At 44.4% G+C, this 72,089-nt stretch overlaps 3 protein-coding genes across 3 annotated transcripts in view; 2 read left to right on the top strand and 1 right to left on the bottom strand.

The window, feature by feature from the left end:
* The window catches only part of LOC139571553 (actin-related protein 2-B-like), a 16,001-nt gene extending 15,548 nt beyond the window's left edge, over positions 1-453 (bottom strand). Inside the window, exon 1 of the mRNA XM_071394538.1 lies at positions 298-453. Within this exon, the coding sequence (XP_071250639.1) occupies positions 298-345 (48 nt within the window). The 5' untranslated portion in view covers positions 346-453. The remainder of the gene's footprint in view (positions 1-297) is intronic.
* A 2,741-nt stretch (positions 454-3,194) lies between these two features.
* On the top strand, positions 3,195-21,964 carry papolg (poly(A) polymerase gamma). The gene is made up of 23 exons (XM_071394537.1): positions 3,195-3,369; positions 4,484-4,651; positions 5,101-5,167; positions 5,313-5,394; positions 5,506-5,615; positions 5,936-5,989; positions 7,094-7,205; positions 11,118-11,207; positions 13,382-13,520; positions 14,367-14,439; positions 14,636-14,756; positions 15,401-15,485; positions 15,603-15,656; positions 16,453-16,572; positions 17,330-17,439; positions 17,811-17,932; positions 18,237-18,403; positions 18,996-19,114; positions 19,360-19,541; positions 19,945-20,133; positions 21,042-21,125; positions 21,261-21,320; positions 21,462-21,964. Exons 1-23 carry the CDS (start codon positions 3,353-3,355, stop codon positions 21,567-21,569), a joined length of 2,433 nt encoding a protein of 810 aa, XP_071250638.1. The 5' UTR covers positions 3,195-3,352; the 3' UTR covers positions 21,570-21,964.
* A 12,064-nt stretch (positions 21,965-34,028) lies between these two features.
* LOC139571551 (retinal homeobox protein Rx2-like) lies at positions 34,029-66,777 on the top strand. The gene is made up of 3 exons (XM_071394536.1): positions 34,029-35,300; positions 38,861-39,114; positions 65,297-66,777. Exons 1-3 carry the CDS (start codon positions 35,018-35,020, stop codon positions 65,747-65,749), a joined length of 990 nt encoding a protein of 329 aa, XP_071250637.1. The 5' UTR covers positions 34,029-35,017; the 3' UTR covers positions 65,750-66,777.
* The last annotated feature ends 5,312 nt before the right edge of the window (positions 66,778-72,089 follow it).

Here is a 72,089-nt window from a genome sequence, read left to right as displayed (position 1 = left end):
GTCAAACGATTTAATAGGTTTGAGCTAACAGGCCGATTTAATTTTTGCACCGTGAAATTGATTTTCATGGAATGTATTGGAAGATGACAACATAGCTAGCCAGCGGTAGATAATTGTAAAAACGGACAGACATTCCTGCCTAGCGTTACCCATCGACTTAACTAGCTAACGTTAGAGCGCTAGCAACACATCATCCACTTCCTGTTTCAGAGAAAAATGTTCTCCTGCCATTCTGTCTTGGAAGAATACAGCATTAATAGAACTCTGGCATATGCAGCTTTCCACTCATAAACTTACCCCGGTTCCATTGTCACAAACCACCACTTTCCTTCCCTGGCTATCCATTTTGCGAAACCCAGGAGCCAGCAAACCTCCCCAGCTCAACTTTCTTCAGCAAGCCGGAAGTCACCACCCGGGCTGTCTTGGCATCTTCCGGAGTTGGGGCGGGGTGTTCGAATACTTTTCGATGGCATTCATCCTTCTTTCCTTCCTAGAAATGCCTCAGAACAAAATAAGTATAAAATCCAGGGGCCAAGTAGGCTACTGTGGCTATTTGATCATAATGTAGACCTACCAGAGTGGCCTACCATAAAAAAACAATGGAGAAAATGCATCCCGTAATATTTTAATAGCTATTCTATCATACAGCCTGCAGCAGCAGCCAATGTGTTGTGTTCAATGCCTACATTCCATGAGACTTTTGAAAAAAAATGCAGGGCTTGACCTTCAGACAAGGTGACTGAAAATGTTGTGTTGTTTAATGCAAGAAACCACTTTACAAAATAAAAATGCATTATTATTCCCAGACCATTATTGAATGAATCAGACAAATTAAGCTACCCTCTGCCCATTCAAGCCTGTCTCAAAATACAACACTGCCCCTTTAAGACAAAAAAAAAAATAGCTTTTTACTTGACTTGCTTTTCAGAGATGTCTAGTTTTGTGCTCTTTTAGGAAACAATCACTCTCCTATTGTTGAATACTAATGATCTATAACTGGACTAATAAATCACTAACAATCACCCCCCTATTGCTGACGACTAATGATCTATAACTGAACTAATAACTCACTAACTAGCAAAGGATATGAACTGCTACATGCAGTTCTTTCTTTGATCTCAAAACAAGCGCATCTACTCAGGACCACAGCTGTAAACACAGTCTATATATGACAATAGTCTATTTGCACATAGGCCTACTGCAGATGTGATTGGCTATGACACATTGGTCTGTGTAGATTACGGCTCTGTCATGTGCATGTACTCTGATGTGTTCTGTCTACAACAGAATCTCTTCCATAGTTTGTTTAATTTTGGTATGTTGCATTGAAAGTGGCTAATAATGTGTTGATTCAAATTTCCTCTGCACTCTGCATGCCAGCCCCGGGAAGACGCAAGGCAGTCTTGGGGCTACTGTACGTCCGCGCATGTGCGCAGTTTAGAAGTAACATTGGTGCCAATGCACAATCCTAAACAATAACATAAACATTGATCTCTGACATAGACCCTACAAGTATTTCTTTAAAAAATACCATCCAATGTACTGTACAGGTGGGCTTGAGCCCTTTTATTTATTTATTTTGTTTTATTTCACCTTTATTTAACCAGGTAGGCCAGTTGAGAACAAGTTCTCATTTACAACTGCGACCTGGCCAAGAAAAAGCAAAGCAGTGCGACACAAACAACAACACAGAGTTACACATGGAATAAACAAACGTACAGTCAATAACACAATAGGAAAAAATATATATATACTGTGTGCAAATGCGGTAAGATAAGGGAGGTAAGGCAATAAATAGGCCGTAGTGGCGAAGTAATTACAATTTAGCAATTAAACACTGGAGTGATAAATGTGCAGAAGATGAATGTGCAAGTAGCGATACTGGGGTGCAAAGGAGCAAAAAATAAATAAATAAATACCAATTTGGGGATGAGGTAGTTGGATGGGCTATGTACAGATGCAGTGATCTGTGAGCTAAGGTGTGTACCTCTGTGGGTTTAAAACCATACATAATTGATTTGAACCCCAACTGCCTAGGTAAGCAAGTGTAAAGCACATCATGTTGCTAGTTTAGCCAATACCATTTCCCCCTGATTCAGCTCATACCAAGACTTGAACCGAGAATCTCTGCCCACCCAAACACACTTGACTTTTCTCTTGAAGCATTCCAACCCATCAAGCTATTGAAAAAGGCTTTCCTCAACAGCACAAGGGGCGACACTTCAGGCTGAGCAGTGAGTTTCAAAGCTCCCCATCTGATACACTGGCTATGACCTACCCCAGGAGGATTCACTTTATTACAGCAGTGGCTAATAACAAGTTTGCCTATGGTCTGGGAGACCTAAGGTGAATTGCTCTGTCAGAAGAGGGAAGGTGTCTGTGAGGCCTTGTGGTTGAACCCCACTAAATGGTCATGTAGCTGGAGAATAAAAAAATAAAAGAGAATATTTTAAGAACAAATTCTTATTGACAATGACGGCCTAGGCACAGTGGGTTAACTGCCTTGTTCAGAACGACAGATTTTTACCTTGTTAGCTCTGGGATTTGATCTAGCAACCTTTCGGTTACTGGCCCAACGCTCTAACCACTTACATACATTTTACAGTATTCTCTCTCTTAAGAAATATCCTTGCGCACATAGCCCCAAGTGCAGTGAGAATGTTTCCCCAACACCATGTAAGACCACTGGACGTGATCCCATCGCTGCCACTAGATGCAACCTATGCCACAAAATAATGTCATTTGACACATTTGTTTATGTAACAGTATAGCTTTACGGAGTCCCCTCGCCCCAACACGGGCGCGAACCAGGGACCCTCTGCACACATCAACAACAGTCACCCACGAAGCATCGTTACCCATCGCTCCACAAAAGCCACGGCCCTTGCAGAGCAAGGGGCAACACTACTTCTAGGTTTCAGAGCAAGTGACGTAACTGATTGAAACGCTACTAGCGCGTACCCACAAACTAGCTAGCCATTTCACATCCGTTACATTTACATGGCTTTTTCAAACTGTTCCCTCAAAAACCCACTGGATTATTGATGAACAAGTTCTATACTCATACGGTGGGTACTGAGTATAACTATCGTATACATCATTTTATTGTGGAAAATCAAAGTAAGTACACAACAACAAAAAAAGTCCACTGTGGATGTTTATGGATTTATGACCGGAAATGACGACAGAATCTCACTGTGCAAAGCTTGTCGGGATACAGAGACGGCTTGAGCGCCATATTGGAGTGTAACTAACTAGCTATTGTTATAAATAGGGTCGGGGCTGCTGCTGGCTGAGTTTACATGTTTTCTACAAGTTTGTTCTAAGGAAAAGAGAAAGTTATCGGTGGGTCATGAAAGAAATGTCAGCGTAAGTTGCACACATGCTAAAGACGTTGTAATGTTGTTCACTCTTCAACATGTGTGTTGGTGTAGAAATATGATAGAATATCTAACGTTAGCTAGCTAGGCTAACACTGCTAGCTGCTAGCGAACGGCTATCATCACAACAATGCGAGGCTGAGGGAGTTAGCGTAGCTAACAAAGGCCTAGCTATTTGGTGCATCTGTTAACTTTGCTAACGTGCTACTCGACATCATATATATTTCTAAAGTAGCTTGGTGACTCGATGGGTTTTTATATGTCGTTGTTTGTATTTCATTGTAGCTAGCTAACGTTATCTAGCTAATTGTTGATTAACGGTATTTTGTTTATAATCCACGCTAGGTAACGTTAGTTAGCTAACTTGTTAGCTAACGACTTTAACGTTATAGCCTTTGAGTTCCTGTTTATAGCTAGATGGTCATATAGATGTATGGTCGTTAACGTGTGCTAACTACCCGACTTAATAGCCAACGTTGTTGCTAACTAACTTGCTTACACATGCGCTAACATTAGCTGGCTGGCTTATTTTGTTGTAAACATCCCTGTCTGTGTAGTGACCAATAACAGGTCATTTGGAGCTGACGCCGGCGTCATGTTCGTTCCCTCGTTAGTTCCCTATTTGTGCTTAATCTATCCAGACCAGCTCAATGAATCGGAAGTGAATGAAGCACCATCAAAGTAACTAAGTTAGTTCACGGTTTGTGTCTGTGTGTTTGTTTTTCACCCAGTGAGTACGCTAAACATAGGATGGCTCTTCAAATGCAAATATTGTTTATGGAATGTAGCTCGCTATAGAGTAAATGGGTGTCTTGGGGGGGGGGAAACACATTGATTGCTAACGTTTAGGTAGCTACGTGATAACTAATAAACATAATGCTCAAGAAGAAGTATTGACCTCAGGTGAATCAATGTAGTCAGGGCTGAATTCCACAAAGCCTGGTCTGCTCAACTCCGTTGGTGGAGTTCATCAGGAACTTCCTTCCCTGTTGCGTTTAGTCGGCTAGACTGAAGTATATATACTGCAAACAACTTTGAACAATTCAACAGGACATCTATCATCTATATAACATACTCTTCTTCCTCTGTGTTGACTTGTACAGGAACCGTAACAGTATGCATGGCGGGCAGCAGCCTCAGAAACACTATGGCATTACCTCGTCCATTAGCATGGCCTTCCCCAGGGAGGTGGACCATCAGTACACACACAAGCTCAGCGAGGCCATGAAACCCTTTGGGGTGTTCGAGGATGAGGACGAACTCAACCACAGGTGAGATGGCGTTCTCATGAAATATAGGAAAAGATGCCTCCACACGGATGAATACTCCCATAGTTTATTTGTATTTTTTATTGTGCAATGTTTCCACCCGGAGGTCTTTGTCAGACTTAACCCACGCCTGGGCCCGTATTCAAAAAGTGTCTCAGAGGAAGCGTGCTGATCTAGGATCAAGTCCTCCGCTCTCCGTATAATCTTATTCATTAAGATATAAAACATAAAACTGATCCTGTATCAGCCGCACTCGTGCTCTGAGACTTTCAGTGAATACAGACGCTGGTTGAAGTTGAGTGGTATTTGTTCATTTAGATGCCCTTTGTTTTGCTTAGATGTTTTCCAGGTTAAAGAGTTGTAGGTTTACGTTCTTTTCATATGTGTGTTCGGGATATGCTGGGTTTCGTAGTGGACAGGTGAATTGATTGCCGTTATGTTACTTCCCACAGACTCGCAGTTCTTGGGAAGTTGAATTCATTTGTCAAGGAATGGATTGCCGAGATCAGTGAAACGAAGGTAGGTTCTTTGAAGAACAACGATGACTGAACTGTGTGCATCGGTGGTTGCTTTACAGACAGCAAATCATTTCTACTCTGCTATGATATCAATGGGAGAATGATGTGTAAGCATGCTGAGTGATATTGACGTTAATTCCCCTCAGAACCTCCCACCATCGGCGATAACCAATGTGGGGGGAAAGATCTTCACCTTTGGGTCTTACCGGCTTGGAGTTCACACTAAAGGTAATGTCCTATCCTGACTCTTAAAGAGAACACGTGCGTGTCTGCATGAGACACCTGTTGTGTGCTGTCAAAGGTATAGTTAAGTTTTGTGTGTGCGTGTTTGTGTTGCAGGGGCGGATATTGATGCCTTGTGTGTATCGCCGCGACACGTGGAGAGGACAGACTTCTTCGACTCATTCTTTGCAAAGCTCAAACTGCACGAAGAGATCAAAGATCTACGGGTGAGGTTTAAAAAATATAAAAAAATCTCAGGATAAAATTCGTATAGTTTAAAAAAACAAGGAATCTCATATTTTATTGAACAGAGTGCGAGAGGATGACAGTGTAGGAAAAATGAAGAGCGATTGTGTCAAAAGGCAGTAGACTGAATTGTAACCTACGTTCACACTGTAAATGTGCTGGAGGCTGAGGCATGACCACTAAAATAGCCAGTCCACAAGATATTTTCTTTGTGTATATTATGGCCAACATCTGTGTGTCCTGCTGTACCTTTGACTTGGCCTGTCAAATTGCTTTAAACACGATGCACTTCTTCTTTCAGGCGGTGGAGGATGCCTTTGTACCTGTGATCAAATTCAAGTTTGACGGCATCGAGGTAAAGGGGTTTTGGATGTTCAAATGGTGTCTAATTTCAACACTCTGTGAGATAGGTACACCATCAGAGTGGATTTTCACCAACCCAAATCTTTAACCAGTATGCCAGCAGCATACCACCCTGCATACCACTGTTGGCTTGCTTCTGAAGCTAAGCAGGGTCGGTCCTGGTCAGTCCCTGGATGGGAGACCAGATGCTGCTGGAAGTGGTGTTGGAGGGCCAGTAGGAGGCACTCTTTCCTCTGGTCTGAAAAATATCCCAATGCCCCAGGGCAGTGATTGGGGACACTGCCCTGTGTAGGGTGCCGTCTTTCGGATGGGACGTTAAACGGGTGTCCTGACTCTGAGGTCATTAAAGATCCCATGGCACTTATCGTAAGAGTAGGGGTGTTAACCCCGGTGTCCTGGCTAAATTCCCAATCTGGCCCTCAAACCATCATGGTCACCTAATAATCCCCAGTTTATAATTGGCTCATTCATCCCCCTCCTCTCCCCTGTAACTATTCCCCAGGTCGTTGCTGCAAATGAGAACGTGTTCTCAGTCAACTTACCTGGTAAAATAACGGTAAAAAATAAAAAATAAAAATAACGATGGAGCGAACACATTCATTCTACATTCACATCCAACACATTGACGTTCATATTGAACTAGAACAGAACCCAGGTCAGGCTGTAGATCAACCTCAACACAGTCTTGAAGTGAAGAACAGACCCTGGAAATGAGAGGTTTATGATATGCTTGGTCAGAAACGAGCTGCCGGACCCAAGATTGTGTGATTTTTTTGCATATTTGAACAGAAAGCATAGGTAGCTATAGTATACTATTGGCATAAACATGATTATAACATAATCACTATTTAATCACCCAAAATCACCATATCCTGTAGTAGATACAGACTATAAGTAGTATTGGACTCCAACATTTTAGAATTCACAAACCGCCAATAGGAGTACTGATCTAGGATCATGTTTGGCTTTTTTTTTTTTTGTCCTACTGAATTAGCGGTTGTTCCCACCTGATCCTAGATCTGTACTTCTATTCAGAGACATTGTGAATTTGAGCCCAGTGTAATTAGTGTACCTGCTCTGTCTTGTTGCCGGGCAGATTGACCTGCTGTTTGCGCGGCTGGCTCTGCAGTCCATCCCAGATAACCTGGATCTGAGAGGAGACTCCCACCTGAGGAACCTGGACATCCGCTGCATCCGCAGCCTCAATGGTACTAATGCTCTCTTCCTGTGGTACTAATGCTCTCTTCCTGTGGTACTAATGCTCTCTTCCTGTGGTACTAATGCTCTCTTCCTGTGGTACTAATGCTCTCTTCCTGTGGTACTAATGCTCTCTTCCTGTGGTACTAATGCTCTCTTCCTGTGGTACTAATGCTCTCTTCCTGTGGTACTAATGCTCTCTTCCTGTGGTACTAATGCTCTCTTCCTGTGGTATTAATGCTCTCTTCCTGTGGTACTAATGCTCTCTTCCTGTGGTACTAATGCTCTCTTCCTGTGGTACTAATGCTCTCTTCCTGTGGTACTAATGCTCTCTTCCTGTGGTACCAATGCTCTCTTCCTGTGGTACCAATGCTCTCTTCCTGTGGTACCAATGCTCTCTTCCTGTGGTACCAATGCTCTCTTCCTGTGGTACCAATGCTCTCTTCCTGTGGTACCAATGCTCTCTTCCTGTGGTACCAATGCTCTCTTCCTGTGGTACCAATGCTCTCTTCCTGTGGTACCAATGCTCTCTTCCTGTGGTACCAATGCTCTCTTCCTGTGGTACCAATGCTCTCTTCTTGTGGTACCAATGCTCTCTTCTTGTGGTACCAATGCTCTCTTCTTGTGGTACCAATGCTCTCTTCTTGTGGTACCAATGCTCTCTTCTTGTGGTACCAATGCTCTCTTCCTGTGGTACCAGTGCGCTCTCTTCCTGTGGTACCAGTGCGCTCTCTTCCTGTGGTACCAGTGCGCTCTCTTCCTGTGGTACCAGTGCGCTCTCTTCCTGTGGTACCAGTGCGCTCTCTTCCTGTGGTACCAGTGCGCTCTCTTCCTGTGGTACCAGTGCGCTCTCTTCCTGTGGTACCAGTGCGCTCTCTTCCTGTGGTACCAGTGCGCTCTCTTCCTGTGGTACTAGTGCGCTCTCTTCCTGTGGTACTAGTAGTGATAATAATACATGACATTAAGCTGATGCTCTTATCCAAAGCAACTTATGCAAGCATGTGTTTTACACAGGGATTGTACCCACAACCCTTGGCGTTCAAGCACTATTCTCTACCTACTAAGCCACACAGGACTAGTACATAGTGTTCGAAACAAAAATGCTATTGCAACCTCTTTGCAATAAGGAATTGAGACCAAAAGCTCAAGAGAGGTTTCAAGTGTTTAATACCAAGGATGCCATGCGGCTATGGAACCCTGACCTGTTCACCGGACGTGCTACCTGTCCCAGACCTGCTGTTTTCAACTCTCTAGAGACAGCAGGAGCGGTAGAGATACTCTTAATGATCGGCTATGAAAAGCCAACTGACATTTACTCCTGAGGTGCTGACTTGCTGTACCCTCGACAACTACTGTGATTATTATTATTTGACCCTGCTGGTCATTTATGAACATTTGAACATCTTTGCCATGTTCTGTTATAATCTCCACCCGGCACAGCCAGAAGAGGACTGGCCACCCCTCATAGCCTTGTTCCTTTAGGTTTCTTCCTAGGTTTTGGCCTTTCTAGGGAGTTTTTCCTAGACACCGTGCTTCTACACCTGCATTGCTTGCTGTTTGGGGTTTTAGGCTGGGTTTCTGTACAGCACTTTGAGATATCAGCTGATGTAAGAAGGGCTATATAAATACATTTGATTTGATCAGCTGAGTACATACAATTAGAAAGTTCACAAAACATCTTACTCTTCCCTGCTTGTAGGTGTCACCTCCCCAGCTATATATTCTGTAGTCCCAGTGAGTTCCCCTCCTTTCTCCTGTGGAATGTCCACGGTCCTCTCTTTGTTTGTCCAGATAGTCAGAATCTCACCACATCATCTTCATTTTCCTGTGCCTGACCCTGCTCTCTGATCATAGGCAATTTCCTCTTATCTGATTAGGTCAACCTTTCTAAATGAGCATACACACCGTTTCATGTCCTGAACTCCATTAATACTCCCAGTAATCATTCACTAAACAGGATACACACTACAGTTTAACTTTAAACATGTTACATTTTAATAGAATCCATCAATAGTAATATACTGAACAACAATACACATTCTTATGTACAATGACGACCTACCAGTTTGGGGTCACTTGGAAATGTCCTTTTTTTTCTGTCCATTTTTAAAATAACATCAAATTGATCAGAAATACAGTGTAGACATTGTTAATGTTGTAAATGATTATTGTAGCTGGAAACAGCTGATTGATTTATGGAATATCTACATAGGCGTACAGAGGCCCATTTATCAGCAACCATCACTCCTGTGTTCCAGTGGCACGTTGTGTTAGCTAATCCAAGTTTATCATTTTAAAAAGGCTAATTGAGCATTAGAAAAGCCTTTTGCAATTATGTTAGCACAGCTGAAAACTGTTGTTCTGACTCAAGAAGCAATGAAACTGTCCTTTAGACTAGTTGAGTATCTGGAGCATCAGCATTTGTGGGTTCGATTACAGGCTCAAAATGGCCAGAAACAACAAACTTTCTTCTGAAACTCGTCAGTCTATTCTTGTTCTGAGAAATGAAGGCTATTCCATGTGAGAAATTGCCCAAAAAACTGAAGATCTCCTACAACACTGTGTACTACTCCCTTCACAGAACAGAGCAAACTGTCTCTAACCAGAATAGAAAGAGGAGTGTCTAGTTTGAGAAACAGACGCCTCACATGTCCTCAACTGGCAGCTTCTTTAAATAGTACCCACAAAACACCAGTGTCAACCTCAAATGTGAAGAGGCGACTCCGGGATGCTGGCCTTCTAGGCAGAGATGGCTTTTTCTTTGGCACTTTTTTCTTTGCATCCCGGAGTCGCCTCTTCACTGTTGAGGTTGAGACTGGTGTTTTGCAGGTACTATTTAATGAGGCTCCCAGTTGAGGACTTGAGGCGTTTTGATGTTATTTTAATGGACCAAACATTTGCTTTTTAAAAAACAAGGACATTTCGGGGTGACCCCAAATTTTAGGACGGTAGTGTATATATGACAAAACACATCACGACAAGAGACAACACTACATAAAGAGATACCTTAGACAACAACATAGCATGTCAACAACATGACAACAACATAGCAAGGCGGCAACACATGACAACACAGCATGGTAGCAACATGACAGCACCATGGTAGCAGCACAACATGGTACAAACAATTTTGGGCACAGACAACACAAAGGGCAAGAAGGTAGAGACAACAATACATCACACAAAGCAGCCACAACTGTCAGTAAAAGTCCATGATTGAGTCTTTGAATTGAGAGATTGAGATAAAACTGTCCAGTTTAAGAGTTTTTTTGCAGCTCGTGCCAGTCGCTAACTAAAGTGAACTGAAAATATGTGTGCTTTTGTGACCTTTAACAGAATGTGACTGGCAGAACGGGTGTTGTATGTGGAGGATGAGGGCTGCAGTAGTTATCTCAGATAGGGGGGGTGAGGCCTAAGAGGGTATGAATACTTTCTGAAGGCACTGTACATAGGAATATTACATGGTACTACTTAGAACATAGTACTGTACTAGTATGTAGTAATACATGGTATTACCTAGAACATAGTACTGTACTAGTATGTAGTAATAAATGGTACTACTTAGTACTAGGACATAGTAATACATGGTACTACATAGAACCCAGTATTATTACATGGTACTACATAGCACCAAGTACTAGTACGTAGTAATACATGGTACTACATAGAACCTAGTACATGGTACCACATTGAACCTAGTATGTAGTCATATTTGGTACTACATAGAACCTAGTACTAGTACTTAGTAATATATGGTACTACGTACATGGTACCCATATCTGTAGTCATGTTAAACTCTGTTACCCAACTACAGCACCAGCTTTGGAATGACATCAGTGTGGAACTAACATCCCTCCCTTTACTCTTGTTGTCAGCAATTAGACTTTTCTGAGACACAGGATTTCTTCTCTCTCCTCCTCCAGGCTGCAGAGTGACAGACGAGATCCTGTACTTGGTACCAAACAAGGAGAACTTCAGACTAACCCTGAGGGCCATCAAGCTGTGGGCCAAACGTGAGTCAGCACCTAGAATAGAATGTCCTATATCTGTCATTAATATATACCATTTAATCATTTAGGATATTGAGGTCATTTAATATATACCATTTAATATTATAGGCTGTAATGTTTGATATTCAGCAAGACGCTTTTATCCAAAGTGACTTAAAGTAATGGGTTCATACATTTTACGTACGGGTGGTCCTGAGAATCGAACCCACTACCCTAGCATTGCAAGCACATACCACCCTGCATCCCACTGCTGGCTTGCCTCTGAAGCTAAGCAGACCCACTACCCTAGCATTGCAAGCACATACCACCCTGCATCCCACTGCTGGCTTGCCTCTGAAGCTAAGCAGGCCCACTACCCTAGCATTGCAAGCACATACCACCCTGCATCCCACTGCTGGCTTGCCTCTGAAGCTAAGCAGGCCCACTACCCTAGCATTGCAAGCACATACCACCCTGCATCCCACTGCTGGCTTGCCTCTGAAGCTAAGCAGGCCCACTACCCTAGCATTGCAAGCGCATACCACCCTGCATCCCACTGCTGGCTTGCCTCTGAAGCTAAGCAGGCCCACTACCCTAGCATTGCAAGCACATACCACCCTGCATCCCACTGCTGGCTTGCCTCTGAAGCTAAGCAGGCCCACTACCCTAGCATTGCAAGCGCATACCACCCTGCATCCCACTGCTGGCTTGCCTCTGAAGCTAAGCAGGGTTGGTCCCTGGATGGGAGACCAGAAGCTGCTGGATGTGGTGTGGGAGAGCCAGTAGGGGGAACTCTTCCCTCTGGTCTAAGAAGATCCCAGGGCAGTGAAGGGGACATTGCCCCGTGTAGGGTGCCATCTTTTGGATGGGACGTTAAATAGGTGTCCTGACTCTCTGTGGTCACAAACTCCCATGGCACTAATCGTAAGAGTAGGGGGTGTTGACCCCGGGGGTCATGGCTAAATTCCCAACCTGGCTGCATTTCCATCATGGCCACCTAATCATCCACCTCATTCCTAATTGGCATGTAATCACTCCTCACCTCTCCACTGATGGCATCACTGAGGTGGGTGCTACACATTGGTGGTGGATGAGGTGAGTTTCCCCCTTACTATGTAAAGAGCTGTGACTACATGGGCTGATAGAAAGTCACTATATACATCTATTATAACCAACTGAGTTACAGAGGACCACTCTATACATCTATTATAACCAGCTGAGTTACAGAGGACCACTCTATACATCTATTATAACCAACTGAGTTAGAGGACCACTCTATACAGCTATTATAACCAGCTGAGTTACAGAGGACCACTCTATACATCTATTATAACCAGCTGAGTTACAGAGGACCACTATACATCTATTATAACCAGCTGAGTTACAGAGGACCTCTCTATACATCTATTATAACCAGCTGAGTTACGGAGGACCTCTCTATACATCTATTATAACCAGCTGAGTTACAGAGGACCACTCTATACATCTATTATAACCAACTGAGTTAGAGGACCACTCTATACAGCTATTATAACCAGCTGAGTTACAGAGGACCACTCTATACATCTATTATAACCAACTGAGTTACAGAGGACCTCTCTATACATCTATTATAACCAGCTGAGTTACAGAGGACCTCTCTATACATCTATTATAACCAGCTGAGTTACAGAGGACCACTATTGCGGACAGTTGACCCTGTAACTGTACCTAACCGGATACAGCACTCTACTGTAGAGCGATGTGTGACCGGGGATGTGTTCATTAAGGCACACGTAACATTTCTAGATATATTTTAAGACTGGGAAACTAAATTGAGCTTTTGTTTATTGGACAAGTAGTTCAGATTGTAGAACTTCCCCCTTTTCTGACTGGTCTTTTCTGACTGGTCTTTTCTGACTGGTCTTTTCTGACTGGTCTTTACTGACTGGTCTTTACTGACTGGTCTTGACTGACTGGTCTTGACTGACTGGTCTTGACTGACTGGTCTTTACTGGCTGGTCTTTTCTGACTGGTCTTTTCTGACTGGTCTTTTCTGTTTTGAACCTACTGAATATGACCCATTTTGTTAACACATTTTATGCACACGTGAATGTTCGTTGCTTTGCAATAAAGCATCTGTTAAATGGCATATCTGATTACCCCTGTCCCCCCCTCCCTGTCCCCGCCTCCCTGTCCCCCCCCTCCCTGTCCCCCAGGCCGTGGAATCTACTCCAACATGTTGGGCTTCCTGGGTGGAGTCTCCTGGGCCATGCTGGTAGCCAGGACCTGCCAGCTCTACCCCAACGCTGTGGCAGCCACTCTCGTACACAAGTTCTTCCTCGTCTTCTCCAAATGGTACACAAGGAGCCCCATACCCTCGCTTTACATTCTATATCCAGTACTCATCCAGGATTGTGCCTTTTTTTTAAATCACAATGTATAAGGGAGACCTGGCTCTAGATCAGCTCTTATCTGAGGCACTGTGTGAGTATGGGCCCTGATTAGTTTAAATGGGTGATGATGATATGGGCCCTGATTAGTTTAAATGAGTGATGATGATATGGGCCCTGCTTAGTTTAAATGGGTGATGATGATATGGGCCCTGATTAGTTTAAATGGGTGATGATGATGATATGGGCCCTGATTAGTTTAAATGGGTGTGATGATGATGATATGGGCCCCGATTAGTTTAAATGGGTGTGATGATGATATGGGCCCTGCTTAGTTTAAATGGGTGATGATGATGATATGGGCCCTGATTAGTTTAAATGGGTGATGATGATGATATGGGCCCTGATTAGTTTAAATGGGTGATGATGATGATATGGGCCCTGCTTAGTTTAAATGGGTGATGATGATGATATGGGCCCTGATTAGTTTAAATGGGTGTGATGATGATGATATGGGCCCCGATTAGTTTAAATGGGTGTGATGATGATATGGGCCCCGATTAGTTTAAATGGGTGATGATGATGATATGGGCCCTGATTAGTTTAAATGGGTGATGATGATATGGGCCCTGATTAGTTTAAATGGGTGATGATGATGATATGGGCCCTGATTAGTTTAAATGGGTGATGATGATGATGATATGGGCCCTGATTAGTTTAAATGGGTGATGATGATATGATAAATAAATATTGTTGCTTTTAAATCTCCATTGTTTTGAAAGGCAATCAATTCCCTCAATCTGTTCTGTAGGGAATGGCCGAATCCTGTGCTTTTGAAACAGCCTGAAGACAGCAATCTGAATCTACCTGTTTGGGATCCACGAGTAGGTGTCTGCTGTTGAGTTTGTGTGTGTGTGTCTGCTGTTGTGTGTGTTTGAGATGCACAAATTCCACAAGAAATATATGGGATGAACAAAACAAATTGATAAAATGCTTATTTTGAAGATGCTGTGTGTGTGTGTCTGTGGGGGATAAAGCTGCTCTTGCCCTGTGCCAACTCTCCTCTCTACCCGTTTCCAGGTGAACCCGTCAGACAGGTACCACCTGATGCCCATCATCACGCCAGCCTACCCCCAGCAGAACTCCACCTACAACGTCTCCACTTCCACACGCACCATCATGAGCGAGGAGTTCAAATACGGTGGGTACCTGACTCCTGACCCTAACCTGGCTGATCTAGGATCAGGTCCCCCCTGTCCATATTATCATGTTCATTATGAGCTAAAATGCAAAACTGATCCTAGATCAGGCCACCAATACATAAATATGTAGGCAGGTGTGACTGCGAATCGCTTTGGATAAATGTGTGTGCTAAATGGCAAAAAATAAATCAATATTTGTCCCTATATTTGCAGCAGGATTCATCTCAAAAAGCTTTTTTACATATGATTACGCGGTGCAGTGAGGAGTGCTTTGTGCTAGTTCTGTATAGTGGTCCTGTGTGACTCTGTAGAATCTTGTGTAATTGTGTCAGATGTTTGATTATGTTCTGGGGGTATCTGTATGAGAGGAGACCCTAACCAACCTAGAGAATTCTCCACCCCCCACCCCCCTAAACAGAGACTCTCTCAGGAAAGCAATGGCCAAATGTCCCCTCCACTTCTGAAATCCGGAACATGTGAAGTCATGATTTGTCCAAATGATCAGTGGGGGGGAATCTGGGCAACCGGAATAAAGTTCCCCGTTAATCGTTGCATCCCACATTCTGTTGACGGATGCTTTGATACCGTCCTATGTTACATGCGTCTGTACACAAGAGATGACTAAATGTCTTACATCCAACAGGTCTCAGTGTCACAGATGACATCCTTCAGGGGAAAAGCGACTGGTCCAAACTGTTCCATCCGCCCAACTTTTTCCTGAAGTACAAGTACGTGTTTATATATTTCAATGTTTATTTCCCTGTTTTATTTTTTCATGCATTTTAAATGTTGAAATAGTTGAACGATGTTTATTTGCATGCCAATTTATGTTTTGTCTTTAACAGGCATTATATTGTTCTGACTGCCAGTGCATCCACAGAAGAAAACCAATTAGAATGGTAAGTGTTTTACATGGGAATGTGGCGCTCCTAAGGGCCTATAAGATCTGTTTGGCGTCTTACCCTAGGCAAACAAGTCAAACCGGTAAAAGCCAGGCTTTTCTATTATATTGACAAGATAGTCGAGTGACCGCTCTAACAATGGAAATACGTGTCCTCAAAGATGGAAGACAGGCGGGAGTAGGTGAAATCAGGTGTGACTCTTCTAGCTCATTGTCCAAATCCCTGAGCGGGTTGTCTTCCTCACCAGCAACTGAGTTAGGAAGGACGTCTCTATCTTTGTAGTGACTGAATGTTTTGATACACCATCCAAAGTATAATAACTTCACCATTCTCAAATGGATATTCAATGTCTGCTTTTTTAAAAACCGATTTACCAGTAGGTGCCCTTTGCGAGACATTGTAAAACCTCGCTTATTTTAATTTCTTTATTCATTTGTAAACATAAAAAAAAAAAAAAAATGTTCCACTTTGACATTATGGGTATTGTGTGTAGGCCAGTTGCACAATATCAATTGAATCCATTTTAAATTCAGGCTGTAACACAATAAAATGTGGAAAAAGTCAAGGAGTGTGAATACTTTCTGAAGGCATAATATTGACAAATAGCCATTCACAACATTTTCAGAAATGTAAACAGTGCTTTGTACAAGATTCCAAATTCTCGTCATGAATGGATAAATGGAATGCTCAAAGGCTCTAACAAGGCGTCCATTCTAAAAGGTGTCCCAACTCTAAAGATATGTCTCTGATCCCAGTAATGTTATGAACCTCCTGTCTGTTCCTCTCCCTCTAGGATCGGACTGGTGGAGTCTAAGATCCGTGTCCTGGTGGGGAACCTGGAGAGGAACGAGTACATCACCCTGGCACACGTCAACCCCACATCCTTCCCCGGGAACAAGGAGAGCTGTAGCGAGTGAGTCTCTACACTCCACATCTTTTTAAGTTTGAAGGCACCAGAAATATTGGGGTTATGTTCATTAGGGCACAAGACGGAAACCTTTTTTTTTAAAACCTTTGTGCACTGAGCGAGTTTATTTTGCTTGGCCTTGTGCCCCGCGTAGGTGGAGATTTCACTTAAAGGAATACTTTGAGGTTTTGGCACTGAGGCTCTTTATCTACTTCCGCAGAGACAGATGAACTCTTGAATATCATTTTGCGTGCAGTTTGAAGGAAGTTGCTAATTAGCGCTAGCGCAATCGCTAACTGGAATTAGCACAATGACTGGAAGGCTGTGGGTATATGCTTCATTCCGCTAATGCTAGTTAGCATTTTTTATTTTACATTTGAGTCATTTAGAAAACACTTATCCGTAGCGACTTAGTTATTGGATCGATCTTAAGGTAGCTAGGTGAGACAACCACGTCTTAGTCATAGTAACTACATTTTACATCAAAGTAGCGACAAGCAAAGTCGGTGCTAGTAGGGGAAGAGAAGTGCTAGTGCAAAGAATTCACGGTTGTTTGTTTTTTAGTGAGGCACCCCGCAGGACGAACTGATTGTTTTTTAGTGAGGCACCCCGCAGGACGAACTGACTCAAGCTGCCACCAGGGAGCACATGGAGACGATTTGGAACTTGTCTGTCTTGAATGATCAGATTTGAAACATTTTTAGATGTTTGATAAATGTCATAGATAAAATGTACCCAGCTGATATTTGTCGTCTTCCAAAAGGAACGAGTTTGTCTCCATGTGGTTCATTGGGATCATCTTCAAGAAAGTGGAGAACACAGAGAGCGTCAACATCGACCTGACCTACGACATCCAGTCCTTCACAGACACAGGTAATACCACACACACACGGTTAGTTCACCCAAATTACAAAATGACCTATTGGTTTCCTTCGGCTGTAACAGACTGCTGACAACAGGCCATGCTTTGGTTTAGTTTCCCTGGCACGGTTTCCACATGCTAATATCAGTCCCATGACTTGAATGGGATTTGTGCCACAAATGCTAAAACTTTAGCATGTGGAAACAGTGCTAGGGAACTAAACCAAAGCATGAATTGCTGTCAAATTGTGTCCATAGACTGCTTATATGCTAAGGAAACCAATGTGTAATTTAATAATTTGAGTGAACTATCCCTTTTACATCTGTCTATGCTGGTAGAGGGAGCTCTAAATGACTCCATGTCCCATGACCCCTTTCTGCAGTTTACAGGCAGGCCAACAACATCACCATGCTGAAGGATGGGATGAAGATCGAAGCGACGCACGTGAAGAAGAAGCAGCTCCACCAGTACCTTCCTGTTGAGCTGGTGCAGAGGAAGAAGAGGGTAGGATGAATGCTCTCTTCAAGCAGAGGCTCTAGCTCCGTTCCTTTCTGACATTCCTGGTCTCCTTCTCAACCGGATTTCAAGGGCCCTCCCCTCGGCCCTTGTTCTCAATGCGTTTTGAAAAGGGGGGCCAGGAGAGGGGATATTGAGAAAAGCCAATGTGTAGTTTAGACATATTTATTTAAGAAATGCATTTGAACGAATCATCATCTTGTGATTGGCTTTGTACTAAGTTTTTGTTCTCTCCTTGTCCCTCTCGATTCCTCCTTCCCACACCCATCTTTCCCCACTCCCCTCACTACAGAGCATAGTGGAGCTGAACCGCAACTCCAACGGCGGGACTTCCAAGCGTTCCTCTCTCGATGGCAGTCAGCTGGACAGTTCCAGAGACACTGACTCCGGGACTCCCTTCAGCTCTCCCACCTCCGTCTGCAAGCCGTCCAGGCCGGCCGCCTCGGACACAGACGACAGGTGGGTACTCCTCACATAGAACAGGGGAGAACCAGGGACACTTGTAGAATTAAGCAATAAGGCACAAGGTGGGTGTGGTATATGGCCGATATACCACGGCTAAGGGCTGTTCTTAAGCACGACGCAAAGTGGAGTGCCTGGTTATATCGGCCATATACCACAAACCCCCAAGGTGCCTTATTGCTATTATAAACTGGTTACCAACGTAATTAGAGCAGTAAAAATACATGTTTTGTCATACCCGTGGTATACGGTCGGATATACCACAGCTGTCAGCCAATCAGCATTCAGGACTCGAGCCACCCAGTTTATAATATGTTCAAGGCTACAGCAGAAGATCTGTCACATGTAGTTTATACTTGTAGCTCATCACTACTTAACATAATGGTACCATTTGACACAAAGTTTTAGGATTTTCCCCCCCAAAAAAAAAATATTATTCCAAGATACAGATGTCAAAATTTTCTTTCCACAATATTGACAAAATAAATTATTAGTTCATGCTCCTTGTTTCAGGTCATCATAACATGTTTAATTTAATAGCGCAATGATGAATATAACGATATTCCTCTTGTCGTTCTGTGCCGTGCAGTTTGACACCCCCCAAGGTGCCAGTCTCTCTGTTTGTGGAGACCAGCTCCTCAGTGCCAGACGTCTCTCCACCCAGGACCGATCAGGAGCAGGGTTTGTCCATCCCCGTCATTGGATCAAGTGAGTGTCCAGAGTTCATCTCTCCTCTCAGATATACATGGTCTACATACTAGTGTTGTTGAAAGTCACTACTTAAAGTAGTGTTGAAATGTGGTTGATTGGGTTAGTAACCTGTCTCCCTCTCAATCATTCTCTCACTCTCTCCCCCTCGCTCTGTTTTTTTCCTCATTTCTCTCACTCCTTTCTCTTTGTCTCTCTTTCTCCCTTCTCTTTCTCCTAACCTCTTTCCTCCTCTCTCCCTATAGAGTCCGAGCCCTCTGCCCCAACGGGCCCAGTCGGTAGCACCATTCCTACAGTAGTGGGTAGGAGCCTGGTCTCTCTCCCTGGCAGCACCAGCTCCACAGAGCAGAACCAGAACGGAGCCAAGAGGCTCCACTCCCCTACGCTGGAGGATCAGTCCAAGAGACTGAAAGACAGTGCAGAGCCGGTGAGTTGAATTTGCTATTGTAAAATGAATACACGACTCTCCAGAACACAGGTTACATCTAGATTACTCAGCAGAAGCTCTACATGGAAACGTATATTGCAGGCTTGCTAGAGCTCCCGTAGAAAACAATGACTCCTGTCAGTTTGAACAGAAACAATGTGCACCGGTCATGGTGCACACTCTTATTGTCTCTGTCCTTTGTGTACAGCTGGCTGATGTCTTGAACTTCAAGGAACCCCTGTCCCGTCCCCCCCCCCCCTCCCTGTTAACGGGATTCAAGAAAGGCACACGACAGCCCCACAATTAAAAGACACATGTCCTTTGTTGGTGTGAATGCCACTTAGTGATTTGACACTGAACATTCAAGTTGTGTTATATTACTCATTGTGTTTTTCACCCCCAGGTGAGTCCTCCAGCAGGCAGCACCATTCCTACAGTAGTAGGCAGGAGCGTTGTACCCTGCCTGGGCTCCTCGAGAGATACAACCAGCCCGACAGAGCAGAACCAGAACGGAGCCACCGCTGCATCCAAGAGACCGCACTCCCCCACACAGGACGGACTCCCCAAGAGGATACGAGACACTGCACATCTGGTGAGGAGAGGGTGTGGTCCCTGGATGGATATGTCCAGGACTATCCTCCACGTCCAGACTAAATCCTGTCAAATGCTTCATAGACTAACAGTGAAATGCTTTCTTAAGACTTATTTTCCAACAATGCAGAGTTAAAGATCAAATATAGAAATAGTGACATGAGGAATAAATACAAAGTGGATAACAATGAGTAAAAATAACATGGCGATATACATGAAGTAGCCGGTAATAACATGGCTATATACAGGAAGTAGCAGGTAATAACATGGCTATATACAGGAAGTAGCAGGTAATAAAATGCTATATACAGGAAGTAGCTATGTACGTATAGGAAGAGGTAAAGTGACTAGGCAACAGGATAGATAATAGACAGTAGTCTATTTCAGCGTGTGGGCCGAGTCCAGGTTCTCTCATGCATGGCTGTGTTGCTTGCCTCGGAAGCGAGCATAAGGCATTTAGCTCTTCTGGTAGGCTCATGTTGCTGGGCAGCTTGCTACTGGGTTTCCCTTTGTAATCCGTGATAGTGTGCGAGCCCTGCCACATCCGACCTGCGTCAGAGCCAGCGTAGTAGGATTCAATCTTATTCCTGTATTGCTGCTTTGCCTGTTTAATGGCTTGTCGAAGGTCATAATGGGATTTCCTGTAAGCTTCCGGATTAGTGTCCCACTCATTGAAAGCGGCAGCTCTAGTCTTTAGCTCAGTGTGGATGTTGCCTGTAATCCATGGCTTCTGGTTGGGATATGTATGTATGGTCACTGGGGACAAGGTCATCGATGCACTTATTAATCACCCTTTTCACTGTCTCACTGGAGCTGTATAAATATACATTTTTTGAGGAAAACGTTTTTGCACAGGTTAATGAGGTCATGATGTTGTCAGTCTCTCACTTTCTCTCACTCTCTCTCCAGCTGGTGTCCGGCGATGACCCTGCATTCAAGGAGCCGTTCCCTTTATCTAGCGACGGCCAGGAGCAAGGGGACGGGGTGAACGTCGTGAGTCCTCTTCTCTCAACCCACTGCACTCCGAACACCGACTGAACTCTAGAAATACACACCTCACATTATTCAGAGATTTTATGTCAGTCGATTATTGCATTTCATTCATTTTAGTTTTGTTTCTCTTAACAGGAACGTCTTGGTGGGGTGAAGGCTATGCCTATTCCAACTATCGACTCGTCAAGAACACAGGTACTGACTTTTATTAGCTGGAATGCATGAAAGCAGTCTTCAAATTAATAGTTGATTTTGAAATCTCATAATGTCTGTGTTCATGCATGTGTGTGCACGTGTCTGCTTTTGTTTCTCTCGCCATGTGTGTCCATTCTCCAGAGACTTCCCAGTATGGAGCTGCCAGATGTGACCTCTCCCCTCCCCAGCAGTAACCACCAGCGGGTGGTGAAGAACTCCATCAGACTAGCCCTCAACAGGCACAGGTAACCCCAGGTAACGCCCCCCCCCCCTCCCAAAACCCTTCCTTCACAAGGCCAGGACCTACAACACTGACTAGCTCCAGACCTGAGAGATCCAAAATCAAGACTACTGTGGTAAAACCTAGTGAGGAAGCCGATTTTTTACTCTCCCGCTCACCCCACCCTGTCACTGGACGATGGGCAACGGCAGTCCCTTGTTCCTCCAAAAATGTCATCTCTGTTTCTACGGTCCTTCCCAGTTGAGCCTGAAGCAGAAATGAAAAGGCTGATTTCAGATTGGGTTGGAGAAGAGTTGGATTTATTTATTTATTTTTGTAAATTTTCCCCCTCTTCCTTTACTGTGTGTAGTTGTGTTTTAAATGGCCTTAACGTGTCGATGCTTGCTACTACACCGGTCTGTACCATCCTAATGTTTTGACAAATGGAAACTTCTACAATAGGTGTAGTTTATTGTACATAGCTCGTCTTTAAAAAAGAAAAAGAAAGAATCACAGACGTTTAGTCTCTCCGTACAGCTGTTATAGTTTTATGATCTAAAATGAAAAGAAAAAAAATGTATTGTCCCCCCCACTGTTTGTCAAACGCATCACAACGTGACCTTGATAGCCAATCTCAGCCTTCCCACCAAGTAGACTCAGCAACCTGGGTTGTGTTCATTTGGGCCCAACATATGAAAATGTTTTGCAACAGAAACCTAAAATGAGAATTCCTTTTAGGACAAGTTCAGATAGTACCTCCCTTTTTTCTTCCTGTATGTTCCTAGGTTGGTTAACAGGATCTCCTGTGTATGTCCCCCCCTCTAGGTTGACAGGACCTCCTGTGTATGCCCCCCCCCCCCCCCCCCCCTCTTGGTTAACAGGATCTCCTGTGTATGTCCCCCCCTCTAGGTTGACAGGACCTCCTGTGTATGCCCCCCCCCCCCTCTTGGTTAACAGGATCTCCTGTGTATGTCCCCCCCCTCTAGGTTAACAGGACCTCCTGTGTATGTCCCCCCCCCCCCCCTCTAGGTTAACAGGACCTCCTGTGTATGTCCCCCCCCCCCCTCTCTTGGTTAACAGGACCTCCTGTGTATGTCCCCCCCCCCCCTCTTGGTTAACAGGACCTCCTGTGTATGCCCCCCCCTCTAGGTTAACAGGACCTCCTGTGTATGTCTCCCCCCCCCCCCCCTCTCTTGGTTAACAGGACCTCCTGTGTATGTCCCCCCCCCCCCCCTCTTGGTTAACAGGACCTCCTGTGTATGTCCCCCCCCCCCCTCTTGGTTAACAGGACCTCCTGTGTATGCCCCCCCCCCCCCCTCTAGGTTAACAGGACCTCCTGTGTATGTCCCCCCCCCCCCCCCCTCTTGGTTAACAGGACCTCCTGTGTATGTCCCCCCCCCCCCCCCTCTTGGTTAACAGGACCTCCTGTGTATGCCCCCCCCCCCCTCTTGGTTAACAGGACCTCCTGTGTATGCCCCCCCCCCCCTCTTGGTTAACAGGACCTCCTGTGTATGCCCCCCCCCCCCCCTCTCTCTTGGTTAACAGGACCTCCTGTGTATGCCCCCCCCCCCCCTCTCTCTTGGTTAACAGGACCTCCTGTGTATGTCCCCCCCCCCCCCCCCTCTAGGTTAACAGGACCTCCTGTATGTCCCCCCCCCCCCTCTCTCTTGGTTAACAGGACCTCCTGTGTATGTCCCCCCCCCCCCCCCCTCTAGGTTAACAGGACCTTCTGTATGTGGCCCCCCACTCTAGGTTAACAGGACCTCCTGTATGTGGCCCCCCACTCTAGGTTAACAGGACCTCCTGTATGTTCTCTCTCTCAAGCTTTGACAGCCACTAGAATAGAGAACCAACTCTCCTGGAGATCTACTGGGTATTGTAGGCTTTTGCTCCAGCCCTGCACTAGATTCACACACCTGATTCAGCCAACCAGGGTCCTGAGGGGCAGATCATTAGTAGAATCAGGTGTTTTATAGTAGGGTTGGAACACAACCCTGCGTGCGGTAGGCTACCGTTCCCCAGGCAGCGCCAGAACCCAGGGAATGTACTAAACATGAGGGACTGGACGGGGTGTGTTGCGCTAGCAGGGTCATGGTTGTGAGGTGGTTCACCACTGGGTTTGTGTTTGCGGAAAGGGTTTCAAGCTTTTGCTGGTGTGTGTGTGTGTGTGTGAGGATGTTGGTGTACATGAGTTAGTGTGTGTGTGTGTGTTGTAATTCCCTCAGTGTGGGGTGTTGGCCCTCTGCACCTCCTGTGGAGGTTCTTAAACATGGCGTCTCCTGGGTTCATCCTGGGCTGAGTCCCAAATAGCACCCTATTCTGTATATAGTGTACTACTTTTGACCAGAGCCCTAAACGGCCCCCGGTCGATACGTACGGCCCCCCGGTCGATACGTACGGCCCCCCGGTCGATACGTACGGCCCCCCGGTCGATACGTACGGCCCCCCGGTCGATACGTACGGCCCCCCGGTCGATACGTACGGCCCCCCGGTCGATACGTACGGCCCCCCGGTCGATACGTACGGCCCCCCGGTCGATACGTACGGCCCCCGGTCGATACGTACGGCCCCCGGTCGATAGAAGTGCCCTATGTAGGGAATAGGGTGCCGTTTCAGATGCAGTCTGGTCGAGGAGTTGAACTCTCAAATCAAATTTCAGGACTCATACTCACAACATTTCTGAGTACGAGTACTGATCTAGGATCAGGTCCCCCTTGTCTATATAATGTTGTTCGTATTAAGCAATCAGGCACGAGGGGGGTGTGGTATATGGCCGATATACCACGGCTAAGGGCTGTTCTTAAGCGCAACGCTGAGTGCCTGGATACAGCCATTAGCCTTGATATATTGCCCATGTACCACAGACACCCAAGGTGCTTTATTGCTGTTATAAACTAATTATCAATGTAATTACAGCAGTAAACAATACATGTTTTGTCATACCCGTGGTATACGGGTCTGATATACCACGGCTGTCAGCCAATCAGCATTCAGGGCTTGAACCACCCAGTTTATAATCTGATTTAAACGGCCAAACCGACTGTCGATCAGCGGTGGTGCTCTGAGACCCGTCGAGTACAAGCCCTGCTCTCCGTTAAACAGTGATCTCTCTCCATTCTACCCTGGTCAGGTGTACAGAAAGCATCTGTGATCCGCATCCCAACTGGCACCCTATTCCCTACATGGGGCTCTGGTCAAGAGTAGTGCACTAAATAGGGTTTAGGGTGTTATTTGGGACGCACTGTATGTATTTAACAGGCGTATTCTCTTCATTCATATTTTTTGTTTTCTTATTGCTTTGTGTGTATTTGTACCGTTTTTATATCATCTGTTCTAGCAGCTGAACGCTCTCAATTACTTTTACACCACTCTGTTTTCAACAACTTTCTCTGTGCTTCTTGGAGAAACAATTAGCAGGTCATTTATCAGTTGTTTTTTTGTAGGGCAACAAGTTGTATTGGAAAAGTATTTTTGTATGTATTGTCTATCACCTTTAAATGAGACCATTAAATCCATAAAACCCCTAGCTCTCCTTTGTCTTGTTGTGCATCTCATTGACTCTGTTCCCTGTAGACTCTAGACAGTCATTGTATCATTTAAACTGTTGTAAAATATATTTTCAATAACCTAAAACATTGTATTTTCAGCTTTTTGAAGCTGAAAGTAAAATGCACAGAACGGCTCTACCGCTTACCAGACTGTCTTTAAATGGGAATGACAGGTCTATAACTCACATTTCTATGGGAAACTGAAATCATGTCTTACAACTACATAATGGACCTATGTTTATTATCATCCAGGCTTCTAATAAGAATCAAATGAATTAGTCACCACTAACGTCACCCTGTAACAACACTCTTAAGGCTTTCGGTGGGGTCCAGCCGCACGGAATGATGCAATGGAACAGGACTGGTTTTAGATTAATGGGACTGGACTGGTTTTAGATGAATGTTGTAATGGAACTGGACTGGACTGGTTTTAGATGAATGTTGTAATGGGACTGGACTGGACTGGTTTTAGATGAATGTTGTAATGGAACTGGACTGGTTTTAGATGAATGTTGTAATGGAACTGGACTGGACTGGTTTTAGATGAATGTTGTAATGGAACTGGACCTGACTGGTTTTAGATGAATGTTGTAATGGAACTGGACTGGTTTTAGAGGAATGTTGTAATGGAACTGGACTGGTTTTAGATGAATGTTGTAATGGAACTGGACTGGACTGGTTTTAGATGAATGTTGTAATGGAACTGGACTGGACTGGTTTTAGATGAATGTTGTAATGGAACTGGACTGGACTGGTTTTAGATGAATGTTGTAATGGAACTGGACTGGTTTTAGAGGAATGTTGTAATGGGACTGGACTGGACTGGTTTTAGATGAATGTTGTAATGGAACTGGACTGGTTTTAGATGAATGTTGTAATGGAACTGGACTGGTTTTAGAGGAATGTTGTAATGGAACTGGACCTGACTGGTTTTAGATGAATGTTGTAATGGAACTGGACTGGACTGGTTTTAGATGAATGTTGTAATGGAACTGGACTGGTTTTAGAGGAATGTTGTAATGGAACTGGACTGGACTGGTTTTAGATGAATGTTGTAATGGAACTGGACTGGACTGGTTTTAGATGAATTGTACAGCATATCAACACATCAGATGTTGATCCCTTCAGTGTTTATTAGTATGGAAAGCAAATCAGATCCTGTAGCGCAGTTAAAGATGTCGTTTCAACGTCTTTTATCTACAATGGATCTAAAACTGCAGACAAAACAACGTGAACCATTTATAATTGAATCCGTTTGTGAGACTACCTGGTTGGCACCGTTGATGCAGGCAGTGCCTGGTGAAGTCTTTGGACCTTCTGTCCAGTACTGGTAACACTAAAGCCAAAGAGCTTGTTTCATCGAAAACCAATTCCATTACGACAAGGAGTTACTTAGAAATGTTTAATGGCAATAATGCCTGAAACAATTGGCAATGTACAGTGCCATGGCCTGTAGGCTATGGTGGTGGGATCATCCACTGTACATCTGGTCTGCTACATACAGTCGTGGCCAGAAGCATTGAGAATGACACAAATATTCATGTCCACAAAGTTTGCTGCTTCAGTGTCTTTAGATATTTTTGTCAGATGTTACTATGGAATACTGACGTATAATTACAAGCATTTCATAAGTGTCAAAGGCTTTTATTGACAATTACATGAAGTTGATGCAAAGGGTCAATATTTGTAGACCTCTGTAATCCGCCCTGGCATGCTGTCAATTAACTTCTGGGCCACATCCTGACTGATGGCAGCACATTCTTGTATAATCAATGCTTGGAGTTTGTCAGAATTTGTGGGTTTTTGTTTGTCCACCCATCTCTTGAGGATTGACCATAAGTTCTCAATGGGATTAAGGTCTGGGGAGTTTCCTGGCCATGGACCCAAAATATTGATGTTTTGTTCCCCGAGCCACTTATGGCAAGGTGCTCCATCATGCTGGAAAAGGCATTGTTCGTCACCAAACTGTTCCTGGATGGTTTGGAGAAGTTGCTCTCGGAGGATGTGTTGGTACCATTCTTTATTCATGGCTGTGTTCTTAGGCAAAATTGTGAGTGAGCCCACTCCCTTGGCTGAGAAGCAACCCCACACATGAATGGTCTCAGGATGCTTTACTGTTGGCATGACACAGGACTGATGGTAGTGCTCACCTTGCTTTCTCCAGACAAGCTTTTTTCTGGATGCCCCAAACAATCGGAAAGGGGATTCATCAGAGGAAATGACTTTACCCCAGTCCTCAGCAGTCCAATCCCTGTACCTTTTGCAGAATATCAGTCTGTCCCTGATGTTTTTCCTGGAGAGAAGTGGCTTCTTTGCTGCCCTTCTTGACACCAGGCCATCCTCCAAAAGTCTTCGCCTCACTGTGCGTACAGATGCACTCACACCTGCCTGCTGCTATTCCTGAGCAAGATCTGTACTGGTGGTGCCCCGATCCCGCAGCTGAATCAACTTTAGGAGACGGTCCTGGCGCTTGCTGGACTTTCTTGGGCGCCCTGAAGCCTTCTTCACAACAATTGAACCGCTTTCCTTGAAGTTCTTGATGATCCGATAAATGGTTGATTAATGGTTGAATCTTACTGGCAGCAATATCCTTGCCTGTGAAGCCCTTTTTGTGCAAAGCAATGATGACGGCACGTGTTTCCTTGCAGGTAACCATGTTTGACAGAGGAAGAACAATGATTCCAAGAACCACCCTCCTTTTGAAGCTTCCAGTCTGTTATTCGAACTCAATCAGCATGACAGAGTGATCTCCAGCCTTGTCCTCGTCAACACTCACACCTGTGTTAATGAGAGAATCACTGACATGATGTCAGCTGGTCCTTTTGTTGCAAGGCTGAAATGCAGTGGAAATGTTTTTTGGGATTCAGTTCATTTTCATGGCAAAGTGGGACTTTGCAATTCATCTGATCACTCTTCATAACATTCTGGAGTATATGCAAATTGCCATCATACAAACTGAGGCAGCAGACTTTGTGAAAATGTATAGTTGTGTCATTCTCAAAACTTTTGGCCATGACTGTACACACAATCACATTAGTGGAAACGGAGGGTGTTCTCAGGGCAGGCCTGGTTGTAGCTAGATCCTAACCCATTTCCTAACCTTAACCTAATTCTCCTAACCTGCCACTTTAATTATACTAACCTGCGTAAGTTCTCCTAACCTGCTACGAAAAGTCACCTCTAGTCAAAACCGGCATGCCTGCCCTGAGAACGGCGTGGGTTGTGAATAACGCGATACTCCTGCATATGCACCATTCAACCCAGGTATTTCTGCTGCGTTCACAAACTAGTCGAAATCAGGGAACTCGGAAATTGTTTGTGTGAACACGTTTTAATGCGGTTTACGAAAGTTCAGTAAGTAAGGCTGGTCGGAATGGCTTGTCATTTTCACATTTTAATCTAGTAAACACAATATAATTCACATCGCTTCCTATCCCAGTGGCATTGTGGGTATTCATACGGTAGTGTTTATAGTGTTACCTCATTAGCAGAGCAGGTGTTTTATATGGTAGCTTTTGTCACCTCGTCAGCATGGCGTCACATCTCTCCTTCACTAGTAGCAAGCTTGCGGAATGTCACTCACCTTTTCACTTCAGCTTATGAGCAAGACACATTAAGGCAATTCCACCACACTTCCTGAATAACCTATGACCTCACTTGTGCAATAATCACTCGGTTCTTTCAACCAATGGGCATAAGCCTATGGGAGTATTGATGTCAACTCACCTCTTGTCTCTCACTTGCTGTTTTGTAGCAACAGTCTTCCAATGACCTTCCACCACCATCTAAAGGCCCGTCATCGGATGCATGTTCTCCCAGACGGGGGGTTCGATGCCCGCTGCTCAGCATAGGGCATCCTGTCATCAGCACTCCTCTGAGACGAGGCCTACCCAAAACTATTCAAGAAAATGCCATGTTGCGTTTTGTCTTTGTTGTCATTCAGTAAAGCCTGTACTCCAGGAAGTCCTCACCAGAACAGTAAACCAACCGGAAGTCCTCACCAGAACAGTAAACCAACCGGAAGTCCTCACCAGAACAGTAAACCAACCGGAAGTCCTCACCAGAACAGTAAACCAACCGGAAGTCCTCACCAGAACAGTAAACCAACAGGAAGTCCTCACCAGAACAGTAAACCAACAGGAAGTCCTCACCAGAAGAGTAAACCAACAGGAAGTCTTAACCAGAACAGTAAACCAACTCAAATTCAGAACTTTTCTGGTCCTCACTTCTAAAAAAGACTCTTTTAGGGGTTAGGGAAAATAGGATTTTGAATTGGAATCAATTGTTGGTCCTCAAGTATAGTAAGACATAGCTGTGTGTGTGTAGCTGGTTGGCACAGTGGATGCAGGCAGTCCTGGAGTCTCAGTACCCAGGATTTTCTTTCCAGTACTGGTCACACTTAAGCCACAGAGCTTGTTTCATGGAAACCAACTCCACTAAGACAGAGTTACTGAGAAACACTTACAGGCCATGTACAGTAGTACCATGGCCTGTAGACTAGGGGGTTAAGGAGCTAAGGTGTTGGGATCATCCACTGTACATCTGGTCTGCTACGTACACACATAATCACATTAGTGGAAACGGAGGGGTTTTTTCAGGGCAGGCCTGATTGTAACTAGATATTTCCGAGTCGCTTCAGGGAGAATTTGAGCATTTTAGCAAATCCTAACCTTTGCCTGACCTTAACCTAATTCTCCTAACCTGCTGTGTAAGATCTCCTAACCTCTGCAAAAAGTAACTTATTTTAGACATTACCGGCATGCCTGCCCTGAGAACAGCGTGTGTTGTGAATAACGCGATACTCCTACATATGCACCATTCAACCCAGGTATTTCTGCTGCGTTCACCAACTACTCGGATCTCTGAAAAATCCAGCTTGCTAACTGGTGGAACGTGGCATGTGTATAACTACAACCAGGTAGCAAGTTGGAAATGTCAAGAGTTCCGTCTAACACGTGAACGTGTCAGAAATCATGTCTCAGAGCTTAGCGCCCATATTCGCTTCTAATGGGCTTTGCCGGGCTCCCGCTACAGCTTCTCAGAAAGAGATTCCTTAATGAAACCTAGAACAGAAGCTACGTGGGGACAGTCAGAGCTTAGCTGTTACTTTTATTTTTTCTACACTGATGACGCACTCTCTCCTCTGCCTCGCCGGCCCGCCAGCAGCATCTAGTTCTAATCAAGGGTGGAGTTGTGGAGTGTACGGACAGAGCGCTCCCTTCCACATCAAAATCCACACATAAATAGTTATTTGACCACAAAATCAGCCTTTCGCAATTGCCGTCTCGGTCTCCGGACTTTAACCCCATTGGTAACCTGTTGGTTTGAATTGAAGAAGACAGTCCAGTGCATACTAAGTGCAGACTAATGATATAAAAGACCGGGAAAGATTCTGTATGGAGGAATGGTCTAAGATCAGTGTAGGCTGGTGAGAGGAGCTATAGGAGGACGGGCTCATTGTAATAGCTGGAATGGAATAAGATCAAACGCATGGAAACCACATGTTTGACTCTGGTCCATTTATTCCATTCCATTACATTAAGCCCGTCCTCCTATAGCTCCTCCCACCAGCCTCCCCTGTTTAAGATTCCTCCCAATGTGTCTAATCTCATAAAAAATGATCCTCGCAAAGTGAGCTATTGAAAGTTATTGAAACAGGGGTGCCAATCATTTTGACAACTATATTTTTGGAAGAAATTATACTATATGTTAAACAAAATGTCTTTCTCTGAGCAATTGTATTAGTATAAAATAATATAAATTCTAAAAATGTTTTGCTTGCTACATGACCAAACATCTCATTCCAAAATCACGGGCATTAATATGGAGTTCGTTCCCCCTTTGCTGCTATAACAGCCTCCACTCTTCTGGGAAGGTTTTCCACTAGATGTTGGAACATTTCTGCGGGGACTTGCTTCCATTCAGCCACAAGAGCATTAGTGAGGTCTGGCACTGATGTTGGACGATTAGGCCTGGCTCCCAGTTGGGGTTCCAATTCATCCCGAAGATGCTCGATGGGGTTGAGGTCAGGGCTCTGTGCAGGCCAGTCAAGTTCTTCCACACCCATCTCGACAAACCATTTCTGTATGGACCTCGCTTTGTGCACGGGAGAATTGTCATGCTGAAACAGGAAAGGGCCTTCCCCAAACTGTTGCCTCAAAGTTGGAAGCACAGAATCATCTAGAATGTCATTGTATGCTGTAGAGTTAAGATTTCCCTTCACTGGAACTAAGGGGCCCGAACCATGGAAAACAGCTCCAGACCATTATTCCTCCCCACCATACTTTACAGTTGGTATTATGCATTCGGGCAGGTAGCGTTCTCCTGGCACCCGCCAAACCCACATACGTCTGTCGGACTACCAGATGGTGAAAAGTGATTTCACTGCTCCAGAGTCCAATGGCAGCGAGCTTTACACCTCTCCAGACAACGCTTGGCATTGCGCATGGTGATATTAGGCTTGTGTGTGGCTGCTCAACTATGGAAACCTATTTCATGAAGCTCTTGACGAACAGTTATTGTGCTGATGTTGCTTCCAGAGACCGTTTGCAAATCTGTAGTGAGTGTTGCAACTGAGCACAGACCATTTTTATCCGCTACTTGCTCAGCCGTTGTTGCTCCTAGACGTTCCCACGTCACAATAACAACACAGTTGACTGGGGCAGCACTAGCAGGTGCAGCAATCTGACAAACTGACTTGTTGGAAAGGTGGCATCCTATGACGATGCAACGTTGAAAGTCACTGAGCTCTTCAGTAAGGCCATTCTACTGCCAATGTTTGTCTATGGAGATTGCATGGCTGTGTGCTTGATTTTATACACCTGTCAGCAACGTGTGTGGCTGAAATAGCCGAATCAACTAATTTGAAGGGGTGTCCACATACTGAGCTAAACTATATATACAAAAGTATTTTTATTGTTATTTTATGCAGTCTTTTTTGCCAATCTTTATCAAGGGTGCCAATAATTTTGGACCTGACTGTATGTACTATCTTAATTGTACTTTATTCAACATTTTAAGAGGCTACCAACGTTTGTAATTTCTTCTTTAAAATGTCAGACTTGATTTACACTAACAAAAAAATGTATCAACCCTTACAAAAATGTCAATTAATTATAATCCACAAATAATTCACATTTCCTGTTGATGCAGGGTTTTTTTCCTGCTGTGAGAAACAAGGTCAAATGAAGATGACACACCTCTAGGTCTTAGGAGCTACAATGTTGACCTTGCCCACTCCACCTGGGCCACAAGATTAGGGCAGGGAGCCAAAAGAGGGAGGAACTCCACTGCCTTGTTACAGAGAAATTCAATACTTATTACATTGCTCACTTATATGCTTGCAGACTTTCAAGGACTTAGCCGGTTGGGAGGACTAGGTGCACTGCTACCAGAACTCCCATCTGCTGTCATTTACAACTTGTCAGATAGAGGAACCACAATGCACGGCTCAGCATTGGAAGATGATGTGTGTACTGTAAATTACCTGGATAGAGGTAAGTACATTTACACATGCTGCTACTGACATTATTGCTGTTTATTTTGAGTTGATAGTACTACTACCACTTAGTTACGACCACTATTTGTTATTGAAGATATCATTATTGTTCAAATAAATCTTCATTTCATTTCATTGCAGTCTGTTTCTCCAATGGCAAAGGGTATAGGCTACTTCATTTGAATGTATCTATTGTCTCTCCTTTAAAAATGTTTTAATCAAAGACAGATTTAGAAGTTTTTTGGGGGGGGAAAGTAACTACAATATTTATTAATAGACCCATGTTTCAAGGGTCATTTACTGTATCATCTTTCAACTGGTCCATTCCATACTTTATAAATGTAGCTAGCTTTACATCACATACTTTATTGGTCTTGTTGATAAATGTAGCTAGCTTTACATCACATACTTTATTGGTCTTGTTGATAAATGTAGCTAGCTTTACATCACATACTTTATTGGTCTTGTTGATAAATGTAGCTAGCTTTACATCACATACTTTATTGGTCTTGTTGATAAATGTAGCTAGCTTTACATCACATACTTTATTGGTCTTGTTGATACATGTAGCTAGCTTTACATCACATACTTTATTGGTCTTGTTGATAAATGTAGCTAGCTTTACATCACATACTTTATTGGTCTTGTTGATAAATGTAGTTAGCTATACATAACATTTTATTTGGTCTTGTTGATAAATGTAGCTAGCTTTACATCACATACTTTATTGGTCTTGTTGATAAATGTAGCTAGCTTTACATCACATACTTTATTGGTCTTGTTGATAAATGTAGCTAGCTTTACATCACATACTTTATTGGTCTTGTTGATAAATGTAGCTAGCTTTACATCACATACTTTATTGGTCTTGTTGATAAATGTAGCTAGCTTTACATCCCATACTTTATTGGTCTTGTTGATAAATGTAGCTAGCTTTACATCACATACTTTATTGGTCTTGTTGATAAATGTAGCTAGCTTTACATCACATACTTTATTGGTCTTGTTGATAAATGTAGCTAGCTTTACATCACATACTTTATTGGTCTTGTTGATAAATGTAGCTAGCTTTACATCACATACTTTATTGGTCTTGTTGATAAATGTAGCTAGCTTTACATCACATACTTTATTGGTCTTGTTGATAAATGTAGCTAGCTTTACATCACATACTTTATTGGTCTTGTTGATAAATGTAGCTAGCTTTACATCACATACTTTATTGGTCTTGTTGATAAATGTAGCTAGCTTTACATCACATACTTTATTGGTCTTGTTGATAAATGTAGCTAGCTTTACATCACATACTTTATTGGTCTTGTTGACAAATGTAGTTAGCTTTACATCACATACTTTATTGGTCTTGTTGATAAATGTAGCTAGCTTTACATCACATACTTTATTGGTCTTGTTGATAAATGTAGCTAGCTTTACATCACATACTTTATTGGTCTTGTTGATAAATGTAGTTAGCTTTACATCACATACTTTATTGGTCTTGTTGATAAATGTAGCTAGCTTTACATAACATATTATTTGCTCTTGTTGATAAATGTAGCTACTGTAGCTATACATAACATATGATTTGATCAACACATGTTGATAATTTCAGATCAGATTTTTTAACTAACTGGCAAATTGACATTGTTTTATGAAAGAGATAGTGTATGTTAATGCGAACTGGTGCACATGTGACAAAGTCAGATACAGAAATAAGTCCAGGTTCATTCATGCATTGACCATAATGAATACATGTCAAGTAGTATCAGATGTGAATTGTTCATATCAGCGTCAAATATACCCAGACGTTTTCCAAATTAAGGGAAATTGATTGTTACCGTAGTAATATGCATTACAACCAATATGTCATTGCATAACCTTTTACTGCAGTGGGCTAAATCATTGTCACACAGTGATTCTTGGTAGTCTTAAACAAATATACTTTGAAACAAAAGTATAAAACCTCACACACATGGTTATGGGTTTAAAAAAAGGAAGACACCTGTACCACGTCATATATAGAGTTGAAATGTATTACATTTTGAGTTTGCATCCCAATATTACACTTTATATACATCACAGAAGACTGAAATATAACAAAACCGTTTGACATAAAAACACTGGATTTTCGGTGCGTAAAAAATATATATGTTGACTAATTATGAAATTATGAAAAATATTAATAACATTCCACCCTTGAGGCCACTAGACGGCATTTCTGGTCAATCGACTGCAGGAAAGGGCTACGACACAATATTAACAAGAGGCACTTTCACAACAGAACCCTTCTGCAAAACCCTTTGTTCATGAGATCAACGTGTCTAACTTTCCCTGCTTTGCAGACTGACAGGAAGTCCAAGGACAGACAGATCTGCATCCCCCATCAAAGTGCTCTTTGACAGCATCCTTCTTTTCTTGGACATATTTGTCAATGGATACGTTGGGAATGATGGACGATGGCTGCCTGTCATCAGACAACTACCATGACATGGTGAAGGGAGGAGGGTCTAGCGGAGAAGGCCGGCTCCACAGCGCTGACCTGATCCCGGGCTTCAGTAAGGACCAGTACCCCCTGCTCACTCCTGTAGGGTCCGAACGGACCCAGGAAGTGGACACTGAGGGCCTGGAGGAACACCAGGGGAAGCAGGGTCAGTCAGACCCCTACAGATACCTGGCCAGCCTGGAGGACAGCACCCAGCACTCTGTCTTTCACGGTCAGTACCATGGTTGTTATTGATTTATAGGTTCATTCATTGATTGATTAGGTGATGTTGTTTATTACATGAAGACAAGGTAAAGGGCGGCAGGTAGCCTAGTGGTTCGAGAGTTGGGCCAGTAACCGAAAGGTTGCTAGATCGAATCCCCGAGCTGACAAGGTAACAATCTGTCGTTCTGCCCCCGAACAAGGCAGTTAACCCACTGTTCCTAGGCCGTCATTGTAAATAAGAATTTGTTCTTAACTGACTTGCCTAGTTAAATAAAGGTTAAATAATATATTTTTTTAAATAACACTTTCTATGATTACCCTCTTATGAGACATGCATAATGCATTATAATGCACAACATAGGCGCTAATAACTGCTCATAAACATCTATAACATATACAGCAACAACATCAGTGAAATAGCAGTTCATATAAGAGTAAAACAATCTAAGACTTATATCCAAGACTTTCACTTCTCCACAGTAAAATGAGTAGTCACAATGTTTACTTACATTACCTCTTCCAGGAGGAAGGGCAGGGACAGTTGAAAGCATACGGTGGTAACCTCATCCAGGAGGAAAGACAGAGACAGTTGAAAGCATACGGTGCTAACCTCATCCAGGAGGGGAGGCAGGGACAGTTGAAAGCATACGGTGCTAACCTCATCCAGGAAGCAGGGACAGTTGAAAGCATACGGTGCTGACCTCATCCAGGAGGAAAGACAGGGACAGTTGAAAGCATACGGTGCTAACCTCATCCAGGAGGAAAGGCAGGGACAGTTGAAAGAATACGGTGCTAACCTCATCCAGGAGGAAAGACAGGGACAGTTGAAAGCATACGGTGCTGACCTCATCCAGGAGGAAAGACAGGGACAGTTGAAAGCATACGGTGCTAACCTCATCCAGGAGGAAAGGCAGGGACAGTTGAAAGAATACGGTGCTAACCTCATCCAGGAGGAAAGACAGGGACAGTTGAAAGCATACGGTGCTGACCTCATCCAGGAGGAAAGGCAGGGACAGTTGAAAGCATACGGTGCTAACCTCATCCAGGAGGAAAGGCAGGGACAGTTGAAAGCATACGGTGCTGACCTCATCCAGGAGGAAAGACAGGGACAGTTGAAAGCATACGGTGCTAACCTCATCCAGGAGGAAAGACAGGGACAGTTGAAAGCATACGGTGCTAACCTCATCCAGGAGGAAAGACAGGGACAGTTGAAAGCATACGGTGGTAACCTCTTCCAGGAGGAAAGGCAAGGACAGTTGAAAGCACACGGTGCTAACCTCATCCAGGAGGAAAGACAGGGACAGTTGAAAGCATACGGTGCTAACCTCTTCCAGGAGGAAAGACAGGGACAGTTGAAAGCATACGGTGGTAACCTCATCCAGGAGGAAAGACAGGGACAGTTGAAAGCATACGGTGCTAACCTCATCCAGGAGGCAGGGACAGTTGAAAGCATACGGTGGTAACCTCATCCAGGAGGAAAGACAGAGACAGTTGAAAGCATACGGTGCTAACCTCATCCAGGAGGAAAGACAGAGACAGTTGAAAGCATACGGTGCTGACCTCATCCAGGAGGAAAGACAGGGACAGTTGAAAGCATACGGTGGTAACCTCATCCAGGAGGCAGGGACAGTTGAAAGCATACGGTGGTAACCTCATCCAGGAGGCAGGGACAGTTGAAAGCATACGGTGCTAACCTCATCCAGGAGGAAAGGCAGGGACAGTTGAAAGCATACGGTGCTAACCTCATCCAGGAGGAAAGGCAGGGACAGTTGAAAGCATACGGTGCTGACCTCATCCAGGAGGAAAGACAGGGACAGTTGAAAGCACACTGTGCTTGGATTGTCATTTTCTCAAGATTCAGAGACTACAGTTTATCAGTACAGTATAGCTACAATGTTGGATTTAACGTTTCTACCTTTACACAACCAGATCTAGGACCAGGCTTGGATAAGATATAGTAGGCCTGGCTGGGATGAATAAGGGACTGGTGTACCAAGTATTTCTTCCTGAACAATCCTTGTTTATTAGAACATTACATAACATTATAACCCTCTATTACTGTAACATTACAGCATAGCATAAGGAGACCACTTTTCCTGCCTCACATGTTTATTACCGAGTCAACGATCTGATGATAATCTTGAGCCTCAATTGATTTGGATTAATTAATTAACAAGCTCTGATTAGATCTACCATCCATCAGCCATGTGTAATCGGCATTCAACCTCACCCTGTTTTCTACCATCCATCAGCCATGTGTAGAGGGGCTTCATCCTCACCCTGTTTTCTACCATCCATCAGCCATGTGTAGAGGGGCTTCAACCTCACCCTGTTTTCTACCATCCATCAGCCATGTGTAGAGGGGCTTCATCCTCACCCTGTTTTCTACCATCCATCAGCCATGTGTAGAGGGGCTTCATCCTCACCCTGTTTTCTACCATCCATCAGCCATGTGTAGAGGGGCTTCAACCTCACCCTGTTTTCTACCATCCATCAGCCATGTGTAGAGGGGCTTCAACCTCACCCTGTTTTCTACCATCTATCAGCCATGTGTAGAGGGGCTTCATCCTCACCCTGTTTTCTACCATCTATCAGCCATGTGTAGAGGGGCTTCATCCTCACCCTGTTTTCTACCATCCATCAGCCATGTGTAGAGGGGCTTCAACCTCACCCTGTTTTCTACCATCTATCAGCCATGTGTAGAGGGGCTTCAACCTCACCCTGTTTTCTACCATCTATCAGCCATGTGTAGAGGGGCTTCATCCTCACCCTGTTTTCTACCATCCATCAGCCATGTGTAGGGGGCTTCAACCTCACCCTGTTTTCTACCATCTATCAGCCATGTGTAGAGGGGCTTCATCCTCACCCTGTTTTCTACCATCTATCAGCCATATGTAGAGGGGCTTCATCCTCACCCTGTTTTCTACCATCCATCAGCCATGTGTAGAGGGGCTTCAACCTCACCCTGTTTTCTACCATCCATCAGCCATGTGTAGAGGGGCTTCAACCTCACCCTGTTTTCTACCATCTATCAGCCATGTGTAGAGGGGCTTCAACCTCACCCTGTTTTCTACCATCCATCAGCCATGTGTAGAGGGGCTTCAACCTCACCCTGTTTTCTACCATCCATCAGCCATGTGTAGAGGGGCTTCAACCTCACCCTGTTTTCTACCATCCATCAGCCATGTGTAGAGGGGCTTCAACCTCACCCTGTTTTCTACCATCCATCAGCCATGTGTAGAGGGGCTTCAACCTCACCCTGTTTTCTACCATCCATCAGCCATGTGTAGAGGGGCTTCAACCTCACCCTGTTTTCTTAGAAAGGATGCAGTGCAGAGGACAAGTACAGTCTTGGTGTAGATTAGAGCTGTCCATTCCCAGGGCACATGAGGACACTCAGGTTTAACAGGTGGCATCTGTCCCCATGGGACTATGAAATCACCCGTAGAGAGAACTGCATATTAGGTCGCTTTTGGTAAGTAGAACTGGCACTGCCGAAGGAACCCGAGAGCAAGAAGACAGATACCTAAACATACACGTCTCTCCTGTTCTACTGTCTCCCTTCAGAGTCAGGCCTTTTCTCCAGGGACAAGTGTGACGGGGACCTGGGAGACCTCCAGAAGGGGGTGTCCAGTGGGGAAAAGTCCCATGAGCCTCCAAAGGAGGACCGCCCTAAGAAGAAGCACCGGCGTAACCGCACCACCTTCACCACCTTCCAGCTCCATGAGTTGGAGAAGGCCTTTGAGAAGTCCCACTACCCTGACGTCTACAGCCGGGAGCTCCTGGCCATGAAGGTCAACCTCCTTGAGGTCCGTGTCCAGGTATGGAGCCTCCACCTATCTAAAACTACTACTACTATACACTAATAATACTGTATAGTCTCTACCTATGTAATACTACTATTACTATCACTATACCCTAATAATACTGTATATAGTCTAACTATCTAATAATACTATTACTATTACTATACTCTAATAATACTGTACCCATTCTCCGCCTATCTAATACTACTATTACTATATACTAATAATACTATATGGAGTCTCTACCTATCTAATACTACTATTACTATACATGAATAATACTGTATAGTCTCTACCTGTCTAATACTAATACTACTATCACTATACCCTAATAATACTGTATGCAACCTCCACCTATCTAATACTACTATCACTATACCCTAATAATACTGTATAGAGTCTCTACCTGTCTAATACTAATACTACTATCACTATACCCTAATAATACTGTATGCAACCTCCACCTATGTAATACTACTATCACTATACCCTAATAATACTGTATAGAGTCTCTACCTGTCTAATACTAATACTACTATCACTATACACTAATAATACTGTCAGGGTATAGAGCCTTTGGCTGTCAACTATTACTAGACTAGCATTACTACTGGCCCTTCTACCACTACTACCACCACCACCCCCATTACTACAAGTACTACCACCACTACTACTAGTACTATCACCACCTCTACAATTACTACTATTATCACCACCACCACTACTACTATTACCACCACTACTACTATTACCACCACCACCACTACTACTACTACTACTACTATTACCGCCACCACCACTGCTACTACTACTACTACTATTACCACCACTACTACTATTACCACCACCACTACTACTACTATTACCACCACCACCACCACCACTACTACTATTACCACCACCACCACTACTACTACTATTACCACCACCACCACCACCACTACTACTACTACTACTATTACCACCACCACCACTACTACTACTACTACTGTTACTACCACTACTACTACTATTACCACCACCACCACTACTACTACTACTACTACTATTACTACCACTACTACTACTATTACCACCGCCACCACTACCACTACTACTACTGTTACTACCACCACTACAACTATTACCACCACTACTACTACTACTACTATTACCACCACCACTACTACTACTACTACTATTACTGCCACCACCACCACTACTACTACTACTATTATCACCACCACTACTACTACTACTACTATTACTGCCAGCACCACTACTACTACTATTACTACTGCTACTATTATCACCACCACCACTACTACTATTACCGCTACTACTACTATTACCACCACCACAACTACTATTAATATTACCACCACCACCATCACCACTACTACTATTATCACCACCACTACTACTACTACTATTATCACCACCACTACTACTACTATTACCACCACTACTACTACTACTACTATTACCACCACCACCACTACTATTAATATTACCACCACCACCATCACCACTACTACTATTATCACCACCACTAATACTACTACTATTATCACCACCACTACTACTACTATTACTACTACTACTACTATTACCACCACCACAACTACTACTATTACTCCTATTACTACTACCACTACTACTACTACTATTACTACCACTACTACTATCACCACCACCACCACCATGACCACCACCACTACTACTACTACTATTACCACCACCACTACTACTACTATTACCACCACTACTACTACTACTATTACCACCACCACCACTACTACTACTACTACTGTTACTACCACTACTACTACTATTACCACCACCACCACTACTAATACTATTACCACCGCCACTACTACTATTACCACCACTACTACTACTACTACTATTACTGCCACCACCACTACTACTACTGCTATTACCACCACCACCACCACCACCACCACTACTACTACTATTACCACCACTACCACTACTACTATTACCACCACTACTACTACTACTACTATTACTGCCAGCACCACTACTACTACTACTACTACTATTATCACCACCACCACTACTACTATTACCGCTACTACTACTATTACCACCACCACTACCACTACTACTAATATTACCATCACCACTACTACTATTATCACCACTACTACTACTACTATTATCACCACCACTACTACTACTATTATCACCACTACTACTACTACTACTACTACTATTATCACCACCACTACTACTACTACTATTATCACCACCACTACTACTACTACTATTACCACCACCACTACTACTACTATTATCACCACCACTACTACTACTATTATCACCACTACTACTACTATTATCACCACCACTACTACTACTACTATTATCACCACCACTACTACTACTACTATTATCACCACCACTACTACTACTACTATTATCACCACCACTACTACTACTACTATTATCACCACCACAACTACTACTATTACCACCAGCACTACTACTACTACTATTACCACCACCACTACTACTACTACTATTATCACCACCACAACTACTACTATTACCACCACCACCAACACTACTACTATTACTACTATTACCACCACCACCACTACTACTACTACTACTATTACCACCACCACTACTACTACTATTACCACCACCACAACTACTACTATTACCACCACTACTACTACTATTACCACCACCACTACTACTACTATTACCACCACTACTACTACTATTACCACCACCACTACTACTACTATTACCACCACTACTACTACTACTATTACCACCACCACAACTACTACTATTACTACTATTACTACTACCACTACTACTACTACTACCACTACTACTATCACCACCACCACCACCACCACTACTACTACTACTATTACCACCACCACCACCACCACTACTACTATTACCACCACTACTACTACTGCTATTACCACCACCACCACCACTACTACTACTACTACTATTACCACCACTACTACTACTACTACTATTACCACCACTACCACTACTACTATTACCACCACTACTACTACTACTACTACTATTACTGCCACCACCACTACTACTACTACTATTATCACCACCACCACTACTACTATTACCACCACTACTACTACTACTACTATTACCACCACCACCACTACTACTACTATTACCACCACTACTACTACTACTACTATTACTGCCACCACCACTACTACTACTACTATTACCACTACCACTACTACTACTATTACCACCACCACCACCACCACTACTATTACCACCACCACTACTACTACTACTATTACTGCCACCACCACTACTACTATCACCACCACCACCACCACTACTACTACTACTACTATTACCACCACCACTACTACTATTATCACCACCACTACTACTACTATTACCACCACCACTACTACTACTACTACTATTATCACCACCACCACTACTACTATTACCGCTACTACTACTATTACCACCACCACTACCACTACTATTAATATTACCACCACCACCATCACCCCTACTACTATTACCACCACCACTACTACTACTACTATTACTGCCACCACCACCACCACCACCACCACTACTACTACTACTATTACCGCTACTACTACTATTATCACCACCACTACTACTACTACTATTATCACCACCACTACTACTACTACTATTATCACCACCACTACTACTACTACTATTATCACCACCACTACTACTACTACTATTATTACCACCACCACTAATACTACTATTATCACCACCACTACTACTACTACTATTATTACCACCACCACTAATACTACTATTACCACCACTACTACTACTACTATTACCACCACCACAACTACTACTATTACTACTACCACTACTACTACTACTATTACTACTATTACTACTACCACTACTACTACTACTATTACTACCACTACTACTATCACCACCACCACCACCATGACCACCACCACTACTACTACTACTATTACCACCACCACCACCACCACTACTACTACTACTATTACCACCACCACCACCACCACCACTACTACTATTATCACCACCACTACTACTACTACTATTATCACCACCACTACTACTACTACTATTATCACCACCACCACTACTACTATTACCACCACTACTACTATTACCACCACCACCACCACTACTACTATTACCACCACTACTACTATTACCACCACCACCACCACTACTACTATTACCACCACTACTACTACTGCTATTACCGCCACCACCACTGCTACTACTACTACTACTATTACCACCACTACTACTACTACTACTATTACAACCACTACTACTACTACTACTATTACCACCACTACCACTACTACTATTACCACCACTACTACTACTACTACTATTACTGCCACCACAACTACTACTACTACTATTATCACCACCACCACCACTACTATTACCACAACTACTACTACTACTATTACCACTACCACTACTACTACTATTACCACCACCACCACCACTACTACTACTATTACCACCACCACTACTACTACTACTATTACTGCCACCACCACTACTACTACTATTACCACCTCCACTACTACTACTACTATTACCACCTCCACTACTACCACTACTATTACCACCACCACCACTACTACTACTACTATTACCACCACCACCACCACCACTACTACTACTATTACCACCACCACCACCACTACTACTACTATTACCACCACCACCACTACTACTACTACTACTAATATCACCACCACTACTACTACTACTACTATTACCACCACCACCACTACTACTACTACTATTACCACCACCACCACCACCACTACTACTACTATTACCACCACCACTACTACTACTATTACCACCACCACCACTACTACTACTACTACTATTATCACCACCACTACTACTACTACTACTATTACCACCACCACAACTACTACTATTACTCCTATTACTACTACCACTACTACTACTACTATTACTACCACTACTACTATCACCACCACCACCACCATGACCACCACCACTACTACTACTACTATTACCACCACCACTACTACTACTATTACCACCACTACTACTACTACTATTACCACCACCACCACTACTACTACTACTACTGTTACTACCACTACTACTACTATTACCACCACCACCACTACTAATACTATTACCACCGCCACTACTACTATTACCACCACTACTACTACTACTACTATTACTGCCACCACCACTACTACTACTGCTATTACCACCACCACCACCACCACCACCACTACTACTACTATTACCACCACTACCACTACTACTATTACCACCACTACTACTACTACTACTATTACTGCCAGCACCACTACTACTACTACTACTACTATTATCACCACCACCACTACTACTATTACCGCTACTACTACTATTACCACCACCACTACCACTACTACTAATATTACCATCACCACTACTACTATTATCACCACTACTACTACTACTATTATCACCACCACTACTACTACTATTATCACCACTACTACTACTACTACTACTACTATTATCACCACCACTACTACTACTACTATTATCACCACCACTACTACTACTACTATTACCACCACCACTACTACTACTATTATCACCACCACTACTACTACTATTATCACCACTACTACTACTATTATCACCACCACTACTACTACTACTATTATCACCACCACTACTACTACTACTATTATCACCACCACTACTACTACTACTATTATCACCACCACTACTACTACTACTATTATCACCACCACAACTACTACTATTACCACCAGCACTACTACTACTACTATTACCACCACCACTACTACTACTACTATTATCACCACCACAACTACTACTATTACCACCACCACCAACACTACTACTATTACTACTATTACCACCACCACCACTACTACTACTACTACTATTACCACCACCACTACTACTACTATTACCACCACCACAACTACTACTATTACCACCACTACTACTACTATTACCACCACCACTACTACTACTATTACCACCACTACTACTACTATTACCACCACCACTACTACTACTATTACCACCACTACTACTACTACTATTACCACCACCACAACTACTACTATTACTACTATTACTACTACCACTACTACTACTACTACCACTACTACTATCACCACCACCACCACCACCACTACTACTACTACTATTACCACCACCACCACCACCACTACTACTATTACCACCACTACTACTACTGCTATTACCACCACCACCACCACTACTACTACTACTACTATTACCACCACTACTACTACTACTACTATTACCACCACTACCACTACTACTATTACCACCACTACTACTACTACTACTACTATTACTGCCACCACCACTACTACTACTACTATTATCACCACCACCACTACTACTATTACCACCACTACTACTACTACTACTATTACTGCCACCACCACTACTACTACTACTATTACCACTACCACTACTACTACTATTACCACCACCACCACCACCACTACTATTACCACCACCACTACTACTACTACTATTACTGCCACCACCACTACTACTATCACCACCACCACCACCACTACTACTACTACTACTATTACCACCACCACTACTACTATTATCACCACCACTACTACTACTATTACCACCACCACTACTACTACTACTACTATTATCACCACCACCACTACTACTATTACCGCTACTACTACTATTACCACCACCACTACCACTACTATTAATATTACCACCACCACCATCACCCCTACTACTATTACCACCACCACTACTACTACTACTATTACTGCCACCACCACCACCACCACCACCACTACTACTACTACTATTACCGCTACTACTACTATTATCACCACCACTACTACTACTACTATTATCACCACCACTACTACTACTACTATTATCACCACCACTACTACTACTACTATTATCACCACCACTACTACTACTACTATTATTACCACCACCACTAATACTACTATTATCACCACCACTACTACTACTACTATTATTACCACCACCACTAATACTACTATTACCACCACTACTACTACTACTATTACCACCACCACAACTACTACTATTACTACTACCACTACTACTACTACTATTACTACTATTACTACTACCACTACTACTACTACTATTACTACCACTACTACTATCACCACCACCACCACCATGACCACCACCACTACTACTACTACTATTACCACCACCACCACCACCACTACTACTACTACTATTACCACCACCACCACCACCACCACTACTACTATTATCACCACCACTACTACTACTACTATTATCACCACCACTACTACTACTACTATTATCACCACCACCACTACTACTATTACCACCACTACTACTATTACCACCACCACCACCACTACTACTATTACCACCACTACTACTATTACCACCACCACCACCACTACTACTATTACCACCACTACTACTACTGCTATTACCGCCACCACCACTGCTACTACTACTACTACTATTACCACCACTACTACTACTACTACTATTACAACCACTACTACTACTACTACTATTACCACCACTACCACTACTACTATTACCACCACTACTACTACTACTACTATTACTGCCACCACAACTACTACTACTACTATTATCACCACCACCACCACTACTATTACCACAACTACTACTACTACTATTACCACTACCACTACTACTACTATTACCACCACCACCACCACTACTACTACTATTACCACCACCACTACTACTACTACTATTACTGCCACCACCACTACTACTACTATTACCACCTCCACTACTACTACTACTATTACCACCTCCACTACTACCACTACTATTACCACCACCACCACTACTACTACTACTATTACCACCACCACCACCACCACTACTACTACTATTACCACCACCACCACCACTACTACTACTATTACCACCACCACCACTACTACTACTACTACTATTATCACCACCACTACTACTACTACTACTATTACCACCACCACCACTACTACTATTATTACCACCACCACCACCACCACTACTACTATTACCACCACCACTACTACTACTATTACCACCACCACCACCACCACTACTACTACTATTACCACCACCACCACCACCACTACTACTACTATTACCACCACGACTACCACTACTACTACTATTATCACCACCACCACTACTACTACTATTATCACCACCACTACTAATACTACTACTATTACCACCACAACCACCACTACTACTACTATTACCACCACCACCACCACTACTACTATTATTACCACCACCACCACCACCACTACTACTACTATTACACCACCACCACCACTACTACTATTATTACCACCACCACCACCACCACCACTACTACTACTATTACCACCACGACCACCACTACTACTACTATTATCACCACCACCACCACCACTACTACTACTATTATCACCACCACCACCACCACTACTACTACTATTACTACCACTACTACTACTACTATTACCACCACCACCACCACCACCACCACTACTACTATTACCACCACCACTCCTACTACTATTACCACCACCACCACCACCACCACTACTACTATTACCACCACCACTCCTACCACTATTACCACCACCACCACCACTACTACTATTACCACCACCACTACTACTACTATTACCACCACCACCACTACTACTACTATTACCACCACCACCACCACCACCACCACTACTACTATTACCACCACCACTACTACTATTACCACCACCACTACTACTACTGTTACCACCACCACCATCACTACTACTATTATTACCACCACCACCACCACTACTACTGCTACTATTACCACCACCACTACTACTACTATTACCACCACCACCACTACTACTACTATTACCACCACCACCACCACCACTACTACTATTACCACCACCACTACTACTATTACCACCACCACTACTACTACTATTACCACCACCACCACTACTACTATTATTACCACCACCACTACTACTACTATTACCACCACCACCACCACTACTGCTACTATTCCCACCACCACCACCATCACTACTACTACTATTACCACCACCACTACTACTAATACCACCACCACCACTACTACTACTACTACTATTACCACCACCACTACTACTACTACTATTACCACCACCACCACCACTATTACTACTACTACTATTACCACTACCACTACTACTACTATTACCACCACCACCACCACCACTACTACTACTATTACCACCACCACCACCACTACTACTACTATTACCACCACCACCACCACTACTACTACTATTACCAGCACCACTTCTACTATTACCACCACCACCACCACTACTACTACTATTACCACCACCACCACCACTACTACTACTATTACCACCACCACCACCACTACTACTACTATTACCACCACCACTACTATTACAACCACCACCACCACTACTATTACCACCACCACCACTACTACTAATATTACCACCACCACCACTACTACTACTACTATTACCACCACCACCACCACTACTATTACTATTACCACCACCACCACCACTACTACTACTATTACCACCACCACCACCACTACTATTACTATTACCACCACCACCACTACTACTACTATTACATTTACATTTACATTTTTAGTCATTTAGCAGACGCTTTTATCCAGAGCGACTTACAGTAGAGTGCATACATTTTATTACATTTTTTATTATTATATTTTTTTTTTACATACTGAGACAAGGATATCCCTACCGGCCAAACCCTCCCTAACCCGGACGACGCTATGCCAATTGTGCGTCGCCCCACGGACCTCCCGGTTGCGGCCGGCTGCGACAGAGCATGGGCGCGAACCCAGCCCAGCCTGGGCGCGAACCCAGAGACTCTGGTGGCGCAGCTAGCACTGTGATGCAGTGCCCTAGACCACTGCGCCACCCGGGAGAATTACCACCACCACCACCACTACTACTATTACCACCACCACTACTACTACTATTATCACCACCACTACTACTACTATTACCACCACCACCACTACTACTACTATTACCACCACCACCACTACTACTACTATTACCACCACCACCACCACCACCAGCACTAATATTACCACCACCACTACTGCTACTATTACTACCACCACCACCACCACCACTACTATTACCACCGCCACCACCACCACCACTACTACTACTACTACTACTATTACCACCACCACCACCACCACTACTACTACTATTACCACCACCACCACCACTACTACTATTACCACCACCACTACTACTACTACTATTATCACCACCACTACTACTACTATTACCACCACCACCACTACTACTACTATTACCACCACCACCACCACCAGCACTACTATTACCACCACCACCACACCTACTACTACTACTACTACTATTTCCACCACCACCACCACCACCACTACTGCTACTATTACTACCACCACCACCACCAGCACTACTATTACCACCACCACCACCACCACCACTACTGCTACTATTACTACCACCACCACCACCACCACTACTATTACCACCGCCACCACCACCACCACCACCACCACTACTACTACTACTACTACTATTACCACCACCACCACCAGTACTACTACTATTACCACCACCACCACCACTACTACTACTATTACCACCACCACCACCACTACTACTACTATTACCACCACCACCACCACTACTATTACTATTACCACCACCACCACCACCACTACTACTACTATTACCACCACCACCACTACTACTACTACTACTATTACCACCACCACCACCACTACTATTACTATTACCACCACCACCACCACTACTACTACTATTACCACCACCACCGCCACTACTATTACTATTACCACCACCACCACTACTACTACTACTATTACCACCACCACCACCACTACTATTACTATTACCACCACCACCACCACTACTACTACTATTACCACCACCACCACCACTACTATTACTATTACCACCACCACCACCACTACTACTACTATTACCACCACCACCACTACTACTACTACTACTATTACCACCACCACCACCACTACTACTACTATTACCACCACCACCACTACTACTATTACCACCACCACCACCACCACTACTACTACTACTATTACCACCACCACCACTACTACTACTATTACCACCACCACCACCACTACTACTACTATTACCACCACCACTACTACTACTATTACCACCGCCACCACCACCACCACCACCACCACCACTACCACTACTACTACTACTACTATTACCACCACCACCACCAGTACTACTACTATTACCAGCACCACTTCTACTATTACCACCACCACCACCACTACTACTACTATTACCACCACCACTACTACTACTACTATTACCACCACCACTACTACTACTATTACCACCACTACTACTACTACTATTACCACCACCACCACTACTACTACTACTACTGTTACTACCACTACTACTACTATTACCACCACCACCACTACTAATACTATTACCACCGCCACTACTACTATTACCACCACTACTACTACTACTACTATTACTGCCACCACCACTACTACTACTGCTATTACCACCACCACCACCACCACCACCACTACTACTACTATTACCACGACTACCACTACTACTATTACCACCACTACTACTACTACTACTATTACTGCCAGCACCACTACTACTACTACTACTACTATTATCACCACCACCACTACTACTATTACCGCTACTACTACTATTATCACCACCACTACTACTACTATTACCACCACCACCACTACTACTACTATTACCACCACCACCACCACCAGCACTACTATTACCACCACCACCACACCTACTACTACTACTACTACTATTTCCACCACCACCACCACCACCACTACTGCTACTATTACTACCACCACCACCACCAGCACTACTATTACCACCACCACCACCACCACCACTACTGCTACTATTACTACCACCACCACCACCACCACTACTATTACCACCGCCACCACCACCACCACCACCACCACTACTACTACTACTACTACTATTACCACCACCACCACCAGTACTACTACTACTACCACCACCACCACCACTACTACTACTATTACCACCACCACCACCACTACTACTACTATTACCACCACCACCACCACTACTATTACTATTACCACCACCACCACCACTACTACTACTATTACCACCACCACCACTACTACTACTACTACTATTACCACCACCACCACCACTACTATTACTATTACCACCACCACCACCACTACTACTACTATTACCACCACCACCGCCACTACTATTACTATTACCACCACCACCACTACTACTACTACTATTACCACCACCACCACCACTACTATTACTATTACCACCACCACCACCACTACTACTACTATTACCACCACCACCACCACTACTATTACTATTACCACCACCACCACCACTACTACTACTATTACCACCACCACCACTACTACTACTACTACTATTACCACCACCACCACCACTACTACTACTATTACCACCACCACCACTACTACTATTACCACCACCACCACCACCACTACTACTACTACTATTACCACCACCACCACTACTACTACTATTACCACCACCACCACCACTACTACTACTATTACCACCACCACTACTACTACTATTACCACCGCCACCACCACCACCACCACCACCACCACTACCACTACTACTACTACTACTATTACCACCACCACCACCAGTACTACTACTATTACCAGCACCACTTCTACTATTACCACCACCACCACCACTACTACTACTATTACCACCACCACTACTACTACTACTATTACCACCACCACTACTACTACTATTACCACCACTACTACTACTACTATTACCACCACCACCACTACTACTACTACTACTGTTACTACCACTACTACTACTATTACCACCACCACCACTACTAATACTATTACCACCGCCACTACTACTATTACCACCACTACTACTACTACTACTATTACTGCCACCACCACTACTACTACTGCTATTACCACCACCACCACCACCACCACCACTACTACTACTATTACCACGACTACCACTACTACTATTACCACCACTACTACTACTACTACTATTACTGCCAGCACCACTACTACTACTACTACTACTATTATCACCACCACCACTACTACTATTACCGCTACTACTACTATTACCACCACCACTACCACTACTACTAATATTACCATCACCACTACTACTATTATCACCACTACTACTACTACTATTATCACCACCACTACTACTACTATTATCACCACTACTACTACTACTACTACTACTATTATCACCACCACTACTACTACTACTATTATCACCACCACTACTACTACTACTATTACCACCACCACTACTACTACTATTATCACCACCACTACTACTACTATTATCACCACTACTACTACTATTATCACCACCACTACTACTACTACTATTATCACCACCACTACTACTACTACTATTATCACCACCACTACTACTACTACTATTATCACCACCACAACTACTACTATTACCACCAGCACTACTACTACTACTATTACCACCACCACTACTACTACTACTATTATCACCACCACAACTACTACTATTACCACCACCACCAACACTACTACTATTACTACTATTACCACCACCACCACTACTACTACTACTACTATTACCACCACCACTACTACTACTATTACCACCACCACAACTACTACTATTACCACCACTACTACTACTATTACCACCACCACTACTACTACTATTACCACCACTACTACTACTATTACCACCACCACTACTACTACTATTACCACCACTACTACTACTACTATTACCACCACCACAACTACTACTATTACTACTATTACTACTACCACTACTACTACTACTACCACTACTACTATCACCACCACCACCACCACCACTACTACTACTACTATTACCACCACCACCACCACCACTACTACTATTACCACCACTACTACTACTGCTATTACCACCACCACCACCACTACTACTACTACTACTATTACCACCACTACTACTACTACTACTATTACCACCACTACCACTACTACTATTACCACCACTACTACTACTACTACTACTATTACTGCCACCACCACTACTACTACTACTATTATCACCACCACCACTACTACTATTACCACCACTACTACTACTACTACTATTACCACCACCACCACTACTACTACTATTACCACCACTACTACTACTACTACTATTACTGCCACCACCACTACTACTACTACTATTACCACTACCACTACTACTACTATTACCACCACCACCACCACCACTACTATTACCACCACCACTACTACTACTACTATTACTGCCACCACCACTACTACTATCACCACCACCACCACCACTACTACTACTACTACTATTACCACCACCACTACTACTATTATCACCACCACTACTACTACTATTACCACCACCACTACTACTACTACTACTATTATCACCACCACCACTACTACTATTACCGCTACTACTACTATTACCACCACCACTACCACTACTATTAATATTACCACCACCACCATCACCCCTACTACTATTACCACCACCACTACTACTACTACTATTACTGCCACCACCACCACCACCACCACCACCACTACTACTACTACTATTACCGCTACTACTACTATTATCACCACCACTACTACTACTACTATTATCACCACCACTACTACTACTACTATTATCACCACCACTACTACTACTACTATTATCACCACCACTACTACTACTACTATTATTACCACCACCACTAATACTACTATTATCACCACCACTACTACTACTACTATTATTACCACCACCACTAATACTACTATTACCACCACTACTACTACTACTATTACCACCACCACAACTACTACTATTACTACTACCACTACTACTACTACTATTACTACTATTACTACTACCACTACTACTACTACTATTACTACCACTACTACTATCACCACCACCACCACCATGACCACCACCACTACTACTACTACTATTACCACCACCACCACCACCACTACTACTACTACTATTACCACCACCACCACCACCACCACTACTTCTATTATCACCACCACTACTACTACTACTATTATCACCACCACTACTACTACTACTATTATCACCACCACCACTACTACTATTACCACCACTACTACTATTACCACCACCACCACCACTACTACTATTACCACCACTACTACTATTACCACCACCACCACCACTACTACTATTACCACCACTACTACTACTGCTATTACCGCCACCACCACTGCTACTACTACTACTACTATTACCACCACTACTACTACTACTACTATTACAACCACTACTACTACTACTACTATTACCACCACTACCACTACTACTATTACCACCACTACTACTACTACTACTATTACTGCCACCACAACTACTACTACTACTATTATCACCACCACCACCACTACTATTACCACAACTACTACTACTACTATTACCACTACCACTACTACTACTATTACCACCACCACCACCACTACTACTACTATTACCACCACCACTACTACTACTACTACTATTACTGCCACCACCACTACTACTACTATTACCACCTCCACTACTACTACTACTATTACCACCTCCACTACTACCACTACTATTACCACCACCACCACTACTACTACTACTATTACCACCACTACCACTACTACTATTACCACCACTACTACTACTACTACTACTATTACTGCCACCACCACTACTACTACTACTATTATCACCACCACCACTACTACTATTACCACCACTACTACTACTACTACTATTACCACCACCACCACTACTACTACTATTACCACCACTACTACTACTACTACTATTACTGCCACCACCACTACTACTACTACTATTACCACTACCACTACTACTACTATTACCACCACCACCACCACCACTACTATTACCACCACCACTACTACTACTACTATTACTGCCACCACCACTACTACTATCACCACCACCACCACCACTACTACTACTACTACTATTACCACCACCACTACTACTATTATCACCACCACTACTACTACTATTACCACCACCACTACTACTACTACTACTATTATCACCACCACCACTACTACTATTACCGCTACTACTACTATTACCACCACCACTACCACTACTATTAATATTACCACCACCACCATCACCCCTACTACTATTACCACCACCACTACTACTACTACTATTACTGCCACCACCACCACCACCACCACCACCACTACTACTACTACTATTACCGCTACTACTACTATTATCACCACCACTACTACTACTACTATTATCACCACCACTACTACTACTACTATTATCACCACCACTACTACTACTACTATTATCACCACCACTACTACTACTACTATTATTACCACCACCACTAATACTACTATTATCACCACCACTACTACTACTACTATTATTACCACCACCACTAATACTACTATTACCACCACTACTACTACTACTATTACCACCACCACCACAACTACTACTATTACTACTACCACTACTACTACTACTATTACTACTATTACTACTACCACTACTACTACTACTATTACTACCACTACTACTATCACCACCACCACCACCATGACCACCACCACTACTACTACTACTATTACCACCACCACCACCACCACCACTACTTCTATTATCACCACCACTACTACTACTACTATTATCACCACCACTACTACTACTACTATTATCACCACCACCACTACTACTATTACCACCACTACTACTATTACCACCACCACCACCACTACTACTATTACCACCACTACTACTATTACCACCACCACCACCACTACTACTATTACCACCACTACTACTACTGCTATTACCGCCACCACCACTGCTACTACTACTACTACTATTACCACCACTACTACTACTACTACTATTACAACCACTACTACTACTACTACTATTACCACCACTACCACTACTACTATTACCACCACTACTACTACTACTACTATTACTGCCACCACAACTACTACTACTACTATTATCACCACCACCACCACTACTATTACCACAACTACTACTACTACTATTACCACTACCACTACTACTACTATTACCACCACCACCACCACTACTACTACTATTACCACCACCACTACTACTACTACTACTATTACTGCCACCACCACTACTACTACTATTACCACCTCCACTACTACTACTACTATTACCACCTCCACTACTACCACTACTATTACCACCACCACCACTACTACTACTACTATTACCACCACCACCACCACCACTACTACTACTATTACCACCACCACCACCACTACTACTACTATTACCACCACCACCACCACTACTACTATTACCACCACTACTACTATTACCACCACCACCACCACTACTACTATTACCACCACTACTACTACTGCTATTACCGCCACCACCACTGCTACTACTACTACTACTATTACCACCACTACTACTACTACTACTATTACAACCACTACTACTACTACTACTATTACCACCACTACCACTACTACTATTACCACCACTACTACTACTACTACTATTACTGCCACCACAACTACTACTACTACTATTATCACCACCACCACCACTACTATTACCACAACTACTACTACTACTATTACCACTACCACTACTACTACTATTACCACCACCACCACCACTACTACTACTATTACCACCACCACTACTACTACTACTACTATTACTGCCACCACCACTACTACTACTATTACCACCTCCACTACTACTACTACTATTACCACCTCCACTACTACCACTACTATTACCACCACCACCACTACTACTACTACTATTACCACCACCACCACCACCACTACTACTACTATTACCACCACCACCACCACTACTACTACTATTACCACCACCACCACTACTACTACTACTACTATTATCACCACCACTACTACTACTACTACTATTACCACCACCACCACTACTACTATTATTACCACCACCACCACCACCACTACTACTATTACCACCACCACTACTACTACTATTACCACCACCACCACCACCACTACTACTACTATTACCACCACCACCACCACCACTACTACTACTATTACCACCACGACTACCACTACTACTACTATTATCACCACCACCACTACTACTACTATTATCACCACCACTACTAATACTACTACTATTACCACCACAACCACCACTACTACTACTATTACCACCACCACCACCACTACTACTATTATTACCACCACCACCACCACCACTACTACTACTATTACACCACCACCACCACTACTACTATTATTACCACCACCACCACCACCACCAATACTACTACTATTACCACCACAACCACCACTACTACTATTATCACCACCACCACCACCACTACTACTACTATTATCACCACCACCACCACCACTACTACTACTATTACTACCACTACTACTACTACTATTACCACCACCACCACCACCACCACCACTACTACTATTACCACCACCACTCCTACTACTATTACCACCACCACCACCACCACCACTACTACTATTACCACCACCACTCCTACCACTATTACCACCACCACCACCACCACCACTACTACTATTACCACCACCACTACTACTACTATTACCACCACCACCACTACTACTACTATTACCACCACCACCACCACCACCACCACTACTACTATTACCACCACCACTACTACTATTACCACCACCACTACTACTACTGTTACCACCACCACCATCACTACTACTATTATTACCACCACCACCACCACTACTACTGCTACTATTACCACCACCACTACTACTACTATTACCACCACCACCACTACTACTACTATTACCACCACCACCACCACCACTACTACTATTACCACCACCACTACTACTATTACCACCACCACTACTACTACTATTACCACCACCACCACTACTACTATTATTACCACCACCACTACTACTACTATTACCACCACCACCACCACTACTGCTACTATTCCCACCACCACCACCATCACTACTACTACTATTACCACCACCACTACTACTAATACCACCACCACCACTACTACTACTACTACTATTACCACCACCACTACTACTACTACTATTACCACCACCACCACCACTATTACTACTACTACTATTACCACTACCACTACTACTACTATTACCACCACCACCACCACCACTACTACTACTATTACCACCACCACCACCACTACTACTACTATTACCACCACCACCACCACTACTACTACTATTACCAGCACCACTTCTACTATTACCACCACCACCACCACTACTACTACTATTACCACCACCACCACCACTACTACTACTATTACCACCACCACCACCACTACTACTACTATTACCACCACCACTACTATTACAACCACCACCACCACTACTATTACCACCACCACCACTACTACTAATATTACCACCACCACCACTACTACTACTACTATTACCACCACCACCACCACTACTATTACTATTACCACCACCACCACCACTACTACTACTATTACCACCACCACCACCACTACTATTACTATTACCACCACCACCACTACTACTACTATTACATTTACATTTACATTTTTAGTCATTTAGCAGACGCTTTTATCCAGAGCGACTTACAGTAGAGTGCATACATTTTATTACATTTTTTATTATTATATTTTTTTTTTACATACTGAGACAAGGATATCCCTACCGGCCAAACCCTCCCTAACCCGGACGACGCTATGCCAATTGTGCGTCGCCCCACGGACCTCCCGGTTGCGGCCGGCTGCGACAGAGCATGGGCGCGAACCCAGCCCAGCCTGGGCGCGAACCCAGAGACTCTGGTGGCGCAGCTAGCACTGTGATGCAGTGCCCTAGACCACTGCGCCACCCGGGAGAATTACCACCACCACCACCACTACTACTATTACCACCACCACTACTACTACTATTATCACCACCACTACTACTACTATTACCACCACCACCACTACTACTACTATTACCACCACCACCACTACTACTACTATTACCACCACCACCACCACCACCAGCACTAATATTACCACCACCACTACTGCTACTATTATTACCACCACCACCACCACCACTACTATTACCACCGCCACCACCACCACCACTACTACTACTACTACTACTATTACCACCACCACCACCACCACTACTACTACTATTACCACCACCACCACCACTACTACTATTACCACCACCACTACTACTACTACTATTATCACCACCACTACTACTACTATTACCACCACCACCACTACTACTACTATTACCACCACCACCACCACCACCACCAGCACTACTATTACCACCACCACCACACCTACTACTACTACTACTACTATTTCCACCACCACCACCACCACCACTACTGCTACTATTACTACCACCACCACCACCAGCACTACTATTACCACCACCACCACCACCACCACTACTGCTACTATTACTACCACCACCACCACCACCACTACTATTACCACCGCCACCACCACCACCACCACCACCACTACTACTACTACTACTACTATTACCACCACCACCACCAGTACTACTACTATTACCACCACCACCACCACTACTACTACTATTACCACCACCACCACCACTACTACTACTATTACCACCACCACCACCACTACTATTACTATTACCACCACCACCACCACTACTACTACTATTACCACCACCACCACTACTACTACTACTACTATTACCACCACCACCACCACTACTATTACTATTACCACCACCACCACCACTACTACTACTATTACCACCACCACCACCACTACTATTACTATTACCACCACCACCACTACTACTACTACTATTACCACCACCACCACCACTACTATTACTATTACCACCACCACCACCACTACTACTACTATTACCACCACCACCACCACTACTATTACTATTACCACCACCACCACCACTACTACTACTATTACCACCACCACCACTACTACTACTACTACTATTACCACCACCACCACCACTACTACTACTATTACCACCACCACCACTACTACTATTACCACCACCACCACCACCACTACTACTACTACTATTACCACCACCACCACTACTACTACTATTACCACCACCACCACCACTACTACTACTATTACCACCACCACTACTACTACTATTACCACCGCCACCACCACCACCACCACCACCACCACCACCACTACCACTACTACTACTACTACTATTACCACCACCACCACCACCACCACCAGTACTACTACTATTACCAGCACCACTTCTACTATTACCACCACCACCACCACTACTACTACTATTACCACCACTACTACTACTATTACCACCACCACCACCACTACTATTACCACCACCACCACTACTATTACCACCACCACCACTACTACTACTATTACCACCAACACCACTACTACTATTACCACCACCACCACCACTACTATTACTATTACCACCACCACCACCACTACTACTACTATTACCACCACCACCACCACTACTACTACTATTACCACCACCACCACCACTACTACTACTACTATTACTATTACCACCACCACCACCACTACTATTACTATTACCACCACCACTACTACTACTATTACCACCACCACCACCACTACTACTACTATTACCACCACCACCACCACCACTACTACTACTACTATTACCACCACCACCACCACTACTATTACTATTACCACCACCACCACCACTACTATTACTATTACCACCACCACCACTACTACTACTATTACATTTACATTTACATTTTTAGTCATTTAGCAGACGCTTTTATCCAGAGCGACTTACAGTAGAGTGCATACATTTTATTACATTTTTTATTTTTTTGTATTTTTTTTACATACTGAGACAAGGATATCCCTACCGGCCAAACCCTCCCTAACCCGGACGACGCTATGCCAATTGTGCGTCGCTCCACGGACCTCCCGGTTGCGGCCGGCTGCGACAGAGCCTGGGCGCGAACCCAGCCCAGCCTGGGCGCGAACCCAGAGACTCTGGTGGCGCAGCTAGCACTGCGATGCAGTGCCCTAGACCACTGCGCAACCCGGGAGGTCGACCACCACCACCACCACCACTACTATTACCACCACTACTACTACTACTATTACCACCACCACCACCACCACTACTATTACCACCACTACTACTACTACTATTACCAGCACCACCACCACCACCACTACTACTACTATTACCACCACCACCACTACTACTACTATTACCACCACCACCACCACTACTACTACTATTACCACCACCACTACTACTACTATTACCACCACCACCACCACCACCACTACTATTACCACCACCACCACCACTACTACTACTACTATTACCACCACCACCACCACTACTACTATTACCACCACCACCACCACTACTACTACTACTATTACCACCACCACCACCACTACTACTACTATTACCACCACTTCTACTACTACTACTATTACCACCACCACTACTACTACTACTACTATTTCCACCACCACCACCACCACTACTATTACCACCGCCACCACCACCACCACCACCACTACTACTACTACTACTACTATTACCACCACCACTACTACTACTACTATTACTACCACCACCACCACCACCACTACTATTACCACCGCCACCACCACCACCACCACCACTACTACTACTACTACTACTATTACCACCACCACCACCACCACTACTACTACTATTACCACCACCATCACCACTACTACTACTATTACCACCACCACTACAACTACTATTACCACCACCACCACCACCACCACCACTACTACTACTACTATTACCACCACCACCACTACTACTACTATTACCACCAACACTACTACTACTACTATTACCACCAACACTACTACTACTACTATTACCACCACCACCACTACTATTACCACCACCACCACCACTACTACTATTACCACCACCACCACCACTACTACTACTTTTATTATCACCACCACCACCACCACCACTACTAGTACTATTACTACCACCACCACCACTACTATTACCACCACCACTACCACCACCACCACCACTACTACTACTATTACTACCACCACCACCACTACTATTACCACCACCACCACCACCACCACCACCACTACTACTACTATTACCACCACCACCACCACTACTACTACTACTATTATCACCACCACCACTACCACTACTACTACTACTATTATCACCACCACCACCACCACCACCACTACTACTATTACTACCACCACCACTACTACTATTACCACCACCACCACCACCACCACCACCACCACTACTATTACCACCACCACTACTACTACTATTACATTTACATTTACGTTTTAGTCATTTAGCAGACGCTCTTATCCAGAGCGACTTACAGTAGAGTGCATACATTTTATTACATTTTTACATTTTTATTTACATATTACATTTTACATACTGAGACAAGGATATCCCTACCGGCCAAACCCTCCCTAACCCGGACGACGCTATGCCAATTGTGCGTCGCCCCACGGACCTCCCGGTTGCGGCCGGCTGCGACAGAGCCTGGGCGCGAACCCAGAGACTCTGGTGGCGCAGCTAGCACTGCGATGCAGTGCCCTAGACCACTGCGCAACCCGGGAGGTCGACCACCACCACCACCACCACTACTATTACCACCACTACTACTACTACTATTACCACCACCACCACCACTACTATTACCACCACTACTACTACTACTATTACCAGCACCACCACCACCACCACCACTACTACTACTATTACCACCACCACCACTACTACTACTATTACCACCACCACCACCACTACTACTACTATTACCACCATCACTACTACTACTATTACCACCACCACCACCACCACCACCACTACTACTACTATTACTACCACCACCACCACCACCACCAGTACTACTACTATTACCACCACCACCACCACCACCACCACTACTACTACTATTACTACCACCACCACCACCACCACCACCAGTACTACTATTATTACCACCACCACCACCACCACTACTACTACTATTACTACCACCACCACCACCACCACTACTATTACCACCACCACCACCACTACTACTACTACTATTACCACCACCACCACCACCACCAGTACTACTATTATTACCACCACCACCACCACCACTACTACTACTATTACTACCACTACTACTACTATTACTACCACCACCACCACCACCACTACTATTACCACCACCACCACCACTACTACTACTATTACTACCACCACCACCACCACCACCAGTACTACTATTATTACCACCACCACCACCACCACTACTACTACTATTACTACCACCACCACCACCACCACTACTACTACTACTATTACCACCACCACCACCACTACTACTACTACTATTACCACCACCACCACCACTACTACTACTATTACCACCACCACTACTACTACTACTACTATTACCACCACCACCACCACTACTACTACTATTACCACCACTTCTACTACTACTACTATTACCACCACCACTACTACTACTACTACTACTATTACCACCACCACCACCACTACTACTACTATTACCACCACCACCACCACTACTATTACCACCACCACCACCACTACTACTACTACTATTACCACCACCACTACTACTACTATTACCACCACCACCACCACTACTACTACTATTACCACCACCACCACCACTACTATTACCACCACCACCACCACTACTACTATTACTGCCACCACCACTACTACTACTACTATTACCACCACCACTACTACTACTATTACCACCACCACCACTACTACTACTACTACTATTACCACCACCACTACTACTACTACTATTACCACCACCACCACCACTACTATTACTACCACCACCACCACCACCACTACTATTACCACCACCACCACTACTACTACTACTACTACTACTATTACCACCACCACCACCACTACTATTACTACCACCACCACCACCACCACTACTATTACCACCACCACCACCACCACTACTACTATTACCACCACCACCACCACCACTACTACTACTATTACCACCACCACCACCACCACTACTACTATTACCACCACCACTACTATTACTATTACCACCACCACCACCACTACTACTACCATTACCACCACCACTACTACTACTATTACCACCACCACCACCACCACTACTACTACTATTACCACCACCACCACCACCACTACTACTACTATTACCACCACCACCACCACCACTACTACTACTATTACCACCACCACCAGCACACATTTCTTTCGTCACCGATCATTTGGACAAATTTGGTTTCTGCAAGTGTTCTCATCTTTCAAATGTTGGAATGGGAGGGGACATTTGGCCCATGCTTTGGCTGAGAGATTCTGTTTAGGAGGTGGAGACTTCTCTCGTTAGTACATTTTCTCATACAGATGCCGTCAAATATATTGGTACACTTTAAAATGGAGTGGAGCAAAATGTTCTGTTTTCTCTTTTTAAAACTGGTTCAATTACTATGTTTAACCTGTAGGCACTTACCACAGGTGAAATAAATTACACAGAATTACACAGCCTCTAACTAAATTACACACCCTCTAACCAAATTCATTTGAATTCTGAATAATTTAGTCCAGGCCATTTTTTAAAACTTTGAAGCAAAACATCAACAACAACAAAATCTACAAATACTATTATTACTACCATTATTGTGATGTAGTGTGCACTGCTGAGTGACTACTGTAGACTAATACTACGGTATCCTCTCTGTCCGTGTCCAGGTGTGGTTCCAGAACCGGCGGGCTAAGTGGAGACGTCAGGAGAAGATGGACTCCAACTCAACAAAGCTCCACAACTCCCCCATGCTGTCTTTCAACCGGTCGCCCATTCCCTCCAATGTGGGGCTCACGTCCAACCCATTACCCCTGGACCCCTGGCTGGCCTCGTCCATGACCAGCGGCAACTCAATGCATACTATCCCCGGATATACAGGCCCAGGGCAGGGCCCTCACCTTCAGCCTGCCTACCCCAGCCACTCCCACTCCCACAGCCATAGCCATAGCCACAGCTTCCTCGACAGTCCCCCAGGACATGGCATGGTGCACCAAGGGATGGTACAGGGCATGCAGGGGATGCAGTCTGTGGCCCCACCACTCTACCAGTGCCTCTGCAGCTTCAATGATAAGTACCCTCTGCTAAGGACCTGGAACATGGTTCCAGCATCGCAGCACTGAGGTTGAAGGCTAAGGAGCACATCCATGCCATGGATAAAACCTGGAAGCCTCACATTCATTTAAGGATGGTCAACTAGAACAGGTGATCAAAACAAAGACATTCTATATAAAGGATGGTCAACCACAACAGGTGATCAAAACAAAGACATTCTATAAAGGATGCAAAACTTCAACATGATCAAAACAAAGACATTCTATAAAGGATGCAAAACTTCAACATGATCAAAACAAAGACATTGTATAAAAGATGGTCAACTGCTACACGATCAAACAAAGACAATTCCGTAAAAAGGATGGTAAACTTCAGCAGGTAATCAAAACAAAGATATTCTGTAAAAGGGATGGTGAACTTCAGAACAAAGACATTCTGTATAGTTTATACATTTTTTTGTTAATTTTATTTAACCTTAATTTATTTAAGTCAGTTAAAGGGATATGGTCAAAAGTAATGCATTATGTAGGGAATAGGATGCCATTGGGGTGGTGTTCTGTGTGTTTAAAAGGCTTATTGTCTCCATTAACGTATTTTTTCTTATCACGTATTTATATTTGCATATCTGTACACTGTAACTTCTTTCTGGATGTGAAATAAAATGAACTTATGTTTTTTTTTTTAAATGAATAATTCAGAGGTGCTACCATATTGAAAAGTCAGTACTAGTGATGTGAAATGTTATCATATTGGCATTGATTATAGATTGTTTACACCTAACTGTCACGCCCTGACCTTAGTTCCTTTTTTTTGTCTCTATTTTGGTTTGGTCAGGGCGTGAGTTGGGGGGGGCATTCTATGTCTGGTGTTCTATGTTTTATATTTCTATGTGTTTGGCCGTGTGTGGTTCTCAATCAGAGGCAGCTGTCTATCGTTGTCTCTGATTGAGAACCATACTTAGGTAGCCTGTTCCCACCTGTGTTGGTGGGTAGTTGTTTTCTGTTTAGTGTTTTTCACCTTTCAGGACTGTTTCGGTTATTCCCTTTGTTATTTTTGTATTTAGTGTTTAGTGTCAATAAACAAACATGAACACGTACGACGCTGCGCTTTGGTCCTCACCTTCTTCCACCAACAGCCGTTACATTAATATTAGCTTTGTGTTACAGTAACTAGATGGGGCAGGGTGGGGTGTGTTACAGTAACTAGATGGGGCAGGGTGTGTTACAGTAACTAGATGGGGCAGGGTGTGTTACAGTAACTAGATGGGGCAGGGTGGGGTGTGTTACAGTAACTAGATGGGGCAGGGTGGGGTGTGTTACAGTAACTAGATGGGACAGGGTGGGGTGTGTTACAGTAACTAGATGGGGGCAGGGTGTGTTACAGTAACTAGATGGGGGCAGGGTGTGTTACAGTAACTAGATGGGGGCAGGGTGGGGTGTGTTACAGTAACTAGATGGGGCAGGGTGGGGTGTGTTACAGTAACTAGATGGGACAGGGTGTGTTACAGTAACTAGATGGGGCAGGGTGTGGTGTGTTACAGTAACTAGATGGGGGCAGGGTGTGTTACAGTAACTAGATGGGGCAGGGTGGGGTGTGTTACAGTAACTAGATGGGGGCAGGGTGGGGTGTGTTACAGTAACAGGGTGGGGTGTGTTACAGTAACTAGATAGGACAGGGTGAGGTGTGTTACAGTAACTAGATGGGGGCAGGGTGGGGTGTGTTACAGTAACTAGATGGGGCAGGGTGGGGTGTGTTACAGTAACTAGATGGGAAAGGGTGTGTTACAGTAACTAGATGGGGGCAGGGTGGGGTGTGTTACAGTAACTAGATGGGGCAGGGTGGGGTGTGTTACAGTAACTAGATAGGACAGGGTGGGGTGTGTTACAGTAACTAGATGGGGCAGGGTGGGGTGTGTTACAGTAACTAGATGGGGGCAGGGTGGGGTGTGTTACAGTAACTAGATGGGGGCAGGGTGGGGTGTGTTACAGTAACTAGATAGGACAGGGTGGGGTGTGTTACAGAAACTAGATAGGACAGGGTGGGGTGTGTTACAGTAACTAGATAGGGCAGGGTGGGGTGTGTTACAGTAACTAGATGGGACAGGGTGTGTTACAGTGACTAGATGGGGCAGGGTGGGGTGTGTTACAGTAACTAGATGGGGGCAGGGTGTGTTACAGTAACTAGATGGGGGCAGGGTGTGTTACAGTAACTAGATGGGGCAGGGTGGGGTGTGTTACAGTAACTAGATGGGGGCAGGGTGGGGTGTGTTACAGTAACTAGATGGGGGCAGGGTGTGTTACAGTAACTAGATGGGGCAGGGTGGGGTGTATTACAGTAACTAGATGGGGCAGGGTGGGGTGTGTTACAGTAACTAGATGGGGCAGGGTGGGGTGTGTTACAGTAACTAGATGGGGCAGGGTGGGGTGTGTTACAGTAACTAGATGGGGCAGGGTGGGGTGTGTTACAGTAACTAGATGGGGGCAGGGTGGGGTGTGTTACAGTAACTAGATGGGGCAGGGTGGGGTGTGTTACAGTAACTAGATGGGGCAGGGTGTGTTACAGTAACTAGATGGGACAGGGTGTGTTACAGTAACTAGATGGGGCAGGGTGGGGTGTGTTACAGTAACTAGATGGGGTCAGGGTGGGGTGTGTTACAGTAACTAGATGGGGCAGGGTGGGGTGTGTTACAGTAACTAGATGGGGCAGGGTGGGGTGTGTTACAGTAACTAGATGGGGGCAGGGTGTGTTACAGTAACTAGATGGGGCAGGGTGGGGTGTGTTACAGTAACTAGATGGGGGCAGGGTGTGTTACAGTAACTAGATGGGGGCAGGGTGTGTTACAGTAACTAGATGGGGCAGGGTGTGATACAGTAACTAGATGGGGGCAGGGTGTGTTACAGTAACTAGATGGGGGCAGGGTGTGTTACAGTAACTAGATGGGGCAGGGTGTGATACAGTAACTAGATGGGGCAGGGTGGTGTGTTACAGTAACTAGATGGGGGCAGGGTGTGTTACAGTAACTAGATGGGGGCAGGGTGTGTTACAGTAACTAGATGGGGCAGGGTGTGTTACAGTAACTAGATGGGGGCAGGGTGGGGTGTGTTACAGTAACTAGATGGGGGCAGGGTGGGGTGTGTTGCAGTAACTAGATGGGGCAGGGTGGGGTGTGTTACAGTAACTAGATAGGACAGGGTGTGTTACAGTAACTAGATGGGGGCAGGGTGGGGTGTGTTACAGTAACTAGATGGGGGCAGGGTGGGGTGTGTTGCAGTAACTAGATGGGGCAGGGTGTGTTACAGTAACTAGATGGGGGCAGGGTGTGTTACAGTAACTAGATGGGGCAGGGTGGGGTGTGTTGCAGTAACTAGATGGGGCAGGGTGGGGTGTGTTACAGTAACTAAATGGGGGCAGGGTGTTTTACTGTAACTAGATGGGGCAGGGTGGGGTGTGTTACAGTAACTAGATGGGGGCAGGGTGGGGTGTGTTACAGTAACTAGATGGGGCAGGGTGTGATACAGTAACTAGATGGGGGCAGGGTGTGTTACAGTAACTAGATGGGGGCAGGGTGGGGTATGTTACAGTAAGTAGATGGGGCAGGGTGGGGTGTGTTACAGTAACTAGATGGGGGCAGGGTGTGTTACAGTAACTAGATGGGGCAGGGTGGGGTGTGTTACAGTAACTAGATGGGGCAGGGTGGGGTGTGTTACAGTAACTAGATGGGGGCAGGGTGGGGTGTGTTACAGTAACTAGATGGGACAGGGTGTGTTACAGTAACTAGATGGGGCAGGGTGTGATACAGTAACTAGATGGGGCAGGGTGGGTGTATTACAGTAACTAGATGGGGGCAGGGTGGGGTGTGTTACAGTAACTAGATGGGGGCAGGGTGGGGTGTGTTACAGTAACTAGATGGGACAGGGTGTGTTACAGTAACTAGATGGGGCAGGGTGTGATACAGTAACTAGATGGGACAGGGTGGGGTGTGTTACAGTAACTAGATGGGACAGGGTGGGGTGTGTTACAGTAACGAGATGGGGGCAGGGTGGGGTGTGTTACAGTAACTAGATGGGGCAGGGTGGGGTGTGTTACAGTAACTAGATGGGGCAGGGTGTGTTACAGTAACTAGATGGGGCAGGGTGTGTTACAGTAACTAGATGGGGGAGGGTGTGTTACAGTAACTAGATGGGGCAGGGTGTGTTACAGTAACTAGATGGGGGAGGGTGTGTTACAGTAACTAGATGGGGCAGGGTGGGGTGTGTTACAGTAACTAGATGGGGCAGGGTGTGTTACAGTAACTAGATGGGACAGGGTGTGTTACAGTAACTAGATGGAGCAGGGTGTGTTACAGTAACTAGATGGGGGAGGGTGTGTTACAGTAACTAGATGGGGCAGGGTGGGGTGTGATACAGTAACTAGATGGGGCAGGGTGGGGTGTGTTACAGTAACTAGATGGGGGCAGGGTGGGGTGTGTTACAGTAACTAGATGGGGCAGGGTGGGGTGTGTTACAGTAACTAGATGGGGCAGGGTGTGTTACAGTAACTAGATGGGGCAGGGTGTGTTACAGTAACTAGATGGGGCAGGGTGTGTTACAGTAACTAGATGGGGCGGGGTGTGTTACAGTAACTAGATGGGGCAGGGTGTGTTACAGTAACTAGATGGGGGAGGGTGTGTTACTGTAACTAGATGGGGGCAGGGTGGGGTGTGATACAGTAACTAGATGGGGCAGGGTGGGGTGTGTTACAGTAACTAGATGGGGCAGGGTGTGTTACAGTAACTAGATGGGGCAGGGTGTGTTACAGTAACTAGATGGGGGAGGGTGTGTTACAGTAACTAGATGGGGCAGGGTGGGGTGTGTTACAGTAACTAGATGGGGCAGGGTGTGTCACAGTAACTAGATGGGGCAGGGTGGGGTGTGTTACAGTAACTAGATGGGGCAGGGTGTGTCACAGTAACTAGATGGGGCAGGGTGGGGTGTGTTACAGTAACTAGATGGGGCAGGGTGGGGTGTGTTACAGTAACTAGATGGGGGCAGGGTGTGTCACAGTAACTAGATGGGGGCAGGGTGGGGTGTGTTACAGTAACTAGATGGGGCAGGGTGTGTTACAGTAACTAGATGGGGGCAGGGTGTGTCACAGTAACTAGATGGGGGCAGGGTGGGGTGTGTTACAGTAACTAGATGGGTGCAGGGTGGGGTGTGTTACAGTAACTAGATGGGGGCAGAGTGGGGTGTGTTACAGTAACTAGATGGGGCAGGGTGGGGTGTGTTACAGTAACTAGATGGGGACAGGGTGTGTTACAGTAACTAGATGGGGCAGGGTGTGTTACAGTAACTAGATGGGGGCAGGGTGTGTTACAGTAACTAGATGGGGCAGGGTGTGTTACAGTAACTAGATGGGGCAGGGTGGGGTGTGTTACAGTAACTAGATGGGGCAGGGTGGGGTGTGTTACAGTAACTAGATGGGGCAGGGTGTGATACAGTAACTAGATGGGGGCAGGGTGGGGTGTGTTACAGTAACTAGATGGGGCAGGGTGGGGTGTGTTACAGTAACTAGATGGGGGCAGGGTGTGTTACAGTAACTAGATGGGGGCAGGGTGGGGTGTGTTACAGTAACTAGATGGGGGCAGGGTGTGTTACAGTAACTAGATGGGGCAGGGTGTGTGACAGTAACTAGATGGGGGCAGGGTGTGTTACAGTAACTAGATGGGGGCAGGGTGGGGTGTGTTACAGTAACTAGATGGGGCAGGGTGTGTTACAGTAACTAGATGGGGGCAGGGTGGGGTATGTTATAGTAAGTAGATGGGGCAGGGTGGGGTGTGTTACAGTAACTAGATGGGGGCAGGGTGTGTTACAGTAACTAGATGGGGGCAGGGTGGGGTATGTTATAGTAAGTAGATGGGGCAGGGTGGGGTGTGTTACAGTAACTAGATGGGGGCAGGGTGTGTTACAGTAACTAGATGGGGCAGGGTGGGGTGTGTTACAGTAACTAGATGGGGCAGGGTGGGGTGTGTTACAGTAACTAGATGGGGGCAGGGTGGGGTGTGTTACAGTAACTAGATAGGACAGGGTGTGTTACAGTAACTAGATGGGGCAGGTGTGATACAGTAACTAGATGGGGCAGGGTGGGTGTTTTACAGTAACTAGATGGGGGCAGGGTGGGGTGTGTTACAGTAACTAGATGGGGGCAGGGTGGGGTGTGTTACAGTAACTAGATGGGACAGGGTGTGTTACAGTAACTAGATGGGGCAGGGTGTGATACAGTAACTAGATGGGACAGGGTGGGGTGTGTTACAGTAACTAGATGGGACAGGGTGGGGTGTGTTACAGTAACGAGATGGGGGCAGGGTGGGGTGTGTTACAGTAACTAGATGGGGCAGGGTGGGGTGTGTTACAGTAACTAGATGGGGCAGGG

This window comes from Salvelinus alpinus, chromosome 3 (genome assembly GCF_045679555.1).
Source record: "Salvelinus alpinus chromosome 3, SLU_Salpinus.1, whole genome shotgun sequence".
NCBI classification, from domain to species: domain Eukaryota; kingdom Metazoa; phylum Chordata; class Actinopteri; order Salmoniformes; family Salmonidae; genus Salvelinus; species Salvelinus alpinus.
This window is presented reverse-complemented; position numbering and strand designations above follow the sequence as displayed.

Coding starts and splice junctions, on each gene's coding strand:
- papolg (XM_071394537.1), top strand. Junction 5,616..5,935: donor AAGAGATCAAAGATCTACGG/GTGAGGTTTAAA, acceptor TTCTTCTTTCAG/GCGGTGGAGGATGCCTTTGT. Junction 18,404..18,995: donor GCCTCGGACACAGACGACAG/GTGGGTACTCCT, acceptor TGTGCCGTGCAG/TTTGACACCCCCCAAGGTGC.
- LOC139571551 (XM_071394536.1), top strand. CDS start 35,018: ATGGATACGTTGGGAATGATGGACGATGGCTGCCTGTCATCAGACAAC. Junction 35,301..38,860: donor CCAGCACTCTGTCTTTCACG/GTCAGTACCATG, acceptor GTCTCCCTTCAG/AGTCAGGCCTTTTCTCCAGG. Junction 39,115..65,296: donor TCCTTGAGGTCCGTGTCCAG/GTATGGAGCCTC, acceptor GTCCGTGTCCAG/GTGTGGTTCCAGAACCGGCG.